Below are 72,089 nucleotides of genomic sequence, written 5' to 3' on the forward strand. Positions count from 1 at the left end.
TTGCTATTGTTCTTTTTCTGTATGCAAACATTTTTCAATGATACCAGAAAACCTGAAACCTGGAAACTGTGAGGGCTTTGTGATGACTACGTTGAGAGAAAATTTATTATGAGTAATGCAGGTTCCATGAACGGGCGGGTGTAACGCGCTCACTCCAGAATGCGCACCTTTAAAACAATGGTTATTACTTCCTGCAAACGTGATCAAGGGCGATCTCTTGTCTTCTTCTCCAAAACCTGGTAGCACCGAGTAGCTTTCCCAATTTTACGTTTTGTCCACAACTTTTCCCCATTTATTTCCGAAGGCTGTGGAGCGAGGTTTTTATTTGCTTTATCACCCATCGATCTGCATTTTGTTATTTTCAATGTTCTTTAGTTCTAGCAGTAGTCCAAAGTAACTCTTCAATGATACCCACTCGCGCTTTTGTAATTTTGCCCAGGCATACCTGTGCTTTTTATGTGAGTTCTTTCATGGGTGCCGCGCACCCTGCATAAGCATCTGCGGCTTCGCCTGGGGACACCTGTTATTTCAGGTATCTTGTGGCGTTAGTCGATTAGTGAGGATGTTAATAACCAGTGTATCATTTTATTGCACTTCGCATTCGAAGACATTGATGAGGTTTTATACAAAGCCGTTGAACATGTCTTGTATAACAACTCTTTGCTATAAACTATATCGGTGCAGTCCAACTGGCTTGATATATGATATTTTAACAATGAATTATGAACAGGGCTGGGCCCTAATTTGACTTATTAGCAGCAGATATTCCTATAGGCGCGGTGGCAGTCCTGGCTGGAAAATGGGCGTTGAATATTTCTTTTTTCCCGCAGCTCGCATGTCCTGTTGGCATATCCTGTGAAGAAAACACAAGGCAACAGGGAATTATTGTAGTTCTGCACATGACCATGCCAAGCTTTCCCAGGATAAAATTCACATGAGGTTACGCTACTGGCATACTTCAAAAACAAATTCGTTTTTTTGCAGCACGTGATATCGTTTCTTCCTGAGGAAACAGTCAGTGTCAGCGACAGTTTACACATTCTGTTAGGTACATACTTTTAATCAAAACGTATTTCGTCTCACAGAGATTGTTGTAATAGATTTCAAATATCACTAGACAATCTTCTGCCGTGTTCAATGTTAAAAAGTGTTTCCGAAAAAAACCCAACATATTAGCATTGGCGATAGCCATTATGTCGTAGCGGGTACGAAACAATAGACTGTTTAATGAGTAGTCATTGGCTTCCGAAATGTGAAAGATGTGTTGTGGGCATGAAATGTATGGGTTTTTGTATTTAGGGCACGGATGATTTGTTACGCGTAACAAAAAAATGCAGGTCGTAGGATCGTTTTGCTGATATATTTTTCTCTTCGTTGCGTATTGCTAGTCGCTTAGATGACATGGTCAAATTGTGGTAGAAGAAATATACTTCACGTCCATTTAAACAGGAGAACCAACGAGGACTGGAATTCTTTTATATGAGATGATTAGCCCAGCTAGGGTTATTAGTTGCACTGATCGCTGTGTGTAATGTCCCATAGCAGGGATATGAAAGGTTTTGAAACATTTTTGTCTAGACTCAAATAGCATTTAGTACTCACAAGATTTGTTTGGTATTAATCTGCGTGGTATTAATTTACTAACAACCCCAGTTGAATAGACAGAAAATCGCTCGGCTCGTTTCATTTTAAGTAATTATCGCCGTACTGCAAGTGTTTCAAATATGAAATCTGCATTACCATTACCAGATCTCTCACTACGCCGCCAACTGATGCGCTTATGTTTGCTTCATAAAATATACTATCATCCCACTTTACGCGATACCTTCGTGTCTAGTGCTTCCTACAATTCCCGACGCCTTGATCATCGCAACAAGATCAGACCATTCGCATGAAACACCAACACCTTTCATCACACATTTTTCCCGCGCACGATAAGACATTGGAACCATCTTCCCGAACAGCTAGTGTTCATACTTGATAATAAATTGTTAAAATCAGCCTTATCCGCCCACTTCTCTGTGTAAACAGCTTTAACCATATTCTACACCTTTGTGTACATTTTTGTTGCTATTTTGCCGTTACAATTTGTGTCGATGCCTGAATACGCTTTTCGTTGTATTGCGGGCCCGTGTAATTTAAGTGTTAGTCCATTGAATATTGCCTTTGAATTGTACATATCTGCCTATGTGCGTGTCTGTTTTTATGCCTTTGCAATCAGTGTACTGCCGTTCTTTTTTGTTGTCGTTTTGTTTTCTTTTGGCACAATGGTGCTCTGTATTCTTCCGCGCGCGTTTTGCCTTTTTAGTCGTGTAATCATTTATTCTGCTGTTACATTTCTTTTTCCTTTACCTTATTGCAGTCATAACACCCCACTCACCTCTGTAAGGCTCTACCCGGGCCTTGAGGGTACAATAAATGAATAAATAAATCACATCTTCCTGACCCTTCATCATAGCAGAATCATCAGCTATCATTAATGACTGCCGAGAAAGGAAGGTGACGTGGCTCTCACTTTGCGAGCTCCCTATCACTACTACTATCGCCTAAACCTGCTTGTAAAAGAAAGCCTATACGCCTCGAGCGCGGCCTGTAGGGGCGCCACTGAAATCCCCCTAGCGGCCCGTTTCGAAAGCAAGCGCGGGAGTCCCCGGCTCGGTCCCCCCTGTCACCGTTGATTTTGGGGCTCGTTCAAGACAGCGATTTACCGTTTGTCCGCGTTAGAAATACCGAATAACGTGGAGCAGGCACTCTGTTTGCAAGCGTGGTGTGTTCACGAGAGTATAAACGTTTATGACGCGATCTTAGTGAGATCTATATGAGCGCCGGGCGTGTGTCACAGGCCGGCGTCCCGAAGCCAGCATTTGCATGCAGCTGATTGCAATTCCGCTGCCCTGAAATTTAGTGGCAGTGTCTCCGTAAGCAGTGTTTCCTCCGATGGTCATGTTGTGGCCATGCACACTATGATGTAAATCGACTTTGTGCACTTACAAAATCCAGCGGAGCACTCATGCCTGACAGCACGCAAGTTACGCCTGCCAATATCACATAGCAGATATTGATCAGTACCATGAAAAAGCCAATGCGGCATAAATTTCACAAACATTGTACCAAAGAAGTACGATGAATAATGCAAAATTACACTCCGGAGTCAGCACACGACGACAAATTTAATGCTGGGTCGTCTTGTCCCGAGGTGAGCGCTCGCAAAGATTCATTTATCCTCCACGAGAAGCGCGAAGACGGGTTTATAGAGTAATCCGCGTCCGCGACCAAACTCTTGTTCGAAACATCGTCATATGACACAGGGAGACTGCAGAATCTAGCATAAACCGAAATCAGAACCCTTATCAGACGACACTCTTCCAACGAGCCCGTGTGTACGAGATTTCGGCGCACGTTAAGGTTCTCCAGGTGGTCAAAATTAATCCGGAGCCCTCCACTACGGCATGATTCATCGTCTCCGTTGCGTCGGCGCGTTAAACCCTGCAATCAATCAATCAACTCTTCCAACGACACCTCATATCGCTTGTGAACTGCCTACCCTGTATTCTTCAAAAAATGCGTCCGCCGAGTGATCAGCCATTCGTTGAAGGCGAAAAACAAACGAAAAGTGAACACGCAGCAATTGTGTGTGTGATTACTAAAACGTTCATTCGTTGATTTCGCTCCGCATTTGTAAACAACGATAGTTGAGCGTCCTCCTCCTCACCCCCCCCCCCACCCCCCTCATGTCTAGCGATATATCACTGCATTTCGCATCTAGTTGGTCTGGTGAATATTACCTTGCTCAAACAAACGTCTTTAGAATTTCAGAAGCTGCACTCGGTTTTTTTTTCATTCCCGTACGACTATTCTATTTATTCCTGACTTGCAGACCATTCATTTTCCCGTGGTTTCATTAACATATACCTTGGTTCTTACTATAAGGCATGAGCGGGCACATATCTGACACTGCACATCCTTTGAGTGTACTTAACATTTTCGCGTGGCTTATATTCCCATAAAAAGCACAAGTTTTTGTCAGCTATTGGGTTATCACATCCCCGAATCATATTTTTCTACGACGTACATAGAAGCAAAGCCGCATTTGCTGTCTGCGCTGCTAAACGAACCAACCTCTTTCAGGTCCAATATGAGGTCTAAACGAGGCGACAATAAATAGAATTCACTTGTGCTGACGTGTTCGAAGGTGACAGCGGTGATATGCTGCTGCCGTCGCCGACGCCCGCAAGAGCGGCCAAGAAGCGCGCAGAACCGCCTCCCCGCGGGTAGCTCTTGTTGGCGTTAGAGCGCTCTACCAAGACGCAGCTGTTTTTTTTAAGTGCGGTATACGCGCAGTTAGCTTGCAGACGTCACCATAACAAGTTGTTTAGAGCGCGGAAAGGCAAAGAGAAGCGAAAGAGAACCAAAACACTGCATGACCGCCTATCAGTCACGCAGCGCTAATCCCGCAAACGCCGCGGAGAAGCGGCGGCAGGCGGCGCAGCGATCGCGTATCTCGAGGCGTATAATGACAACCTTTGCCACTGACGTTCATCTACTCACAGGTGAATTTATCTGGCGCAGGTTCTCGTATGTTATGGTGATGCTCAGTGACTCGTGAAAGCCGCGTCAGCAAATCTAATCCTAAGCCCGGAGAGGCATGCCTTATAAAAGATCTACACTAGTACAACCAAGACGCTGCAAGGGCGAACAGCGGAGTTCTACCGACATAAAACAACCCAAGAAGCACCGCACATATAGGCGTCTCTTGGCAGGCACAGTCAACCCAGGCACCTCACCCCCTCTTGATTAACTGTCATTTGAGAATACGGCCCTCATTGCACGATGATGCCCTCGAACACGTGCACGACTAGAGTGGGATGAGTAAAATGGTCACCCGCCTCAAAGAATAAGTCGCAAAATAGATCACCTGCAAACTCTTTTATTTTTCTGTGGAAGGTACGATCCCGCACTTACTTTCAAGCCATGAAGAGTCGCTGATCTTAAGGAACATTGCAAGGCGAATTTGAGTTCGGCCTTTTCAACCAGCATGGACTGAAAAGGGCTGAACATGCTCTTGAAAGCCAAATGGAGAGCTTTAACTGAACTCCGACCAGCTAAGTGGAAGACGTTCTGCTTCCTTCGAGGCTTCTTGATCTACAAGATTCTAAGAAAAAGAAGTTGCGTACATTTATGACAGGGGTGAAACGGGATATATTATCTTCGGTTGTCGTTTTCGTCATCAAAAAATAGCAATCCGTAGATTTGTGAATAAAGCCACGAACATTGACATAGCTTTGGCGGTCAGAAGGAATCGCTGTCAGCGAACTACCTCTGCACGAATGATATCGCTGTTTGAAACGTAGTCTTTAACCTATGTGGCCCAGGGACAAATCCGGCATATCATGCGCGGTGTTGTACGTGAATAGGGGCTGAAGATGATGCCGATTTCAATACCACCTGTTTTTATTTCTATATCTTTCAGCAACAAGTGTAACGACCATTTTTTGCTATTAGCGCCACCGATGATCGGGAGGGCGTTATGGCAACTTATGCCGCCGCTACACTCCCACTACTTTTGGTGATCCTGCGGACGCATACGAGCACTGTGCGACGAGAGGTATTTGCCTACCCGCGTTACCGACACGCCCAAGCTATGGCAGAGCGGTCCCTGAACTCGAGAATGGCCATCAATCACCCACCCTCCAAACAGTGCTGTGCAACTGACGCCGTGTTTCACTGTTGCGTCAACCAGGACCATGGATTTTATGGGTTCGGAACGGACGATTCAAAACCAATGTATGATCACCAGGCTTGAAACATCGTGTACCAATTTTGGCTCACGTTCCCGCCGCTTCATTCTGCCGTTACAAGAGGTTGATCACCGACCCCACGTCGCGCCGCCAAGACTCCCCAACGATGAGTCTCTCCCCCTTTTAACAGGGGAAACGTATTCTATTCAACGTCTGGAGGCAGTATTCCCAACGTTGACAACGTTGAAAATTCCCTAGAAACGCCGGTAAGGCGGAACAATAACGCCGACAAACAATGCTCCACACTGAATATAGAAAGAAAGAATTTTCTGTACCACTCATTGAAAATCATGATGGTGCTGATTTATTGCATATGAGATCCACCTGAACTTCAATGCATAAACTATTGTCCCATAAACAAATAGGGTTCTACGCCGTTCTACGGGAGATAGCATAGCTATACGCGCTGGTAGTGATCAAAAACCAGACTTTCTTCTGGCTTGGCAATGTCAAGTACCAGCCGGCCGCCTGCCATGGTGCAAAAAAAGTAAAGAAAGTCTTTGACTAGGATATATTCTACAACTCTCCAAAAACAACTCTTAAGGCCTTTCTTTAGCGCTCAAGGAAATTTACCATACAGATTGCATGTCGGCGATGAACCTTTTGGTGGCAGTCACCAAGGAAGATATGGCGACCCGCCGACAGCCTCACCCGAAACTGCGCAGGCAATTGTCTACTTATGCAGTCGAGCGAGTGATGTTCCCAAGCTCTTCAAACGTTCTGTTAGTAAATAGAACCTGGGAGTGGTGGCTGTTCGTTGCTCTTTGTCACACCTAACTGACTACGCGAAGAGGCCTTTAAATCTTGCCACGATTATCATACTTCTCTATATTTTGTTTACAGTCGCACCCTAGCCAGATTGCGAAAAAGATACTATTAGGCCACTTTATACATCCAGAATGTCAATATGCCGAAGCATATAGAGAATGCCAGCGACAAACGAGGCCCTAACCCACCATACCGAAATTATACAACCAATCGAACCATGGATCACTCTCTTCCAGTAAGTTTGAATAGGTGTGCTGGGTATTTTTCTGACAAATGTATGGAAACTTTACATGTTTCCTGCGACACGTTTTTTCAATGGCAAAGCAGAATTCAAAGCTCTTTTATACAGAACGATGTCTGAAAATATGGCTTCATTGCTCGTGAAACAGTTTTACGCCCCAGTTCACAGAATGTCACAACCACCGATCACGGTTCAGGCTCACTACCAAACTAACGCAATAAATTCTGGTTATAAATGTCCAGTACGATCTCGAAAATTCGCCCTACCACCCACAAACAAATATACTGAACGAGGTGCGTAACAAAATGACTGCAGAAGAAGTGGAAATGTACCTCGACCTAAAGGACAGAAACAAACTTTTTGGCAGCAGCGTTGCGGGGACAATACATGCTTCCTAAGTCACGTGCTGGTCTAACACGCTTCCTAAGTCACAGCGTTGGTCTAACAGCGTTGGTCCAACAGATACATTTCTGAGTCCGCCAACCGCGGCGTCATTTGGCAGCAACAGTCGGCCACGAGACACGCTTCCTAGGTTATGTGAGCGTTATTTGCAGGTTTTTTATTCGTGCCGTTGGTTGGTTATTCGTTCCGTACAGTTTTATCGTTCGTGCTGTTTATTATTCGCCACTACTGTTGCAGCCAAGCGTGTGTGGTGTTTTGGTCTTCTTTTTCTTGTGTGCAATGGCTACTTTTGCTGAGCTAGCTCGAATGATTGCGTCGTGTGATTTGTTGCTTGACGATAAGCTATGTGGTAAGCTAGATGTGGTTGCCGAAATGCTTAAAGACGCAGTTAGCAAACCTGGAACTTTGTGAACGTGTTAGGCTATCTGAGACTGTAGACGTTCTGGGTACAGGATTTGGCTAATTTTATTTATTTATTTATTTATTTATTTATTACATATACCTACAGCACCGACATGGCATTATTGTAGGGGGGTTCAAATCCTGATGCATAAAGCAATCACAAAAAATGGCAAACAAAAAAGGGCAACATCACTTAGAAATACGATGGCGAAGCATAAACTGTAACATGATACATCACAAAATCATCGATTGCAGTGTGAAATTCGGATGCGGCGACTACTTCACTGGGAAGAGAATTCCAATCTTCAATCGTTTTAGGAAAAAATAAGTGTTTAAAGACATCAATGTGGCACTGATACGGTGTAAATGAATGCCAAACAGGCGGAGCTCATAGCCTCGGACATCGAGATTTTGGCACGGTGCGCAGCTCATCAAATAGGGGTTAGTGAACTATAGCAGTACTCTAAACTGACTAGATTGAGATAAAGTGAGTCCCTGTGGCTGATTGTGAAAACTACCATATTATTTTGCAGAACATGGGAAGCTCTATCGAGTTCCCTGTTGAGGTAACTTGCATTGACGTTATGCACAACGCGCAAACTATGCGAAAAAAGAAAAAAATACGTTTGTTTGTTTTTTCTGGCATGTAAAAAGGACGAATTCCCCCTGAAGGCTTCAATTTCCCGAGAAGGCTTCTAAGGCAAGGCTGCAACGAGCAACATTGGGTTTTCTTGAAGTACCGATGTACCGTCACTGAGAATTGTACATTTGGAAACAAGAAATGCTTCTCAAAGAACTTAGTGCTCAAAACGGAACACTACTGGCAAATTTTGTGGTCGGACAACTGTCGCTTCAACGCTAGAAAAACTGACAACAGTTATAAAAAACTTTTACATTCACTTTCTAATCTCACATTTGTGGTCTTCGACTATAACACAGCCGTACTTCAGACCGCGGCATTTTTTTCCAGTGAGCTACTAAATACAATACAAGTTATCGCAATGCTGGAGTACATGTTGCCAGTCTTCCCAGGTTAGATACTCATGAGGTCGCTGAACGTCTTTCTCAGAGTGCTTAGAATGTTTGCCAAAGAGCCAGAATAGCAGTAAGTTCTTAGGAACCAGGCGATGCTCTTCGTTAAAATCTCCGATGAGATGATCGGCGCTTCAAACTGGCTGACAATATTTTGGTTTGGCAAACGCATGTCACAGTGTATTCCCAGAAAATGTTTTAGCGATAGTTTGGGAGGTATACAATACGGCGCCGTATTTGTGACAACTACGGGGTAATTCAGAGTTTTAAGTTCATTGTCACGAGAAACTTGAAGACGCTTACACGCTCGCGCTGTGCTCTTGAAGCGTTACTCTAATCAATAGGATTGCTGCTATCGTTCGCACATCGCAGAGCTTCTGCTCTTCGTGTTCAACGAAATCGGGGGGGGGGGGGGGGGGGCGTGCGTAATTTTAGAGGGTCAGCGATGGAGCAATCAGCAGTCCCCACCTGGGTACACTGTGAACGTCCGCTTCAGCAGTACGTTCAGTGCTACACACCCCTACGGTTGTTCAGCACCATGAAATCATCGCAAAACCATTATCGGGAGCCATATTCGAGTGATAATATAAGAAGATGACGTCGCTTAGATTCAGCAAGGTTCAACGTCCTACACAACCCCTAAGAAGAGTTGATTGCACTAAAACTAACATTCAGAACTTTTGCCACTGGCGCTCACTGCCTCTCGGTGGGAATATTGACATTCGTATATGGGATGATTGTTGGGCGACACATAAGAAATAACAGCCCGGTTTTCAGAGAAGTTTGCTCTATGTCACACGTCAATGAGCAACTGTGTAGATTGTTTGCAATTTGATCTTGTTACCAACTTGTCAAGCCAAATGTTTAAAATGTTCACTAGCTTGAATGAAAGAAATGTTTTCAGATAGTTTAAATTTAAGGACAGGACACCAGTTGAAGCGCGCTCGCAAATGTACATGTTTCCGTGGCCATTAGCGGTTTTTGCGTCAGTTACTTGAGATGCATTTAGGGTACGTATAGTTCTGTATTCGCAAGTTTCCAGGGAGTTGTCTATTGAACAAAGTCAAGATTTTCACGACATCGTTCACATGTCAAGGGCATTCCTCAGGTAACTGTTTTGTAAGAGAAATAATTAGACGGAGTGGAAAAAATATTCTGCAAAGACGTTTCGGCACATGCGCTAACTGTTGACAACTGCGAAACTTTTCAAAAAATATCTCATTGTGTGGTCAAGAAGGTGGAAGTTATTGGTCTACTCAGTGCGGAAGCCTTTGTCGGTCTCCCTGGTTGTCTGTCTTCTTCTGTGTTTGTCCCTCATGTGTGTCTCTGGGACTAAACGAAGAACAATGCTTTGAACCAGAAATTTGTTTATCAAAACAATACGAGAGACTAAGTGTGGAAGCGCTCTTATTAGTTGACAACATTTTTGAGCAAGAACCTTGGGTTCGTTTGCGCCATAAACTCACTACACACGTGACAGTTTCAGTGTTGTTCTAGTAAATACAAAAGACACCGTTTTTTGCGCTATAACCATGCGCATTTTAAACAATGTATTTACACAAGGACACAAAAAGTCCTCGCGTTCAAGGAAAGAGGTCAGGGCTCAAACGCCGAGAAAACGTGTAACAAACACTACGAACAGATTTATCGGTAGGAGTGCGAACACGGCTAATTTGAATTGACCTTAGCAAACCTTTAGAGAGATCATTATGGGAGGTCGGAAACAGGAGGGGAAGAGCGTGAGAAGAAACTCAGTCGAGGGGAGTGGCCGTTCATTTGGCGGAGTTACAGAAGGCTAACGTCTGTATACAACATTTGAAACAAAGCGACCGGATACGGGCCCATTCCTTTACAATGAATGCACATCACACATATAGCAACTAGTTTTCCAGCCGCAAAACAAAAATAAATTTCTTCACGGAAAAAAGCAGAATACCACTTTTTCATAGGTAAACGTTTGGGCTAATTTTTGCATGTGTTGTAATAAAATTACAAGCGCATAAAAAGGCATTGCTTCTACAATGTACACAAAATGTCTCTGTTACTATAAATGCTGCGGTCGGCCATTAGGAGTAGGTACGAACCTGGCATTGGAGAGAGTAAAACCGTTTTAAACACTCCACACGAGTTGTCATACGCCTGGAAGTGCAGAACTTCCAGGCGAAAGGGCTCCATTGATCCTGAAACAAAATGAAAACACCATATTTCGTTTAACAGAAGAAGTATTAAACAAATGTATTAACAGAGCTCTGAAAATACGATTTTCCGGGGTGTTCTTGGGACAACTATTGTGAAAATTGAAATAAATTGCTTGCGCGGATTCAAGGCGCGTTAATGTGAAAGAGCTTTCATTTTTGATATTGTGAAACATTCGCCCACCACATCGGTTGCTGAATCAATATCAATGCTCGCATTTGTCATTTTTGGTGGCACAGTGGTATCAGTCACTTTTAAAAATCACGTTAACCGTAACGATCTTCGGTGTTGTCTAGCAAATTTACCCTTCGTGTGCCGAGTAAACCTAACTTTTCTGAGGTTGTCATAATGAAACTTTTTAGGAGAATTATAATATGAATCATCGATTATCGAGCCATATCTTGAAGAATTTTAATTTTTTATTATGCGATATAACACCATGTCGCCGAAAGCTAACATATCTTCCCGCTACCGGTAGGCACCCGCTTCGAAAAGAAGGCGAAATGGAAGACGTTGCTGTGCACATATAGCCCCCACTGGAGGTCGTAGAATATCCGAGGACGAATGCCTGCACCTCGACAGCATCGACTCGTACTTCAAGATGATTACACGTCCTCATTAGGTAATTCGCAGCGATTCTATGGCATGAGGTGTTTCGAAGAGGTGATGATATCCAACAAGACATGTCAGTATGATTGCCCTGCCCATGCCCAAGAAGAAAGAGCCATTCAATCGCGAACTCTGCCGTGAGGACCTCCCACCGGCACGGACGATTTTTCGGGAGTTGGGATTCCCACTTTGGTTCAAGAAAGCGTGTGGTGTCAGCCTTATCTCTCTTTCTTTTAAGGTAATTTTTGTTTCAGCTGTTGTCAGCCGTAGCTGTGGCCCATTTTTATGTTATGCAGTAATATGTATCCGCCCATGTGTGAGCGGATACCTATTTCGTCGAACCCACAACAGCCGGAGAGGGCCTAGGTACGTGTCCACAAAGGAGTAAATGTCGCTTTGGATAGTGGAAGTGTTGGATGCGCGCGGGAAATCCCGTATCGTAATTATGGAGACCATACATCGACGTAGGGTAGTAGCCACTAGTGTGCGGAAGAGAAGGCCGGGCTGAAGGCAGTGTCTACCGTCGATTTCGGATGACTTTAAGAGCGCCCACCATAAATTTTAGAGCACCATGTTTTCGTAAACGGAAGCTTGCAAGGCCATTGAGTAGAAGGACATTGCACCGCGCTAGCTTCGCAAGATCCAGCGTCCCGAAATCATTTACAACCTCTAGACTATATATAACCAGTAGTGCTATATCCGCACAATTCGCATGTGCATTTTCGAATGATAAATTAATTGATCTGTGGTTAGGTTTAACGCACCGTAGCTACACGTCGGCTATGAGGTGCACCATACTGAAGGGTTCCGGGCTAATTGTGACCGCGCGGGAATCTACATGCGCCAAAAGCTCGCCACACGGTCATTTCTGGTCAAACAAATATGAAGTCGGCTCAATGGTATGTTCCTAATATATTGGTGACACAGTCATTTTGGGGAGCTTACAGGCCAAAAGTTGTTGAAGGCAGTGAAAAACTTATATACGTAGTGTGATGGCGCTGTGTGCGCAAATTAGTGTGTCTGAATGCAGAGCTACGTTGTTCAGTAAGTTAATCATGTACGAGGAGCTAGTCTCAATGCTGAAATGTTGTAGCAGGATCATTCTATAGAGGTACGTGATGGTACGTTTTGCAGCGTGAATAATTCCTTCACCTCGGGCCCACTTCGGCGGCGCTGTGTGGTTTATTTACGTCTGGTTTTCGATTCGAGAGGGGAAGTACTGATCTCATCAAAAGGCAGATCCAGAAACTCCTGCGAAATGTATCAGAACAGCAAAGGCCCCTGGTCTTACCATATAAAACCTACACGGCAGTTTACCTTTAGGCTGATTATTTTCACCCAGCCATGCGAAGAAAGACCATTATGTGCGCAGGTTTGCCGGATGTTCGCAGTAAGGTCGGAGACATACCCAGAAAGCCACATTTCCAAGCAGTGGACAGAGGCAAACCGGTTATCTATTAAGGTGTCTTAGGCCTGCGGTTTGATACAAATTTTGTTTAACGGTCAAGGTTTGATGGAGGTACGCATTTTTTCCGTTCAGATATGCGAGGGCGGTCCGCAGCACCGTAATGTCGTCCGCGTATAGAAGCAAAATGCAAGTCCGCTACGGAGAGAAAATGCACGGAAAGTGGGGTACTGATAACCAAAAACAGGGGCAAAATAAACGACACGTCTTGCACTCTCAGGTGAAGTGGTAATGGCTTGACCCAGTGATTTGTTCAAAAGCGATATTTTTCTAAGATAAGCCTCAATGAATGAGCACTTCTGGCTAGGAAAAGAAGGCTCATCAAAAATTGTGGATATGGCATAGTCGATGACGTTATCGTAGACCTTTTGAATGTCAATGGCAAAGACCTTCTGCACTATGTGAAAACGACCGCTAAAGAGCACCATTAAGAGGAGATGGATAGCAAAACCGCCGAAAACAATAATTTTTTAATATAGTTCCAAAATATTCTGTCACTCTTCCAGAACGTCCCATTAATTAGCACCCAAAGATGCGCACCTGAAGTCATTTAAAAATGGCACCAAACGCGTCCGAAGTGGCCCCGCCTATTTACTGCAATTTTTGGGATGCACAGGGCTACTTCCATTGTTATATTTTCGAAAAATCGTGTGATAACATTTATTATCATTATAACTTACAAATATACCGCATGGGTAGTTGAATGCTTCTGTAGTTCAATGTAAGCCGCGATGGCGCTGCGCTAGTTGACATAGCAGGACATGCTATGGACCTGCTATGTCATATGACATAGCAGGCATATGACATCGTAAACAGATAAATGCTGTGGAGAATGCTGAAACTCCAGGGATTAGATGACGAGTAAATGCAGTCCCTTTTAGCAATCTCTAAAGGCAATAGAGTGCGCCTTATATGGGAGGCACAGAAATGCACCCAGGAGGTCAACACCAATCGGGGACTGAAACAGGAATGCCCTTTGAGCCCAATACTGTTTATAATTTACATGGAAGGGTTAGAAAAGAAACTGGAAGAAAATCAAGTAGGGTTAAGCCTAACCCATATGCTGCAAGGCGAAGTAGTACAACAGCGTATTCCGGGAATGCTATACGCAGACAACATTGTTCTTTTAGCTGATAACCAGACCGATATGCAATAAATATCGGGTTAACTCTTAGCGCAGAAAAATTGGGAATAACGGTTTTCAATGACGGTACCACTGACGCAGTGTCCATCCCGCAAAACGAATTACCCAGAGTGGAGGAATATAGATATTTAGGAGCGTGGATAAACGAATGGGAGAACTGCTCAAGAACTCACGAGTAGCAACTTAAGGTTAAGGGAAAGCGAAACGCATCTTAATGAAGCATAGAGCTCTGTGGGGGTATAAAAAATATGAAGTTGTAAGAGGAATGTGGAAAGGCTAATGGTTCCGGGTCTCACGTTTGCGAATGCTGTACTCTGCTTAAAATCAGACGTTCTATCAGGCCTTGAAGTGAACCAGAGAACGGGATTGGATTGGATTGATTAAACTTTATTTAGGCCGGCAGAACGACGTTTTTACGCGCCGCGACGCGGGCCTCGGCGTCGTCCTGGTGGCTACTCATCCGAGACGTGAGCTCGCCGTTGCCGACTCGCGAGTCTCATGCCTGGCGAGCGCCCGCAGGACCTGCTGGACGGCCCAGTGTTGATTTTCGTAGGTGTAGCTCCTTGCGGCTTCTGCAAGCCGTGGCGGGACGGGAGGCCGTTTGGCATTAGGCGCGCATGGAAAAACAACTAACGAAGCAGTACAGGGAAATATGGTGTGGGCGTCATTTGAAGTTCGAGAATCACAGAGTAAAATATTCTTTGAGATGAGGTTGAGAACAATGGGTCAACGAAGGCGGGCAGCTAAAGTTTTTAGGTGCCTATACTTGAAAAGCGTGGGCACGCAGGGGTTAAGAAAGACTAGAAGCTTAACGATGAAATACGGAACGAACAGTCGATAATACCGGAGAGCTAAGGTAACCAAAAAAGAGGCAAGGCAGATTGAAACGAACAAATGGATAGAAAAAATGGAAGCTAAAGCGTCGTTAGGGATTTACAGGGTGAGAAATTGAACATTAGAAAGCAAAATTTCTACGATAATTCCAAAGGCAGTGCTTTGCTTTTTAATGCTAGAGCAGGTTGCTTGCGAACTAACAGCTTTGTGGGGAAGTATTCAAAAAATGATGGGGTATGCGTGGTCTGCGGAAAAGAAACAGAAACTATGCGGCACAGTGTTAGAATGCGAGGGTATACATCAAAATCTACATTAGGGAAATATTGGGCTTCCAGAAGCCCTAGGATTTAAGGGTATCACAGAGGAAGTTAACTTCAAGGCTGTCGAGGGGACGAAAAGAAGATTACAATGCTGGTGGACGAAAAGCAGAAGGGGGGGTATATTGCCTAGGACAGTTACCACCTGTAACAGAAAGAAGTATTTTGTGCCTAATAAGCTTTATGTGCCTGCCCTAAGCAGCGCTAGTATTAATCCAGAAGTATGAAACATATGTAGATTAGTTCTTTTTGGTAAGGTGACATGTCATAACCACGGTACAAAGGGGAAACCATTAGCAATCATCATCATCACACCATTGGGCATGCATGGCGGAAGGTTTGCTTACGTCAGCTCGGTCGCCTACCCTGTTTGTACGCATGTAATTGCTTTCTTTTTCGAAATATTCGAGCGATCTTTCAAGCCTGAAGTCCACTGTGCATAGCCTAGCTCTTCTCAGTATCCACGCAAGAAGCGACAATTTGAAAAAAAAAATTGGAACGAAAACTTTGGAGTGCGACTTCTCATAACACCATTTATGCTGGGAAATGTAACATCTTCCGTCCAAGTATTTGAGTTTTCGAAACCACTTTTCCGTGACTTCTTTGTCAATGCTATATACACAGCCTAAACTATAATAAGTATGTTCTCACCGAAGTTTCTGTTTTTATTCACACTTTCTTTCAAAAATCAATAAAATTTTATTCGTGATAAGTATATATTGAAAAAAAAATCAACTGTTATGGCTACCATTATTACTGTGGTTCAGAAGAAAGCCCGAAGCATTTAATACATATAGAGAACGTTGCAGCGCTGCGCCTGTAACAACATTTCTTAAAATGTTCCTTAAGCCAAGAAAAAATCTAAATAACTCACAATTTTTTATTATAAGATACAGTACATAGTTTACTAAGAAATTTTCCGCAAGGGTATTAGACATCCAGCATAGGTAGTAGACATCTAGTTAGCGGGAGATGTTGTTGGACACGTACCTTCACTATTCATCGCCCCTCAAAACCGATATCGTAAAGCCCATTCTCCTTGCCCAGACGATTTATGAGCCTAGTTTTAACTTGGTAGTACCACACGCAGTGTAATCCACTGTTGAAAACAGACGGACAGAATATCCTCCAGTAGTTTTACGTTGTACATGTCAAGGATATCGGGCCTAAATCACAGGGATGGCCTGGTGACTCTGCAAGCTTCGGTATATGTACGTTGTCAGCGTGAAGCCATGACCCTGATATTTGATCATAGAGACAAACTTTTTTGATGGATTCCAGATGAGTAGGCATTGGTTCATTGCGTTTTTTACTTTGCATCTATTGCCTCCAGTCTGGAAAAGCAGAAGGTGTCTTTTGATGAATCTGAACTAGAAACGAAGCTTTGGTCACAGCTGAAAATGCAAAAGAGCACGTCACATATAGTCGTGTGCAATAGTAAACAGGTGAGGGTCGCTGGCTGGAAGTAGAACGCAGCGCACAAAGCGAGACAACACCGGCGTCATATCGGCGTAAATCTTTGCGCGATGTTATTAAACACGCACTGGCTGCAATTCAGGAATGGGTCACAACTTTCCATGGCCTGAAAGGTGCCCCTGGGGGAAGCTGTCGTAGAGGATGGACCGAGCTTGAGCAACTGAACTTTCTTTCAGAATACCGCCACTCAGACACGCAAGTAAGTAGCGGCGGCAATTTTTTGCGGATATCAATGTTGCCAGATTGCCGCTTGTACGGCATCGCCGCTAACTTTTGCCGAGAAGTTTTTAAAAAACACTGCCGAAGACGAAAAAAAACAACATTATTTGAGGAGCATCTGCAGCTAAAATTCAAGACACGCACGGTATCTGATTCACGCGTGGACCTACATCAGTCGCATATAGTGCACAGCCGGAACACAAAGGTCAGACTGACAACAAAATGGCGACGCCCAACCAAAGGCGCAGTGTAATCAAATGTCGTGATACAAATCTACCAATGACCGTAGAGCGGCACGGAACAACGGGAGAGAAAAACGCCCTTACTCCGAAACCTTATCTAGTGACAACAGGCCGACTGATACACCATGTAATTCATGCCGGCGTTGGCAGATATTAACCTGGTCGTCTTGCAGCCGCAGTCTAATGTTCGAAACGCGTACGGGCCTTATACTCCAGGGTTTTTGTGAGCCAGCGCTGTGAGCCAGCGTGTGCCAGCCTGAGCTTCCGCTGGTCCCATAGCTGCAAAAGTCGATGGCTAGACTTTTCCCTCAATTACGTACGTATATTTTGTGAAAAGCGTCGTATAGAGCTGGCTTATTCACAGTAATTGCACACGGGCTGCCCGCGGCAAAAGATTGCGCCGATGTTATATATCGAAGGTCATCGCATTCGTCTACGGAGCAGCATTGCCCAAGGCAGCCTGTCGTGCTCGATATAACTGCAAGGCGAATAGAGTGGAGATCACTCTACAAGCAGTTGTTCTGTCACTGCGAGAAAACTATCGCTCGCACGCGAACGGGTTAGGTCTGGTGACATAGGTGGCATTTCGGGAAGAGTATATCGGCGGTGAGAACGCAAGATATCTTTAGGTAGCGTAAAAGGAGCGTCCCTAAAGTGGTCCAGGGAAACTACGGCGCCTTTCCATAAGGTTTTGTGAATCCTGTAGAATGGCGGGGCATTGAAGACCCCAGCCACGTGTGTGATACAGTCTGCACTCGAACGGCCAGCTCAATCCTAGCCTCGGTGCGTGTGAACTGTTTAACTGTTTACAAAGAGCATTACGGTACAACAGGCACCCGCATATAACCCGTTACGACATTGCAGGCTTTAAACCGTGTGCCCGAAATGATCGGCTGTTGCGGATAAGATGTCAAATCATAAAAGGAGGTTTGTCTAATGGACATCCTATGAAGACACAATAACGGCCAGGTGTAGAAGAATTGCAGTAAGCATTAAAATTAAGAGAGTGAGGAGTAGAGTTCCCTCGAAGGCGGAAATCGAAAACTAGAATTTCACCTATGGGAAGCCTTCTATATTCTCTCTAACCTTCGTTGGCAGCCGTGGATCATTCCAAGGCCCTACATATTGTGGTATCAGGCATAGTGAATGAGGCCAAGCAAAGCTGGGCTTCTAAAAATGGCTGGCAGTCTTTAGTTACTGCACACCTAAATGACTTTGACGTGTGTAGCCTGGTTGGAGGGATACTGGTTTGATTAGAACAGCCTTGTTGTGGTTTAGAGTGACATCGTGGTATACGAAAGAACTCAGCACGGTGATGGGTGAGACTCGAAACCGCAGTTTCCAAGAGGGTGAACTGAAAGTCTACCTGAACAAGCTGGTCTGCATCAACAGAATCACTTCCAATTTGAACGTGTTATTTCTGCCGGCAGCGGGAGTGGCGAAGCACACGCTGCACCACCGCTAGGAGTACTCCAGAGCCTGCAAGCTTGTGTCTTGTGCCAGTGTGCCTTTGTTTTCCACCTCAAACCAACAGAAATGTTCATGTGTAGAAATTTTAGTGGCCCCGGACCAGTTCCGCTACGCGCATCGCTTACCGCAAGTAGCTTTGTATTTTTGCATTTGATGAATTTAGTAACAATGATTTTCTTGTTATCTCTGCACTCAGACAATAAAAATGCTCCGCCTGTGGCGATGCAGGCGACATCGCTGTTCCTGGATGCGATGCACCGGAAGCCGGTGATTGCGCCGCACAGAATGTCCGACACTTGGTCTTGTGTCGCCCACAAAAAGATCATTAACACTGCGCCACAGTGGCCTAGTTTTAACGCAGGTAAAATATGCACCCATTGTACAACAAATGGCGCCGTTTTGAAGCCGGCGAAATGTGCACCCATCGTACAAAAAAATTGGGCCCATCGCCCCGCGAGGGGGACTCGAGTAAATGCGTCGCATAGGGTGTGGGTGTATTGCGTTAACGTTTAGTCTTTGGGGAGTTGGTAGTAGTGAATGCGTTGTATCAGCAGCTTCTTGACGTAGTTTGAATGAGTAAAGGATATAAGGCGCGTTCGTAGCCTCCCATTCTGTGTCGGCTTTGTGGCGCAGTGGGTAGAGCACCATGTACATTGCGTTCCGCCCGCAGGGTCGAGGGATCGAAACCAGGCGCCGGATAGTATTTTTTTTTATATAGTGTAGGGGGAGGGGTGCGGACTACGACTACGGACGTCAACGCGGGTGACATCGTGAGTTACTCAAATGCTCTGCATTTAATATGGCCGTGTCTTGATACTGACGAGTTGTGCCCCACTCTAGGAATAATGGCCGGTGACTGCAGTGGACCTAGTGGACAAACACGGCAACTGGGTCCGGAGTGCATCGGGCGAACGAGGAGAACATGGTATGTTGTGCACATGACGCGGGCGCTGAAGTACTGCGGTTTTTTATGAGGCTCAGGAGAGGAAGGGTGCTTCACTGACATGCAATTGAAGGCTATGTAATAAAATGTATGAAATTTAACAGTATAAAAACGTAGTCTTTCGAACAGTCTGCAACGTGTACAAAAACGTTCGTACGTCAAATGTCGGGAAACAGTGGGCGCCAAGAAACCATCACAGAAAATTGTTTCCTAACCATGACCGATACGCGATAACGGCTGCTACAAGAGGTGCAGGACAACGCCTACCCCCACACTTGCGCAGCCTTGTTGTACGGAGTTCCGCAATGCTTCATTAGCAGTAATGTATAGTCCTTTAGGATGAATTTGTGTGTACTGCATTCACATTTTTCGTGACATTTCAACCCTTAGCAATGTAGGGCTCAATGAGCTATTCGTCGCTGACCTTAGCGTTTTATATTTGCAATCATTTTCAGCCGCTTTCATCACGTATCTGAGAAAAAGCTTTCATCACAGAGATGGAAAATTAGAAGATCGGTGGCTAGAAGAGAGTGCATGTCTTAAATTAGAAAAGGTGAAGCAACACCTGCAATGTTGAAGCGAAGAACAGTACAGGTAGGCTTTCCGAAGCGTATGTTTTTTGTGAGAAGAAAACAAAACATTTGTTATTTTAGACAGCACGAAGCAAGCTTGAAAAACGTTTTTCTCTACCATCAGTACTCTAACAATGCTCACTTGACCCGGTAGCCAGCTTTCTCGGACCAGACTCAATTTCAAAGCCTCACCGCAATAAAACAGTTATGCCCCAAAAATTCTAGTGCTATATATAGAGAGCGGTTTAAATATGTTCTGGCTACCTAAAGACATTGCCAAAACATTCTTGTTTAGTATATGTTTTTAATGTCCGCACTTTCGGCTTTTCATTGCGCATTCGTCAAAAAAATTGTGGCTGGAAGAAGGAGCCAGTGGCGCATCGCAAAGGCTGCCACACTGTGAAGGCCACAAAGCAATGACTTGTAGAGACCTACTAATATTGACGTAACCGCATTTAGCATCACGTGATATTATGTGCACTCACTCGCCTTATGCATAGCGTAGAAGCCCAAACTGTATATTTTTCCTTTCTGTGCCTTTGAAGTTGGTGTACTCCTGCTATTAGCCTTTATCATGCGTTTTGTTTTGTTGTGTGGCCTCCTGGAACTCAAGCTAACTTTGCAGTCTCAGATACAAAAATGAAAAAGGCGAACCAACGTGCTCCTGTAAACCAAAAACTGTATAACTAGGGCAGGCCCTCTTGATGACACAGTTGCAAAAAAGGCTTCGGAAATAAGCAGAGATACACAAAATTGATTTGGCGTGCTCAATATTGTGACAATAACGTGTACTGAATTAAAAAAGGCAGGAGTGTGTGGAAGAGTTTTAAGTGCAGAACACTTTATGCGCTCGCCTTGACATCGTAGCGCGCTGTAACGGTCGATGTCAAACGACCGCCGGAATCAGGTGGTGCGGCGTGAGAAGGGACCCAAGTAGAGCCCGACGTTTCGTAGTAAAGAGTCGCGCACAGGCTTCGAAAACCAAGAGGTTTAAATAGTCATAACTGTTCGAAACTGGGAAACGCTAGCGCTTGTCATACATGTCTCCACTGTTAAGCAAAAAAAAAAAAAAAAACTGGAGGTCCAGTTGACGCAAAATGAGGTGGATTTAAATGGGCTTGTGCATAAAGTGTACAGGTACGTGAACGACTGCTTGGTGTTAGTTCAATCCACCAAATTTGATAAGACGCGTGAGGAGGTGCTCGGGCTGTTTTCAAAAAATGGGCTGGGACTGACTTTCACGTTTGAAGTACCAAAGGAAACGAAATTTCAATTTTTGGATGTGTGCCTATCTTTCGAAAAAGACCGCATATGCTGGATGTATTCCCCGAGAACAGCAAAGGCGCTTCTTGACTATCGCTCAGCACACTCCCGGCTGGTTAACAATAGCATTGCATCGTCATGCTTACGGGCAGCACTCGACAAGTTGTGTGCGCACTTGAAGGACACTAGTTTTGATTGTCAAGTTCAAAGATTGAAGGAGGCAGGGTTTCCGGATGGCGCTATAACAGCCACGTGCGAAAAAAAATCAGACGTGCCATCAAGCAAGCCAATGACATGGCTGTTTCGAAACCTGCCCCACAAGAAAGAAAAAAAAAATTCCCGCGCCTTCCCGCGAGGGGAACACGAGTAAATGGAGAGCATTCGGGCCTCAGTACTGATTGAAGGCAGTGTTGCTTCCATCGCTTCTTCCGTGATGCTGGAGTAGCAGACACGAGTAAACGTGGGCACGAGCGTCAACCAAGGAAGGAAGGAAGGAGCAACGAATTGACTGAAGGACGAGCGACCGCTAGCCGCTTTATATTTGCAGCGCGCGCAGTAGAGGGAGAGCAGTACGGGGGGGAGAGCGCGCATGCGCAAGCAGCGCGCACCCTTCCACGCCCCACCGCGCTGCTATCACGCACCTGTTAGGCCGAGACCGCGACGGAGCGAACGGGCTGACTACGACGCATGCGCGCGCCAGCTGCTGTTGAGAGAGAGGAGGGAAGGAGAGGCGCACCTGCTGCGGACGCGGAACTGTTGACACCGTCCGACGCAGGAACAGGCGAGGCTAAGAAATGCTCTGCATTTAAAAGAGTGGAAAAAATCCCGTGTGTTCATCGGCTCTCTCATGACATCAAGCGAGTTGGTTCCCGATATGGTGTGAACGTTGTGTTTTCCGCAGAGAAAAAAGTAGGCCAGATAGGCTCTGCCGTTGGCAGACGCTTCGATACGCCGGGGCGGCATAAAAAACGCTGCCACGTGAAACACGGAAAGCAGTTCGTTGCTTGCACCCAATCAGTGGTGTATCGACTGCTGCTAGCGTGTGGCAAGGCGTACATCGGGCAAACCGTGAGATGCCTGAACATACGGTTGCGGGAACGTCAAAGATCGCTGGTGGGCAGGCCTTACACGCACCTGGCTTCGCACTGCAAAGAGTGCCAGGTACAGGGGTGTAAGCCCATTTTCGAAAAAAAACAACCGTGTTGTTCAGGCACAGGGGCAGGACACAAAGGGAGGTAATGGAGGCTTGGAATATCAGCCGGGAGGGGTTGATGTGCGTGAGTCATCCGTCAGTCAGTTTTCAAGACGCAGAGTTGGCATTCCAGGGACGACACATGTCTGCGGTAATTTTTATTGATAATTTCTGTGAGAGTCTTAATCAGTCCGGTTATGTTCGTTGGTGGCCTTATATATTTCTGTTTCTTAATAAATGTTGCCGGTTGCTAGAAGCGCGTCGTCCTGTGTATATCTTTTAAATGCGGAGCATTTCTTAGGCTCGCGATGTCACTCGTCGATGTTGTCGGCGCCGTCCACACGCTCACTGCGCATGCGCGTCGCGTGGAGGGGCAGGTGCACGTCTCTCCCCCGTACCCTCCTCGCTGTCAACAACAGGTGCGGGAGGAGCGCGTGTACCCCGTGCGCTCCGTGGCTCTCAACAACAGCTGCGGCGGTGCGGGAGGAGCGCGTCTGTGCGCGCATGCGTCGTAGCTACCCGTGCGCTGCGTCGCGCTCAACAGTAACGGCGGCAGGGCGTGTACACGTGATAACGGCCTGGTGGGTGCGTGGAAAGTTCGCGCGCTTGTGTACTAAGTGTGCGCATGCGCGTCTCTCCCCCGTACTCCTCCCCCTCGAACGCGGGCGGTGTGTATATAGGCGGCGGAGCGCGCGTTCGGAATTTAGTCAAGGGCGTCTTTGCTTGGCTTTCGCTTGACTAGACGCTTTGCTTGACGGCACCAAGCAATAAAGACAGACTTTAACTTTACACTCCTTGCTCTCGCTTCTTCTTCATTCAATAAATAAGAATAATAAAGACGAAATAACAATCAAGCATTCCCAAACCATACCCAATTACGCAACATTCACGCGATACCCCCACCACTCTGCGACGCATTTACTCGAGTTCCTCCCGTAGGAAGATGCGGGCGGGTTTTTTTTTTAGTCAACGTCCTTCCGCGCGTGTTTTCAAGATAAAGCAAAATACTATATGTAATTAACCGGCAGCAACCGCGTTCATTTAGTAGGGAACGCTCGTTGGGTTTGTTTTCCCGATAGTAAGCGAAAAAAGGCAGTGCAATGCGGGCACGTGCAGGGGGAAAGGCAAGCACAAACGAACAGAACTCCCGCTGGCGCCGTTTCAGGCAGGGGGCACGCGAGCACTATGGAGGCGGAAATTTTAATTTAGTTGGGTGGTAGTAGTGAGCGGATAATGGTTCTACAGCCAATGATGGCGAATCACTATCTCTGCACTTTCGTCAGCTTTCACGTTGAGTAGAACGGCTTTATTTTTTTAACGATGAACACGTTTACATGACAGAGCCCTGAAGATAGCTTCTAGCACCAGTAAATTAGCCGTAACCTACCACCCCTAATTTTAATCGGTCTTTGTGCTTTTACAGGTAGAATTTTCTTTTGGCAGTGAGGTGAGCGAGGTATCAAGCCTAATGGTAGAAATCAGGGGGATGTTCAGTACGAAGAGAGCCGCGAAAATTAGTGTGGCAAAGTGGAGGTCCTAAAGAAAATCTGCTTGTTTTTTAATTGATATGAAGATATTCGGTCATCACTAAAAATGGTACTCAGGGTAAAAGCTACAAGGAAGACGCAATGGGTTTCGTCTAATTGAAGTGTTTACCTAGTGTGTTTCTGCCCTATTTCCTATGGTTCAGCACTACGCATTGTCCTGCGTATTCGATTCCACGCTTATCAAGTCCCTGCCAAACTTTTGACATTTTGGGGCTTCGTTTTTAATGAGAAGGTGAAAACGCTCTTAACACCTAACTCGGAATAATAATTAAGGCGCGATATACTGAGTTGTACAACCAGCGCGCTGCTCGTAGAAGGCGGACTGGCCAACTCTACACCAGCATGAAAATTTAGGGTTTGTTGGGATATCTTTCCTTTAATACTTGTGATGCGACACGCTTTGCTATCCCCTTTTGCAGCTTTCCTAACCATCGGTCCGACGCATCATTTGGGTTGTGATGAGTAAGCAAATTCTAGACTGTGAGGTATTATCACGCTTCCTGTCTGTGCCACCTCTAAACTAAAAAACATAAAAATAACCGTGACAAAGCAATCGCTATGGTACGGGGTTTAGTGAGGGATCAGCAAACCGTCAATAAGAGCTGCATGACATTTTTCTACACTCATTAGTCAGCCAGTCCAACGACCGAAGCTAGGGGGTAGAAGGTGGTTGGCAGGGACTGGTATGCGTATATAGATCACCATTCCGCATTGTTATCCACCATAGAGGACATCCGCCCCGAAAATCTTTAGGTAGACACGTGGCGTAAGAGTTGCTTCTGCTGTTGTACCAACAAGTGTTAGAAAATTTACGGAAGGCCAGTCTTTATTATGAAACGATTGTTTACTAAGAAGGTTTTGAAACAAACAAGTCGTAGAAAATATTGTTTGCATACATTACCTGAATTAGCCACAAGCATTCCGGTTGGCGCTTTACTGCATTCGGAGTCGGTAAACGTTCCTATTAAAAGTTCCATTTGGGACCTGGGCAGGCATCAAATAACCCTTTGGGAAGCAGTTCGTTGCGATACCAACCACTGAGGAGCTTTGTTTTAGTGAAACATTTTGAACTCCAGGAACGTTGGTTCGTATTGAGCTTTTTGTCGCTCTGCCAAGACTATCATCTACCTCAGTGTCAGGCATAAATAAGGTGATATACAAATGAATGATCTTGCATAACGAAGCATTTGGCACTTCTTTGCAGTCTCCAATGTTTTCAAATGGCGAAATTCAAAAGGCCATTCTCTGTTCTTCTGAACTGTAAACTGTGTCTACGTACGGTGATGGAATTAAGGTAATATAGCGTATTTAAAAGCAACCTTTATGTAACTCTGCATCGCCTAATAAACAAAAAAAAAAGAAACACTCACTAACACAAGATGATATTTATCAAAACACCAAAACCACAAAAAAGAAACTTGCAAACGCTGAACACAACTTTTATCTTTTTCTTTCCAAAGATTATACGTAGCTTCTGCCGCAAAGTGCTTTGCCTCTTCAGCTACACAGTCCCTCTCACATTTACCCCGCCCTATAACCGAACCAAAATTATAAATGGTGGCGGATGGCCCACTGCGCATGCCACTATCTGTGAACAGGAGCGCCATCGGACTTCCTCTGAACAATTTGCTATTATTTTTGGAATAGCCAATTGTATGTTTCCAATAACCAATCGCATTTTTTCGTAGCATCATCCTACATTTGCTGTGTACGCAAATAATTTTCTTCTCTGTCGCATTGCTTTTAACATATGATATGAGACATCCTTCTTTACGTGATGCAAGTTCGCTGGAGTAGTTAAACTGTAAACGTTATGCGTACTTGAAGCCGTGCGTGAAAAGATAGAATAACTCAATGATGATTGTGAGAGAGGAGTCAGTTGGATTTAAGCCCAACTGAACCGGGTAGACACCCAGTGTAAATCCATTAAATATAAATCATGATACAGATTCCAATAAAATTAGGTGTTTGTGTTCTGGCGTACGGCGTGACTTCATTTCGCGCACTGGTCGAGTAGTACGCTTTTTGTTGTGCGTATCGACTTCGAAATAAAATTTATTGGTGAAGGTAAACCTCTACAAAGTATTTTACGAAGCACCCTTTTTTATTATGTATTATCCTGCGTCCTAGACATTTTAGATGTCTTACAAAAATGAGATTCTACTACCCTAGTTTTAACAGAGAAAAAAGTTATTTTTTTTTAGTTTGTCTAACCATAGAATTACTATATTACAAATGTGAGCAAATAAAAACTCAAGTAATATGTTACAAATGCTAGCAACGACAACCCGGTGTCATCAACCGTATAAGTGAACGCTCTCTGGGAGTATTTGGTAGATGTTAAACGGGTGGGGAATTGTGTGGCCAAATTGTGACTGCCATCGGTCCCCGCAAAAACCAGTCGGAGTATTTCATCTTCAGGCAAATTTACGAGGAGCTTAACTTACAAACTTGAAGCTTTCTTCCGCATTCTTGAAAAGTAGACTTCCCTTTTTGTTTTGTTTACAATTCCATCCACGTTGAATAGTAAACTTGTTTCTGTTGTCCTCGATGTCCAAATAACATGCTTTTCATCTAGAAACTGAAAATTTGAAATATCAATTCCCTGCACGCAAAACAAATAATGCCGGTATAAATGGTTTGTTGGGAGTTGTGAGCAAAATAAGAGAAACACTGGCCTTATCCAGCCATATTGTCTTTCTTGGCATAACTAACGGAAATTTCCCAAGACTCGAAAAAAATGCACACTTAAACGTATGCAGGACAAGTCATATTGAAAATTAGACCGCAAAATGGATCAATTGATTTGAACAAAAGACGGTTTAATGTACATTCCCAACTTACCCATAGGGCTTTTGGTGTTTTTGTCGTTGTACTCTGCTGGAGTGAAATTTGTACTATATATTCGGCACAGCTCAACCGAGAAACATTGAATTTAAGTAATAATTATTAGGCGTCATTGAATTTGTTCGTGCCTTTATAATTACGAGTTCGGTCTCGGCCGCTGCTGAAAATTTTTGTCTAAGATGCCTGGGAAATGCCCCAGTTGTAGCGTGCAACAGTATGTTTTTTACGCTGTCTGTTTGTTCTCGGTAGTTTACAACGCAATTTTCGGGCATTGCGAGTTTCTTGGCCAACCTACAGAATGCCTCTGAGTTTCAATTTGTCGTACAAATCAAACTCACTAATCGAAGTGCAGCGAAACATTGCTGTGCCCGTCCAAACAGCGACCAATGATAACCAGCAAGTGCAGGCGCTGCCTAAACATTGCCCAAGAGAAAACACGTTTTTACATAGTTTCAAGGTGGCATGCTTCTGTAGAGTTGTATACGTGCCGATGCGCACGAGGCTGTAATTTGTCTCGTAGATACGAACGCGTTGACTCCAGACTAGCATTCTACATAATTTAGATACCCACCCCTGAACTGGACAACAATAAAAAAAAGCAAAACGTAGCCTAATGTACACTGACGTACGCACTAAGTTTTATGTAATTTTTTGTGGGATTCTTTTCAATAAAAAAAAGTAACGGCCATTTTCTGATGCGAAAAGTTTTCTGCCGATGGTCATTTATTGACAGCAGATTGCAATGCTTTCAATTTGCATATTAGCTGCGAATAAATAATTAAGACAACTAAACAAAGCGTTTCGCAATATAACACTTGTCTGGGCATAAAACAGCACCTCAAAAAGAGACAAGGACTGACAAAGGACAACGAGTACCCTACTGCACTCGTGAACCTCTTTCTGTCCTTGTTGATTTTTAGGGTGTTTTTCTTTATTATCTACAAACACGCACAGTTCGCCACGTTAGTCTTGCAAAGCTCTGGCTGTGTACATTTTTGTGGATACTATCTATTTCTGTAACCACACTTAATGCCACGCTAGCCAAGTATTGAGAGCAGATGGACATTTTGTAACATTTACATCCGCTGGGTGAAATATTAAATCAAGTAAAGAAAACGCGATGATATAATACAGTCTTTTTGGCTGTTCATTTTATGTAATTCTTAACGACACACTTACATACATTGAAAGGCACCGAGTACTAACTTAATAGTTGAATTTTCAACTTTAAATTTTTTTGTCAGCGTTAATTACAATGCGGATACTAATATACCCAGACACTACCCTACTTATGCTAGCTGAAAAAAAATGCTTCCTTCTCAGTTAAAATAAAACATTACTTATTTCCCCTTTTGAAATGTTCGAAAAGGGAAGTAGGTAATTCTACTATTATCTGACATCTGGGACATCTCTGCGTCGTACTTCTGACGATGGCAATATATGGCAGAATAATATTGACGACATACACTCCACTTATCAAATAAATAAGTGCTCTAGCAACAAGTAGCGACTGATTAATGTCTAAAATCAGTAGAAACTCACCTTTGTTATGTTTATTTTATATGCACAAGGCCTCCGCTTAAGTATTTGTTCCGTACTAGTGAAGACTGACAGAAATATTGCAACCATTTCAAGCTTAGGCGCCGTCACCATACTAGCAGCAGAGCTTTGAGTAAGGTTGTTTTTGGGATTTTCTTGTCGAACGACGAGCGGAAGTTCCTCATGTACAAAACGAACAGAAGCGACCTCTCTCCTTGCAGACAATAAACAATGCGTGGCGTCTACTAAACCTACAGGTGGAAAACGACCCGGTCCAGTTGTTGGACTGGGATATTGTGACAAAGGCGACATATATCTGCTATGCATTTGTTTTATTATGAAGGCGGAGCTGAAACTCTCGAACCCTTAAAAACAATTGTGAAAACAAAAAGAATGGATGCACGAACGTTTTCCGGCACAGATTCAGTGGCAGGAGAAAGGTTCCTCGGGCTCAGTGCGTGTATGTTGGGGCAAGTTCTTGAATACCGTTCCCTGTACCAGTGGTTTGTAACATTATTTTCAGTATTAGTTTTTAGGGTAGGGGTTGGGCAAAATCTGAGCTTTTAGACTGAGGTTACAAATATTGGCCTGTTTACACTTGTTTGATTCTTGATTCTACGCTTCTGAGAGAACCGTGCTAATTTAAGGATACCCATTTGTTTTTATGACAATAGAAATCGCAACACGCTCAGCGATCATCTTACCTGGCGAATTTGCTATGGCTTGACGCATGGCATGGCGCAAACATTTTGCTGGTTGAACAAAAGCAAGATACCCGACTATCTTCTACATCAACTATAAATAAAACTTAGGTGACGTTTGAAATCATGTTATCAAAACAACATGTATGTCGATTGAGAGCACGGGTTCCAAGTTGGTAAAATCTTTTACCTTACAGCGTTTGAGCTTATGTGTTTTCAATGAGTATGTGAGCCTGTCCTCTGTATGATGTGCCAGAAAAAGAAGGGCTATCTTTTTGAAAGTTTTCACGCAAATACTTATTGAATAATCACACATGTGTTTCCGGAAAATAAACATTGATCAGATTCACCTAGCAGATACATTATCGCGTGCTCCACAGTAAAAATGTGTCCCTAAAATAAACCTTTTTCTCTAAGCAGGTAAATGACCTTTCTGAACGCTCTATGGTTTCGATAAATACTCCATTTTAAACCTTGTACATTTTTTGCGTGAGAAAAAATGAGACACTCTCTAATTATCTAGCGTCAATTCACCTAGCCATACAAAACGTGAGCGAATCAGCAGAAGCTAAACACCGTAATCAACAGGTCAGAGCTGCCTATAAACGAGGAACGGCTACCTTGGCAGTGGTAGCGACATTGGCAGACAGCTAACAAGGCAAGTTAAGCTTCCAAGTTGTGCCCGCCTCAAAATGCTGAGCGTCTATTTCAACATTGGTAACACGTTAGGTATCGCACGGGGCGCCCTGTATATTAGCGGGGACGGTATTAGCGGCACCGGAAAAACCGAGCACCAAACATAAGGTGCAACCAACCATGACGACATATTTATGAGTTGAGGGTAACAAATCACACTCGGTGACAACTGTTGCCTTAGTTGAACCTCCGTGGGCGGGCTTGCTGTTTATTAACGGGAACCGCACTGACAATAGGCGTAAAGCCATTGGCAGAAGTGTCCAGTTCCATGCTGTTTTTTTATGCCATAGGAATTTTCAAATTATTCCAAATTCAATTTCTTCGAAAAATTGATGCGCCCCTAAACAGGGGCTGTATGGAAGATAACTTTCTTCCTTTATCTGACTCAGCGCCACATTCTTCAATTTTGGTCGTGTAATCTACGGACAGTAACGCCCTGTTACATTGAAATCAGTGTTTCTGATCGGTAAGTTTATTGCGGATGATGTAGGCGTAAACAATACGGCCAAAAAAACTACAATCAGGCGAGATATTTGTTGAGGTTCCTAACCAGACCCACTCAAACGCCCTTCTGTAACAGACCTTGATTGGTCATTTTCTCAACGAAATTGCGAACACTTTCCAAGGAGTGATAGCTTATTTGTATCACCAAACAAAAGCTGGCTCTGACTTGTTCAACTGCCGGCATAGCAAGGCGTAAAGCTGTCAAACATATAGTTTTGGGGGAGCTGGCATGAGTCAAGTCTCCGAGAACGACCGCGAAAGACAACTGCATAACCAGTCATAAAAAGAAGTCTATGGGAAAGACGCCACCAGCCCTTCTCTCGAATGTGTAAAGTGTTTACCAAAGAGGGCTATATTTCACAAACTTAAAAAGTAACCAAAACATTTTCCCCCAAAGCACAGAAAATGCTCTGCTGTTTCGCGTTGCCAAGCTAGGCGCGCGCTGCTAACCGGGTTGCAGAGTGGCACATGGTACCGGCAGCCCGGTACCAGTACCGGTACCGGCAGCTTTCGGCTACCGAACCCGTCACTACATCACTTGCTTACCCGGCAGTCGTAGCGCTAAAAGCAGCACCTGTCTGGAGCGATAGCGATGCAACTCCGACCCCGCTACGCTTTACGTTATGGATTAGATGGAAATGGAGGTGGCCACGTTGGCTGCCATCTCTGCTGGAACGCCTGTGCACCCGTGACACACTGGACACCTTTGTCAGTGGAGGTCGCAGCCAAGAGCAAGCCGAAATTGTCTACAATCCAGGAAGCCCGAGAAACCGCAAACTCCGAAAACTTCTGAGGAAATGGACGTCGCACAAATACTTTATGGATTGCAGCGCAAGAAACAGGGTGATACGTACAATTCTATACAAAAAACCAAAACACAAAGAATCAGTGCAGGGATCGACATTACATAGACACATCTCATTCCATCTTAAAAAGATACATTGGGAGAGAAATCTTATTACAATATAACTGCAGGAGCTCACGATATATCTTGATAATGGGCACGATATACTCCAATATAATCGACACATTGTTATTTGTCATCAAAAACACGCCTAAAAACAAATTCATACGGATGAACATGATGTTTTCTAAAGACCGGGGCGGCCATTGCCGCCCGGAAATCTTTAGCACGACATCCTTTTATTTCAACACTATTCGTGATGTTTTCGGAATTCCGAGTATCGTTTTATTGTCCTAAGACGGCATAAGCTCTCCCCAACGCTCCTCATTATCGGTCATTGAGCAAAAAGTTGGAGGCTCTGCTTAATCTGTTACCTGAACCATTCTTATTATGAGGCGACCTCAATGCACATAATCTTGTCGAGGCCTCTTTTCGAACGAATTGAGGAGGTCACTTAAAAAAACATTCTGAACACTATCGCAAGCACGCATTTAATAGGAAACAGCCTGCATTCCATTTTAAACATTACACATACACACACTTGGACTTGGCTGTTGGGTGTGATGTTATTTTTCGTCTTTGAATGGGACGTGGGGACAAACGCTCGTGGTAATGAACACTTCACTACTAATTTAATAAGCCGACGTTAAGTCTCAAACAGTTACTTTTCCCGTGTCTTCACTAAAACTAGAACAAACCAAAGTACAGTTATGGAAAACACCACACATATATATGGCACTTGAAACTTGAAGATGCAACCGAACTGCTAAGTGCACACATTTAAGACGCCTCTTAAAAGTACACACCGCCGCCCTGTATTACTCACGCGAGCCTAAGAGGCCCCGGTAGAAGGATGACTCTAACAGAACTTGAGAAGTCGACCAAGACATCGAGTATGATTCCCAAATACCACACGCAGGTTACCTCCTATCGTTAAAACACGCGAATGCTCCTGGTAAGTGTGTTTGCAGTTAGTTAAAAAGAGAGCTTGCGCGCCTTTGACATAAACTCGTGCATAGACACACAAAGTAACGACACGAATACGAAACTACTGTTAGGACACCAGACACATAGGCCACCCTCGTAAGTACAACAGGAACACTCTACAAGAGCTTGCTACTGTAATGAAGGAATGGGCAGAATCCCGCAGAGAGTCATGAGCAGCCCTCTTCCTTCCAAACAAACACAAGCATTTTCTTCAAGAGGCAATCCATCATTCAGGAGCGGCAAGCGGGATAACATTATAACAAGACTCTGGGAGGCCTACCGGGGAATGGGCCTACTTCAGTCCGCTGGGGCTGGCCGGTGGGGAAAAGTCAAGGAGAGACAGGCTGGTGGCTTCGGCGAGTGTCAGTTCGGCGAGTGTCAGCCGGTGAGTGTCAGTTCGCAGGGCTGCTGAGCCAGGTACGCGGAGAAGGTTACACTGGCCTTATGTTCCACGGCGAAGAATATAGCTGTGGCCGATTGCTTGAGGCGGGGGGAAATCAGATAGGCTTACTTTGAGACGACGCCTCGCTGCCCGGAGTCCGCGCCACCGACACACCGCTCACTCGTCGGGCGGACACAGCTTCTCCGGACGGTGTCAAGGATGGTCATCGGCCTATACCACGAGAGGTGGTGACTCGGACGCAGCGTCAGCAACGTCCAACGGTTCATTCGCAATAAGAGTGAACCTTGATATGAATCCGATGCTTGTCGATTGGCTTTCTCGGATATTTGTCATCCTTCGACAATTTATGCGAGCTACGAGAAAGAACGCTGCGCTGACGTTTTTAAATGAGCCCCCATAAAACAAAATTTCTGTCGGGGTAAATATCCTCGGATGTTGGGCTTATTGGGCGAAAAAAAAACCTTAAGTACATATTTCGTATTCTCTCCTGCATTGCTGCACAATATAGGCCTCATTTCGAAAACATTAGAAAACCTGCAGGAAATAAAACACAATGTTACACAATCTCGCCAAAGTGGTTTAGGTTGCTGTAGGGTAAACACTTGTTAAAAATAAAAGAAACTTTCGAATCACCTCAGGGTTCCCCTCTTCGCATCACCTCAGGGTTCCCCTCTGACAAACGGCTCTGTTAACTGGTTGGCTGATGCTGGCTGAACTTGTGTCAGCCAATCCGCTAGCACGACTGTCGGTACTCATCAGACGCCGGAGTGAGACTCATCCGACGAAGGAACTGAGGCAGCGGCGGGTGCACGTGGTTATATATAGCGCTAGCTTGGAGAGGAATACGTAGGGAGAGGCGCGCAGGCGCGCGCTATGGCGCAGCTGGCATGGAGAGGAGGACGGAGGGAGCAGCGCGCTATCGCACAGCTGGCGTGGAGAGGAGGACGGAGGGAGTAGCGCGCTATCGCGCAGCTGGCGCGAAGAGGGGGACGGAGTGAGAAGCGCATTATCGCACAGCTGGCGTGGAGAGGGGGATGTCAAGGAGACGTGCGGACGCCAACGGGCAACGTACAATAGACAACGGACAACGGACATAGCCCGAGCAAAAGATGCTTTGCATCTAAAACTTCCATCTGTCCAGATTTCGGCGCACGTTAAAGATCCCCAGGAGTTCGAAGTTAATCCGGAGCCCTCCACAACGGCTCGCTTCATGGCCCAGGTGTAGATTCGGGCAGTTCAACACCCCAATCAATCAACCCCGTGCCCCTGCCTATAAGCACGTGCTTTCGCGTTCACCTATCACGGGATAATTCTTGTTTTGTTCTGGTACGCATCGGGTTAGCGTTGTGCTTACCGCACCTGGCTTCGGGGCGACGACCCTGTGTCATCTCCCACAGGAACACAAAGTTCTTTATGTGTATTATGGTTTCCTTTACGACGGCGGCCACTTTAGAACAATTACTGTTAAAGCAGACAACGATTGACAATTACGGTCACTCTTCGCCTTAGGGATTGTAGCTTAACTAGATGATATTATGTGAGATTACAGCGTGAAAAGTGGGATAGATAGATAGATAGATAGATAGATAGATAGATAGATAGATAGATAGATAGATAGATAGATAGATAGATAGATAGATAGATAGTTTTGGGTAGGGGGTGGGAAGGCGGGTAAGTGGATGGTTAGGTGGGTGTGTGGGCGGGTTGGTTGGTCGGTGGGTGGGCGGGTTGGTTGTTTGGTGGGTTGGTTGGTTGGTTGGTGGTTGGTTGGTTGGTGCATGGGTAGGTGAATGGATATGTAGGCTGGTGAATGGGTGGGTGGGTAGATAGGTAGGTAGGTAGGTAGGTAGGTGAGTGGTTGGGCGAGCGGGGGGGGGGGGGTGGTGGGTGGTTGGTTGGTTGGTTGGTTGGTTGGTGGGTTCTTTGGTCGGAAGCTAGTGAAACATACATGCGGTCGCCCGAGAAATGACCCACAGGGCGTCAGAGGAAGCGGACAGACAGGTCCAGGGTGACTCCATGACATCAGTGCCATCATCCCCTACCACGAACCTCTCAAATATACACTCACACTTGCCTGCTACCGAACACAAAGAAAAACACTACCTCCACCCCCCTACTCTCTATCCCGCACCGACGCCAAGTCATGGCGGCAGCTCCAGACACACACGTTCCCAAACTTGCACCACAAACACCTCTTCTTTCCCACCCAATATGCTAGCAAGTTCTCGAATTGCAAGAGCCTCACATACCACTCTGTATAAGAGTGTCCGCGTTCACCAAATGGGCTCACCCCTATAGGCATCCCAGCAATTTCCTCTTGGGAGGCTGCTCTGTCCAGCACTGCCCCGCAAGACCAGCAACGGCTGATCGAGCGGGCCCGCCGGATAGCGTCCGCCATTGGAGTCCTGGACTCAGGACCCCACTCATCGAGGCTGCTCTTCGACTAACAAATGAGTTAAATAAATGTTTTCCCCGCCACCACCAGCTCTTCCAATTCTTCGTAGTTTTGTCAGTACTTGGCGAAGACAACAGTGGGATTTTGTGGAAAGCTCTTTCTTTTGGTTATGGGCTTGAACTCTTGAAAGCTCACTCCTTCCGTCACGTGTGGAAAATCCAAAATACAGGATCACTTTTATTTTATAAATACGCTTGAAAAAATATCGGACAAACGGTTTTTTGTCTATCAATTGGTATATTCAGGCCCCCAAACTGCTCGAAGGGATCAATAATATCTACGTATTACTAGTTATAATGCCTAAAAATAAGTTATAGAATTCGTTTTCTAATAGACCTCGATATGGGTGGCATTGCCTTCGGCATTGTCTCAATTTTCCGTGTCACATTCTACAAGGCTTGCCGTGTCAAGAGCATACATTGCTTTCTCTTACATGGGACGAATTGAAACATGTGCGTGTGTCCTTCTGTTGTGTTTTTGATTACATTGTGCACAGGCCATGAGTGAAATTGCTCGTCAGTTGGAGGGCGACCACCGCAAGGGCGTCTGATTTTTGGGTAATAGTCCCGTGCTGGTTAGAAAGAAGGTCCGTGGGTCCCCATAAACAAGCTTTCCTGGAAGTTGACAAGCTGGGGTTTGCTTTATTTCGCTTTGAAGGCTTGTGCTCGTAACACTGCGGGAGACAGCTCTAGCCATCTCATGTTGCTCCAGGTATCCCCCAAGCGGTCCCACGCGTTGAAAGAACTAGGCTACAAGAACAGTTTATTGTTCCGTTCACACTGCCTCGGATCTACTCAGCCGTAAATAAGTCAAACCAAGGAAGGGTGCAGAATGAAACGCGCTAGTAGGTTTTTACTTCTAAAATAGTTATCTAGAGCAACAGGTTGTCACGCGGGGAATCCTACGTAGGGAAAAAAGGGCTGTTTATATAATTGACCATTTCTGAGCGCGCCCAACAGCGGTGTCATCCTATGGCGCGCTCTGCGCTTGTCCGATAAATGTACGTGCCTAACGAGCATCTCAGCGTTGAACAAAAATCGAGTGTTCGACGGTCGGCGTAACAAATTCTGCAGAGTGGCAAATGAGTAATTTGATGTGTACACAGGAGGAGGAAGAGAAAAACATTATTCAACCGAAGAGCTCCTAAGTGAGCGATGTCCTTAGTGCAGGACTGTGTTCGTTCTATCCACAGCCTTCGCCCTTTCAGTCAGCCATAGATGCTTATTCCGTTCAGAGCTGGGAAGTTCCCAATCCCACTGCTCATAGGCTCGACCGGTAACGGGAGCAGACCAGTGTGTCAGCACGTCCATGAAGCCAGCCGAGAAGCGAATCGCTGTCACATCCACCGGCTAGTAGACTAAGGGTGTGACCGTGAAGTCAATCACACCCAAAGACCGATGCGTATTGGAAGGCGGCATGTGTCACACGCAGCTTCTCCAGTGTGGGGTTTTTCGCATCTCTTGAGACGGAATCGGTGGGTTTAGACGTTGTCGTTATTTGATATACTGGCATGATGCATGCAAGATTCAATAGAACCCTGGGAAATTTCCCGTACCCTTCTTCCTTCGTGCAGGTCCTTTTCTTGCTTGCAGCCGTTTTCACGGTAGTGAATATGTTGTCGTTACCCCCGGCAAAACATGTGCAACGCTTTCATATTTAGTCTCTATATGTGAAAATATTTGCCGAAGACAGCAGATGAATTAATGGTGGATATTTGTGAAAATGAATAAAAATTACTTCTCTTTCACTGATTTCGGACGTTTTGCATACCGTACGAGCGGCGAGCAAAACTGCGAGCTGCTGCAAGTTCACGTCGTACCGCTGGCCTTAAGTCACCTCTATTGTGGTTATTATTTATTTCGGCAATTGCAAACGGTGAGCCATCAAAGAAATAAAAAAAATATTATATGTCTCCTGTTAAAGCGACTTGGCCAGATTATTATAAATAATGAAGGATTTGCATTATGTTGAAGTAAAGAGGACGGGGAATAAATTCGGTATAAGCGTAATTCAACATACGCCATTTCTCTCTAAAATTTTAGCTGAAGCCGAATAAGCTGGGGTTTATAAGTTACAAGTGCGAAGTACTTGGCGTAACAAATGTTTACGCAGCGAAAAAAAGTAGCAAGCTCGCGCATGCGCAGCACAGCTCTCCAGGAGCACTCTCTCTCTCTCTCTCTCTCTCTCTTGTTAGCCTTTTGTGAACCTCTTGTTCACAGATGTTTCGATTTACACGGTGCTGTGCCGTGAGCACGGCCACCGGACGATCGCCCCTAAAAGAAAGCGGAAGCACGTTGCTTGGGATGGGCATAGCTACTCGCCCGTTCTGAAGGACGTCGTCAGTACGCAACCGTACCTTGCCAGTTCGTTGTAAGCGCCGCAAGCCATTGAGTTGTTTCTAGTAAAACAGTGTGAAATTAATGTATTGGGGTAGGGTCGGCGCGACACTTCCATAGAAGAAATAATTTAAACACAAAGACTATGTTGTACTAAACATTATTGTGCTACAATAATTGTGATTTCCTTTAGTACCAGTTCTAAGAGATGTTACTTTACTCGGCTTTCAACTTGTGCATTATGGACAAACGGCTTTGGAAACTCCTCCGTTTGTGTAAGCCACTTAGAACGTTTTAAGTGCTGTGCAATATATTTGACCTGCCAGTATGGCTTTCGGGCCGAGGCCTCGGACAGCTGTGAGCATATGAATGGGGGTATGATCAGGACCAAGGCATCCATTTTTCTTCTGGAGTCTCAACATTGAAACGCGCTTGTGCCGCAGTAAATGGTAAACGCAAATGGTACAAGTTCAGCCGGTGACCTAAGCTGCCCGTCGACGTGTATTACGACTCTCCTCAAAACCACGGGGCTGCTCCGGCCCGCAAAGCTAAAAAAAACTGAATGTAATCTGTTTCGCAGTTTTATTTATTACGTCACAACAGCGGGCACAAATATTCTATTTACATTTCAGATATCGATACTAGCTCCTAAGCCTGTTTGCGAGTGACAGAGGGAAAAATGGCTGGCATTAATACTGAAGAAACGAATAAACATTTACTCACCCATTATGAGATCGGTTAGCTGCTACTTTGTCCAATCCGTGGAGCTTTCGAACTCAGTTAGAGATATGATTTTGCTTGCGAGTCGGCGTCGAGGAGCCGGCAGATAGTGTTGTTATGGCGGTATAGAGACTGGCGCGGCAAGCAAGTGTCAGCGGCGTTGCAGCAAATACCCCCACGTGATCCGGCAAGAGGGGATGACCTCACGAGCAGATATTTTTGCGATTCGGTGAGCCAAAACCACGTAAACAATTCTTGAGCCAACCCGAGAAATTCTACCAGCAACTTTGATGACGAGAATAAACCAGTGGCTAATGAGTGATTGTAATACTGACAAATGCTAAGCGGTATGTACTGAGAAAGCTATTTACAACAACAAAAATTGCAGCATCTCGGCCGATAGAGCAGCGTCTACGTGACGAAGTTGTGAGTAGAGCGGGATATTGCATTTGGGTGTGCGAAAGCAACTCACAGTGGCCAGGGCGATACAAAACGGTATTTTTCGGCCCTCTATTTTCGAAAGAGAGACTATGCTGTTACGTTACGCCTGTGCTCGGTGGTGGGACGTCACGACAGGTAGCTAGAATACAGGTGTGTCCGTAAAAAATACCTACAACGTGATGTCCCCAAAAAGGCTATTATCGGCCAACAGAATTAAACGGGTTTGTTCTTTTGTCACCGGCCGCACAGCCCGGTGACAAAGTTTTCCAGCCGGCATACAGATTGGCGCTCGCATGCAGTGTCCCCGCACTGCGCCCGAAGTGGGTGTTGGTCAACTAACCTCGCTGAGTCGACATGCTGCACACTTCCGAGGGCACTCCCACCACGGCGATGTCTTCGATACAAAAGCCCCAACAGATGGACGTTGACAACACATTAGAATGGTCGGCCGAGATTCACTCAGTTGACAAACACCGCTTCACCACTGTCCTTAACAAACTCTCGCGCGAGGCCCAGTTAAGCACGCTACCTGGCACGACGGAACAACAGGGATCGCAAGTTCTTGCTACGTTTCGGTTAACGAACCAACAAACAAAGAATGACGACGCCACCCAGCAGAAGCTTGACAGAAAAAGCCCCAAAGAGCGGAACATTGTTTATGAAAGATCCTGTTTCAACAGGCGTCAGCTGCAGTCACAAGAATAATCGTGTGAGTTCGTTAGTGCACTTGGCGGTCTGGGAGACTACTGCGACTTCGTGGATATGAAGGAGGGCTTCATCCGGCACACGTTTGTCGTAGGGCTCCTCGACGCGCAAATATCCGAGTTCCTGCAGATGTATCCGCCGCTGGCATTGGCTTCGGCAGTGGGGAAGGCTTGCCGCGAAGAAAATACTCAACAACAGCGGCAGATCTTCCAAGCGGAAGGTGCCCACTGCGGAGCTCACTGGAAATTAATAGCGGGGGAATCAGCGCAGACGGCATGGGAGAGAAACTCCCACAGCCGAGCGACAGACGCGGCCCCTACTGCAACGGCGGCGATCATCCTGAATCGGCATGCCCATCCAAAGCTTGAAAGATTCACAATTGTGGCAGCAAAGTAGAGTTCGCGTGAGCATGTTCCAAGGCAGTCAAATCAGCACAACGAAGTATGCTACTCGGGAAATATTCGTTGGCTTCGTTGACACTGACCGAAAGAAAGCGCGCTTTCTCCAGGTTTCAAATAAATCACAGCCCACCCACAATAAAGCTGATTATTGCGGCGAAGTGTTTGTTTCTTCACATACCGCCTTGGATCAGGTACTAAAGTGGCCTGGCGGCAACAACGCAATGTGCCAGGGGAAATAGACACCAAGGTTGTGGAGGATGGAAATAATGCCATTGGAACGTTCTACGTCGTTTACCCTCTCCGCGACATATTTGCCAGGCTGCAAGCCATAAAGACCCTAGGCATTATTAAGTTTCCCGACTCGTGCATTGCAGACATACAACTGCGTCAGACGTCGGATGTGGGAGGTACTCTCTGTTCAACATCCCATAGGCGCCATGCGGGGGGCGGTGATTTCACTCATTGAACTGCTAAACCACAAAATTTCGAGACCATGCCTGGGAATAATTGTAAAACTAGGAAAGTCTTCCAAATGATACGCAATGTTACTAATCGGCAAGCGCCGCCGTACTTTCCCGCATCACTCCTCGGCGGTGCGGCGAAGCCACTGCGTGTGCCTTTGAGAACAGCCGCCACCATGTCGGTGACAAGTTTCGACAAGCCCGGGTCAGACGCTTCGCTTTCGGCGCATTTCAAAACTTCGGCGGCTGCCGGCAACGGAGTCCTCCTCTCCCCTCTCTCGGACTCAACGTGCGCCGAGGCTACCGACTGTCACGAACTTAGAAAAGATGGTTGTGTGTGTCTGTAACATTCGTGGCGTGTTGCCGCTGTTACGAAACGGCCCACGCCGCCGTACTTTCCCGCATCAGCCACCACGTGCGAAGCCACCCCGTGCGCCACAGCCGTCAGGCGCCAGCATGTCGGTGAGTCACGCCTCGACATGCCCGGCTCAGACGCTTCGCTATCGGCGTGATCAACATTCTACGGCGCGCCCAGGCATGCTTCGCGGACGTGCGCCCCACAGCCGTCAGGTTCCAGCACGTCGATGAGTCACGCCTCGACATGGCCAGCCCCGCCGCCTCGCTTTCAACGCACTTCAAACTTCGACGGTTGCCGGCCCGGCGAGCCATGTCTCAGCATGTTTGAAGGACACTCTCTCCCCTCTCTCGGACTCCACGTGCGCCAAGGCCATCGATGACTCACGAACTGTGGAAAGAGCGTTGTGTGTGTCTGTGACGTTCGTGGCGTGTTGCTACTTGGGGTTTTGACCGTTGCTATTTTTGGGTATAAATAGAAGCAGCCCAAGCGCTGAAATTCATTCCTGTCTGAGCAGCGAATCCATGCGGTCGCTCTGCTCGAGTCCTGTATTGTAACCTCGCCCGTCTGGGCACTGTACGTTTTTTTGGCTTCGGCTCACCTCTCGCTATGAAGTAAACAGTTACGTTGGCCTATCAGCTCTGCACCTCTTCCCGGCTGCAGTCGGCCCACTCGGCCCCAACAACTGGTTGGCAGCGGTCGGATGACAACTTCGTAACACCTGGAGCCAGCGGTGCGAGACCCAAAACCATGGACGTCAAGGCGGCTTCGGACTTCGCAGAATTCACGGCGGTCAAGGGTGAGTGCGGGACTTTTCTTCACTGAGTTTTACCAGGCTTCTGAGGATAGCTGGTAGGGCGTGTGTTTTGTCGCGTGGGTTATTCGCGCAAGACATTTTTTGGAGCAGTGGGAAAGCAGTACTCTAGACCGGCCATGAATTTGAAGGCGTTGAAAAAACCGCAGTTTTTGGAGCTTGAAAAAGAGTTGCGCTTGGATGTTACGGACGCGCTGAGAAAGCTAGAGCTGATACAGGCTATACTCGCTGTTGGGGCTGACGATGACGAGCTGCTGAGTGCATTGAGACGATCAATGACAGGGAGACCGCTAAACGTCAGGCTGCAGAGGCAGAGGCTGTGCGCCAGCGTGAGGAACGCGAGGAAAGAAAGCGCGAAGAGGAACGTGAGGAAAGAAAGCGAGAACAGGAACGCGAGGAGAAGAAACAGGAACGAGAACGGGAGCGACAGCATGAGCTGGAAATGAAACGTCTTGACATCGAGACATCTCGAGCTAGGCGTAAGAGTGACAGCAGCGCGCCAAGCGTGCAGTCTGCGGCGACTGAGCGACCTACGTTGCGAATGGGTGACCTAATGCGACCCTACAAGGTAGGAGAAGACATCGGTCTTTTTTTGGTCACCTTCTAGCGTACGTGCGACAGGGCCCAGTTTAGCCGAGACTCATGGCCGCAAAAGCTGCTTACGCTTTTGCCATGTGAGGCATCCGACGTGATGGCCCGCTTGCCAAAGGAGGAGGCGGAGGACTACCAGAAAGTCAAGTCGAGCCTCCTGCGTAACTACAGGCTGTCAGCAGAGTCGTTTCACCAGAAGTTCCGTGAAGCCGAGAAAGCTAGGGGCGAGTCGTACTCAGAGTTCGCCTACAAGCTGAGGGCAAATATGGAAGAGTGGCTCAGAGAGGCAAAGGCTTTCGGAGAGCAAGACAAGGTAGTTGAGTGCTTCGGTCTTGAGCAGTTTTACCGCCGACTACCGGAGAACCTGAGACTCTGGGTGCAAGATAGGCCAGGGGTAAATACTGTGGATCAGGCAGCTCAACTAGCCGACGAGTTCGTCGCACGTCGAGGTGCACAGGGGCCGAAAGACGGCCAAAAAGAGTTCAGGCCGAGGCCTGATAAGTCAAGGCCGAAAGGCAGAGTTCCCCAGGTAGACGGTGGAGCAAGGAAAGTCGTTGTCGTGGATAGAGAAACTGGTCACGATAACGAAAAGAGAGCCGCAAATGATGAGGAGCAGCGCAGAAAGACAGCTTTTGAAGCGCGCAGACAGGCTGTGTGTTACAACTGCGGCAAGACGGGACATTTAGCCGCTAGTTGCAAAAAAGGAAAACTAGTCTTTCACGTACTAGATCAGAGTGAGGAGAGCAGGCAGTTTCTAGAGCCGTACGAATGAGCTTGTCGTCAACGGTAAACCGTGCCGAGTTCTTCGCGACTCCGCGGCTACGGTAGGCATGGTCCACCCTTCGTACATTGAACCGGATCAGCTAACGGGGCAGGGTGTTTGGATGAAGCCAGCCGTAGGAGCACGAAACGTGCGCCTGCCGATTGCTAAAGTCAGCATCGGAGGTCCGTTTGGTGAACTTGTGACGCAGGCAGCAGTATCCCCACAACGTCTTCCGGAATACAGGTACCTATTCTCGAACAGGTCAGATCAGCTGTTAAGCGAAAAAGGGCACAATTTTGAGAAACTTCCGAGGAAAGAACCAGCTGGGCTCGCTGCGAACAGCTCGAGTAACGATAAGGTTGCCACCTCTGTGAGGAATGGCGAAACTCAGACAGAAAGCGATGATTGGGTATTTCCAGAGGCTCACGACGGAGGGCAGCGTAAGTACACTGTGTGTAAGGCCCCTACGATGAGCGGAGATGTTTCGTCGCCATGTTCGAGGTGCGTTAGATCACGGGAGGCCTTGAAAACGGCTGTCGACCCGAACGCGCGCAGTTGGCGGGCTAACAGCATTCCGCGGGAGTGCGGAAACCATGAAGCTACCGAAAGGCAACACGAGCCCGCAGAAACGGAGGTTGTTCCTTCGGACGGTAGCAACGGTAGTGCAGAAACGAGCGACGTGGTGGGAAAGCCCACAGTCGAGGCAGCAAACGGTTTGCTCGGTTCAGTTGGGAGTCATGACGATATCTCGCCACTGGGCAAGCCGATTCCGTCCTGCCACCAGCTCAGGTAGCTGACCTCGAGCAACGGCCAGCCGAGCTCGTAGACATTCAGGTGTCTAAAGAGCTCGTCGTACCCGTGTCACTCCCAGCTGATGCTCCCCATGATAGGCCAACATCGGCTGAGCTAGTTGAGGTTCCGGTGTCGCCTGTGGCTGAGCCGAAGTCGGGGACCGACCAGCCTAGAGGACAGAACGCAAACGCGTTCCGGCGTTTGCTTGCGGAAAGCGTTCGTAAAAGGTGACCAACGAGGAGAGAGGGAAAACTTCTGCGCGTACTTGCGGCACGTGTTTCAGTGCGGGCATGCCAAGGGGTAAAGCCGTGAGCTCGCATCGCGCCAAGGGACCGCCCCCTAGAAGCAGTGCGCGCCTAATGAATGAACGGTGGAAAATCCCGCTCGCTCCTCCGCACGCTCGACCGGTGTCGAACAAGACGACTGGTGTCATTTTACGCGGTCACAGCAGCGTTGAGAGAACGGCTGCACATAAAGCGCGGTACAAGAAGGGGCAAATCTCAGGGTATTAACGGGAGCTCAAATCGCAGCTCTCGGCATGAGAATTTCCTGTAGACGCCTGACTTTCTCTATTTCATTGTTTTTCCTGAAGCAGGTTTCGCCCTTTACGATTACGTTTTTTGTGTGTGGGACATTTCCAATCACGCGAAATGTCACCTTTCAAGTTTGTGCACTTGTCTAGAGTACTGCTGGGCTAAAATATAACTAGTGTAGTTAGTTATTAGCGTATTTTTTCGCAACTAAAAGCCTGGTAGATCTTCAGTGTGGATTTGTCTTCGCACTTGCCGGCGATGCGGTTGTGTCTTCCTGTGTTGTTCTGTTGCTTGCCTGACCAAGCCAGAGATGTTGTTGGGGAGCCACTAGTCCAGTGATCGGCCCGGTGAAGCTCCAGCATGGTTTAGTACAGCCCAGGCCTGGAGTCGAGCGTCTGCCGAGCACTTCACTAAGACAGCATCCCTCGGGACAACGGTTGAAGTACCTTATCCATCGGGATCTCGGACCCCCGGCGGAGAAGCTATTACGAATCGGCCAGCGCCGCCGTACTTTCCCGCATCACTCCGCGGCTTTGCGGCGAAGCCACTGCGTGCGCCTTTGAAAACAGGCGCCACCATGTCGGTGACAAGTTTTGACAAGACCAGGTCAGACGCTTCGCTTTCGGCGCATTTTAAAACTTCGGCGGCTGCCGGCAAGGCTCGTCTCAACGCTCTTCAAGGTCACAGAGGCCCCGTCGATCGCAACGGAGTCCTCCACTCTCCCCTCTCTCGGACTCAACGTGGGCCGAGGCTACCGACTGTCACGAACTTAGCAAAGAGCGTTGTGTGTGTCTGTGACGTTCGTGGCGTGTTGCCGCTTGTTGGCGTTTTGACCGTTACCGCTTTTGGGTATAAATAGACCCCCGCAAGCGCTGTAATCCATTCCTGTTAGAGCAGCGAATCCACGTTGTCGTTCTGCTCCAGTCCTGTCTTGTAATCTCGCCCGTCGGAGCATTGTTCTTTGGCTTCGGCTCACCTCTCGGTAGGAAGTAAACAGTTACGTTAGCCTGCGGCTTCTGGACTTCTTCACGGCTGCAACAGCGGCTAGCCGCTTGCATCATACACGCTACCACTCGTATGTCGAAGGCCACGGAGCTCGGATCGGGTGCCTCACTCGGTCGCAACAGCAAAGATTGTGCTCTCCACGAAACGGTACGGGGAAAGCGGGATATTTATAATGGTAAGAAAGCTAAAAAACTACGCTATTCCTCAACTCTTTCTGTTACCAGCGGCCGATCATGCTCTATTGGCTCTGGTGGGCCCGAAAGTATTTTCAAACGTAGACTCCTTTTCGGGGTTAACCAAAAATCAATACAGTAGTTACTACAAGGAATTAACTCTGTTGTTTACTCCTTTCGAAAAGGACTGGTTTACGTGTCTGCCATTTGAAGTTTTACTCTGTAGATCCAGAAAAGTGTGTCTGACATGCTGTTTGCCTGCCTGGTGTTGTGGGCTTCGTGACAATATATCAATGTTTGCGAAACAAAATTCTGACACAAAGAACGCAGTCAAGGTGACTGCATCTTCTTCCCCGGCTAATCAAGCCATACCTCCTAACGGTACGTACGGGTCGTACGGGTTAGCCTATAGTTGGATCAGCCACGATAAAACGGCGCTTGCTGATGAAACCTTCCTACACATATGGGCCACGGATGCATCCCGTTGGCGGTCAACGACGTCGACGTGCACGGGGGTGAACGGGAACCGCTCACTGTGGCTATTCGGGACGCCGTAACTAATTATCCTCCCGTGAGGGTTTAGGGGTCCATCTATCAAATGGCGTGAGCGCTCTGTAGCTTACACTTCGCCCCTTTTGTGACCTGCTCGCCCCCCACAACGAGCACATGAAAAGCTAAAGTTTACAGAGGGCTTGGAAACTTTCAGCCAAAGTATCGTACCTATCAAGCGTAAACGGAACTTAAAAGGGTGTGTTAATGCAAGATTGGTTGTGCGTGACTAAATTTGAACAGCGAAACGTCGCTACGACGGTGCTAAGCATAGCGCCCCGTTGTAGTGCTATTTTCGTAATTAAATCTAAATTAAACAAATTGATTGGTTATTTCTTGTACACCGCAATTTTCAGCCCACATTCCGTATGACTGAATTCAGAGCTTTGAGAATCTCAACGCACTGAAAATTTTGTCTGTACTGTAGAGATTGCTAGGCACAAATAATATCTCGCATCTAATTTTGCCTCATTTTAATCTGGTAGTGAATGCATCTGTGTTTGTGACTTAAAAGGGCAGTAGGCGAGCTTACTGGTAGCTACGATATTGATTATCAGGGTCGCACATTTCTTACCTGCAGTGTTTTTCAAGGGCACTTTATGTGTAATAACAAGGCTGGCAATGTGATACAAGGTGTTCTGCCTATTCTTATATGCACTCTCTTAGCTGCTCTCCTTAACTTAGGAGGCAGGATTGCCCAAAAATGAACTTCTTCATTCTCTTTAAGAACAAATTACACAAAAATAAAATCTGTTTGGGCATGGGCTACGTTTGGGACCTGGCAACGTTTAACACGAGAACTTTATCCAGTGAAGCGAGTCTAGAAGTGTTGTTCGAGAAATTAAAGGGCATCAAATGGGATGTCATAGGGCTTAGTGAGGTTAGGAGAACAGGTGAAGCCTTTACGGTGCTGAAAAATGGACACGTTCTATGTTACCGTGGTCTAGAGGACAGAAGAGAACTGGGCGTGGCATTTCTTGTCAATGAAAGCATAGCTGCAACATAGAAGAATACTATAGCATTAACTAAAGTGCAGCAGGTCTTGTAATTTGGCTCAATGAGAGGTATAAGCTCAAGGTGGTACAGGGCTATGCCCCCACATCCAGCCATGACAGCGAGGTAGTGGAACGCTTCTATGAAGATGTGGAATCGGCACTGGCTAAAGTAAAAACACAGTATACCATAGTTATGGGAGATTCCAATGCTAAAGTAGGCATTGTTGGATAAAACCAGCGCGAATTCAGACGAAAACGAAGAAAGTAACCACAAGGACAGCCGCTGGTCTAACAAATAAAATTTTAATATCAGAAAGGGTGAATATAAATACTGCAAACAAACAATAAAGTAGTAAAAAGACAATGCGCATGGGCAAACAAGTTTGCAAAGGACACGTTGATACCACAAGTAGATGTGCGCATGCTACAATCAAGGCACACGCAGATACGCAATCTCTTTAGGATGGAGACACATGCTTGTTTGGCTTACACACTTGTCACCTCCTTCGGCTATGTGGAATGCCTCCATGATTTCGCGGGTTGTTTGATTACGCTGCCTAAATAAAATGCTAGTTGGAGGAAAATTAGGTTCGCATTGGCTGCGCTTAGCGCAATGCGAAGAAAGATGGGATTATACAGGGCCTTTCAAAGACAATTCATGTTCTCTCAAACGCACGTTGATACAGCGGGCAGTTTGCCCAACATTGGTTCGGCCACAAGGCAAAGGAATACTGCACACAACTCCCGTTGCGCATGCGACATACCGGTTCTTGTAGTTGACACCACAACCAACCCCTTTCTTCTCACTTGCCTGCTCTAACTTTCTGTCAAGCCTGCCACATAAAGAACGTAACTTTTTGCGGGCCGTGATAGCCACTTGCACTCCATAGCGATGGCCCACTTTTTTTAGGCGGTGTGTGATTGTATGAATGTATGGAATGACGGCAACGTTTTAAATCTTTTGTGTGTCCTCAGCAACATCCCGGCCGCCGGACTTTGTTTTGCGAATTTTTACAAGTTTTTCACACGACCATGACAAGAGATGCTGTGGAAATCCCGCCTCCCTTAACTTTTTACTTAGCTCATTGAAGCTGTTTGTCATCAAGTGCTGGCACGATTTCGAAATGGCTGAGCGAAAACATGACAAGGCAATAGCGTTTTTTACAAGCTTGGTATGGCCCGATGAGTAGTTCATTAAAGGCGCGACCGATCGTGGCGCATACATCCAGCAGACATGCACCTTATCAAACCGAAGATAGAGATCCAGATACTGGATGCCATTCTTTTTTGTAGTTTCAATCGTAAAATTGAGTCCCAAACCCCTTTGCTTAAATACCTTTAAAATATCCACAGTCGCTCTTAGGCTGGAGGAATCCTCATCGGGCCATTCCAAGATTGTAAAAAACGCTATTGCCTTGTCGTGTTTTCGCTCAGCCATTTCGAAATCGTGCCAGCACTGGATGACAAGCAGCTTCAATGAGCAAACTGAAAAGTTAAGCATTTCCACAGCATCTCTTGTCATGGTCGTGTAAAAAACTTGTAAAAATTCCAAAAACAAAGTCCGGCGGCCGGGATGTTGCGGAGGACACACAAAAGACCAAAAAAGTTGCCGTCATTCCATACATTCATACGATAACACACCGCCTAAAAAAAGTGGGCAATTGCTATGGAGTGCAAGTGGCTATCACGGCCCCGCAACAAGTTGCGTTCTGTATGTGGCAGGTTTGACAGAAAGTTAGAGCAGGGAAGTGAGAAGAAAGGGGTTGGTTGTGGTGTCAACCACAAGAACCGGTATGTCGCATGCGCAGCGGGAGTTGTGTACAGTATTCCTTTGCCTTGTGGCCAAAGCTATGTTGGGCAAACTTGTCGCTGTATGAACGTGCGTTTACTAGAACATGAATTGTCTTTGAAAGGCCCTGTATCATCCCATCTTTCTTCGCATTGCGCTATGCGCAGCCAATGCGAACCTAATTTTCCGGCCACCCTCATTTTATTTAGGCACCTTAATCAAACAACCCGCGAAATCATGGAGGCATTCCACATAGCCGAAGGAGGTGACAAGTGTGTAAGCCAAACAAGCATGTGTCTCCATCCTAAAGAGATTGCGTATCTTCGTGTGCCTTGATTGTAACATGCGTACATCTACTTGTGGTATCAACGTGTCCTTCGCAAACTTGCTTGCCCATGCGCATTGTCTTTTTATTACTTTATTGTTTGTGTGCAGTATTTATATGCACCCTTTCTGATATTAAACATTTAGCTGTTAGACCAGCGGCTGTCCTTGTGGTTACTTCCTTCGTCTTCGTCTGAATTCGCGCTGGTTTTATCCAAGAATGTCTAAATTCCAATTACCCCAGCTTGCAACCCTCCTGCTAAAGTAGGCAAGCATCAGGCTGGAGACCAGGCAGTTGGGAACTATGGTCTGGGGAGTAGAAATAGGGGGAACCTACTAGTTGAGTTGGCAGAACGGAATAACCTACGCATAATGAATACCTTCTTCTGTAAACGGGAGAGCCGGAAATGAACGTGGAGGAGCCCGAATAGGGACCATAAAAATGAAATAGACTTCATATTAGGCTATAACCCTGGCGTCGTGAAAGATGTGGAAGTGCTCGGAAGGGTAAGGTGTCGTGACCATCGTATGGTAAGATCTCGAATTAAGCTAGATTTGAGGAAGGACCGTAACAAGCTGGCACGAAAGAAGCCGAATAATGAGTTAACAGTAAGGCGTAAAGTAGAAGAATTCAGGATCGCGCTGCAGAACCGTTAGTCAGCTCTTACCGAGGAAGCCAAGCTTACGACACAGGAAGCCAGCGACAACCTTACACGCAATATCACGGAGTGTGCAGTAGAAGTCGGGGGCGCGATGGTTAGACAGGATACTGGTAAACTTTCCCAGGAGACGAAGATCTACTCTCCACCCCAGCTGACAGAATTGAACTAGCGGAGCTTTCGGAGTTATTCAATAAGTGTAAGACAGCTGACATGCAGAAGTATAATATGGAGAGGTTCGAATACGCTGTAAAAAACGGAGGTAGCCTGAAAGCAGTAAAGAGGCCTCTTGGCGTCTGGAAAAATCCGATGTATGCACCTATACATAAGCAACGCAATGTCATCACAAATAGAGATAACATAGTCACAGTGGCCGAGGAGTTCTATAGGGATCTGTACAGTAGCCGGGACATACAGGATAATGCCGAACGAGACAGTAGTTCAGAGGAGATAGACATCCAACCAGTAACGAACCAAGAAGTAAGGATGGCTTTGAAAGAATTGAAAGGGGGAAAAGCACCTGGTGACGATCAGATAACAGCAGACCTCTTGAGGGATGGCGGAGAAACTGTACTTCAAAAACTGGCAAACCTGTATACGTAAAGCCTAATTACTGCAAGCGTACCGGAATCTTGAAAACACGCGAACATTATCGTAATCTATAAGAAAGGTGACATGAAGGAACTGAAAAATTACAGGCCGATCAGCTTACTGTCAGTCGTCTTCAAGGTACTTACCAAGGTAATCGCTAACAGAATTTCTGCAACCTTGGATTTCAGTCAACCTAAAGAACAAGCAGGGTTCTGCAAAGGCTGTACAACAAGCGACCACATTCACACGATTAGTCAGGTGATAGAGAAGTGTGCTGAGTATATTAACTCCTATATATGGACTTCATAGATTATGAGAAAGCATTTGACTCGGCCGAAACGTCAGCAGTCATTCAGGCATTACGGAACAAGGGGGTAGATGAGCATTATGTAAAAATACTAGAGAATATCTACAATGGGTCCACAGCTACCATCACATTCCATAAGGAGAGCAGTAAAATACCTATAAGGAAGGGTGTCAAACAAGGATACACAATATCTCCAATGTTATTCACAGCACGTTTACAAGAAGTATTCAGAACGTTGGATTGGGAATAGGTGGGAGTAATGGTTAATGGAGGATACCTCAGTAACCTCAGATTTGCTGATGACGTCGCCTTGCTAAGTAACTCGGGGGACGAATTGCAAAGCATGCTTTCCACACTAGACGAACGAAGTAGAACCGTGGGCCTGAAAATTAATATACAGAAAACTAAGGTTGTGCTCAATAAAATCCGGATAGCACAGCTACTTAATACAGGTGGCGATGCAGTGGAAGTAGTAAGCGAATATATCTTCTTAGGCCAAGTTGTGACCCCGGAACCCAACTATGAGGCAAAGATAATTCGAAGGATAAGAATGGGGGGAGTGCATTCGGCAGACATTCTCAGATAATGAATGACAGACTACCTTCTTCTTCTTTTTAAAAGAAGAAGAATTTCACACATGTTGGGCCTACCGCACGAGAGGGGAGAAGGGACTGCTGCCTTATGACTCGTCCCACACCAAATTGATTAAGCGTGGAATTGCAACTTCCTGCATTACGCAGGCAATCACGAAATCGTGCTGGCACACTGTGACGGACAGCCTAGACCGCCAATGTATAAGGCTGAAAAAGGGTGGTTACCCTACCCATGTACTTGTATCAGTTGCAGAGGATGTGTTGACGAAGGTGAAAAACGCGAACAGCCCCGAGAAGAACAAGGAAAGACCTAAGATTTGACCAGTTGTCATGAACTACATTCACAGGGTTTCGCACCGGCTAAAGAAAGTGGGCGCCAAACATAATATTCCGGTGGTATTTTCTGCCCCGTTGAAACTAAAGGGACTGTGCAAGGCTGCAAATCAAGAGAGGAAAAAAGGTTTCGAATGTGGCACACGGCACAGGCGCCAGTTCGTCAACTGCGCAGAGGGTATTGTATACAAGATCCCCCTCTCCTGTGGTAGGTCGTACGTGGGGCAATCAGGCCGCTGTCTCAACGACAGATTACGGGACCATAAGAATGCATGCGCGCAACTGGCGGCAAATGGAAATTTGGCCGCGCATGTTAAGAAGTGCGAGAAGAAATGTTCGCCCGATTTTGAGGGGACAACCATTTTGTTCCGCTCCAGAGACAAGATTACCCGCGAGATATACGAAGCATATGCAATGTTGTCAGGAGTGGAGGGAGATTGCGTTAGCGCCCCTTCAATCCCGCTTTCGGCGCGTGAAATAAGTTTCCTAAGTAGGGAATAGATATCATGTCACGTGTAGCGTTTTATTGTTATTTTTTCGTGCATGTTCTTCATTTCCGTCTTATATAACCGCCCCCCTTTACAATATAATAAACAGTTGATTGTTTGCGCCTCACCTTGTCTGTTTTTGTGGTATTAACCCTGTCCTACGTTTCGTGTCAGGCATCGCACCTCTGCACTTCAAGATGCTAAATCACCAACTAGCCCACTCCCAAGCCTTGCTTTCATATTTATTGAGACAAGTAGTCAAAGGAAACTTGGGTGAAAATACACATACTGTACAATATAATAGTCCGGGCATTTTTTTTCCCACCTGACAACACAATAGCGGAATAACAACTAGCGCTAAAATAAGCCCTTCCAAGCGTAATGAGCTGCTTCACCGTGGTGTGCTAGGGACACGTCAGCATTTAGGTGCGAAGCACCTTAGTACCTCTCTTTGTCCGTGCCTCGGCATCCGTGTACAGAGTGTTGCGCATGCGTGAGGAGCATTGGATTGGACTGATTTGAATTTGGATTGCATTGAAATGGATTAGAGTGAAATGGATTGGATTGGATTTGGATTAGATTGGATTGGATTGAAATGGATTGGATTGGAATAAATTTAATTGTATCTCATTGCATTGATTAAATTGAATTGTATCGGATTGGACTGGATTGGAATGGCACAGGTGTTATACAGTAAGAACAATCTCCAGGGCTTCGCCCACTCGTCATGATTCACTTCGTGATTCACGTTATGATTCACTTCGTGAATTTTTTTCCACAACGGAGAAGGTCAGAGCCAATGCCTTCTGTTTACGTTTATCGGGTTGAAAAGCTTGGTCGTTTGCGGAGTTTGCATTTTTCAAAATAATAGTACTCACTAACACAAATATAATATGTACTACCTTATTGCTTTTTTTAACTCGAAGAGATTGTGAATGGACAATTTTGGGATTATCTAGTAACCCGCAACTAGAAGACTGATAATCACGGAGAAAACCACTTCGGCTGTATTACAATAAAAAGCTAGGAATAAAACACTTGACGCTCCAAACTGAATGAGCGGATTATCATTTTCTCGAAAGGCTAGATTTTTATTGCACATGTTCCAAAAACAAAGTTCAAGCAAAATATTGCAGCACTATTATTGCAGGATCCTGAATTGGCGGCTTTCACGGCAGCACAGGGATTGGGAGGGAAGAAGTGGGGGTTCGAGTCCAAGATACAGAAGGCTCTTCCGGATGTCACGGACAATTGTCTACAACTGCTCATGCAGTCTTTTCCCGAGATTGGTGTGAAGACCCCAGACAACGCCAGCCATGGTGTTGGCGCAGCGAGATGTCCTGGTCACTATACTTGGCTCCGACGACGCAAGGAAACTGGTTGCCCATTTCAACGAGCACTGTAAGTTACGTTAAGAAGCTGCACTCACTGAAATGTTGAGATGGATGCATCACTTTGGCACGTCTGAGTAATTTTAATGAGTACGTCCTAAATATAATTTTCTCCTTTTTTGGGGACGTTCCAAAACGAATTAAATTATAAATAACTGGTCTGAACATCTGCTGCCTCAGTGTCAGACCATTGAGGGCTTGTAAAAGCACCCGTAATAAAGGCTTCGAGCACAAGTTTCCGCATAGGCTCAATTATTTTGAAAGGGCCTAATACTGCCCCTGTTTATTAAAACCACGCATTCTATGTTTCACTGATATCGTAGGTCACTTGTAATACGTCCTGCAGGCAAGCCAACTTTGTCGAATGATAATGATAGTCTTGGAAGCATTTAAAAAGCGCTTACTGTGGTTAGAATCGAATCTAGGACCCTCGCGTTAGGAAGACGACGTCTATTCTTAACAAAACTTGCTGAGCTGGTTTGTTCATGCTTGGTACTACTGGCCTGTGTATAAGTAAGCGTGGTTTTCACGAATAAACAGTTGGAAGTTGGCGCCTGTACGTGATGTGTGTGTCTACTTCGTCTTCGTCTGCTTAGCGCCCCTTTTCTTCTTTCCAAAGGCATCTATATTCGGTTGCGCCATTGCGGCACAGTAGAATCAGTTTGGAATATGAGAGGGGTGTGTGGACGTGCAAATTTAGACAGAAAGACTACGCAACACTCCGTCTAACGACAATGGTTTAACGGGAAGCTTTCTTCGTGCGAAATGAAATGGCGACAGGTCAAAATCAAGGAAGGTGCAATCGAAATTACGAACGGTTGGGAGTCAATGTCAAAGCTCAACGATTCAAAATACAAACCGTCTGCAAGTTGAAGTCCAAACTTTGATGGCAGCCAAAGAATTCCTCACAAGAAAGCTTCGCGTTCTACCACCGTCGTCAAGATTTTTGTAGCGAAAGCTGCACTACGATACCTCGGGCAGTCTTCGCGGGGTGACCAGCTTTGTCCTTGACAACTACAGGTCAAACCACACCTCCTTCCGCGAGCGCCCGGCACGGAGCAGCGGCCCAATGGCGGGACGAGATAGGCGGCAGCGGAGAGATAGGCGAGGAGGCAACGGAAACATGTGCGGGACCCATGTGGCCACCTGGTGGACGAAGGTGAGGGGGCCGCCGCCGCAGGGATAGGCGCGCGCTGCGAAGGAAGGCCAGGAGGCCACGGACGTCTCAGAGCAGTGTGCGATGGAGGAAGACGAACATTCAGCTGTGGTCGCTCGTACAGCGGCACTGAAGCTTTCACTATCAACTACGGTTAACCAAAGATGAACCACCGGAATTTTAATAGTTCATGAATCACAAGAAAACATTAAATCAGAACATTGTGTGTAATAAAAACGTTGGAGGGGATATGCCCGATCAGGTTTTGTTTCCAAGCGGGATCGTACACAAACGGCAGTAAAAAAATGTGCCGTGTAATTTGTTCCAGTCGCTTACTGCAATAATTCCGTAGCAGAATAAATCATGCATCAGCGCTCCCAACCGCATAAAATACCACACAAGGCAATACCATTTCCACTTAACGTTCGAAGTAATTGTAAATATTACAATATGTGAGCTTTGGTGGTGCCATCCTTTTAAACTAATGTGGCCAGTGCAGGAGTATATTGGGCGATGCTTTCGAGTCAGGCTAGTTACTAAACGAGAGCGTGGGGGAGGGAGACGAAAAGGTTTAATGAAATATTTCAGTGGTCATCCCCAACGAACGATAGGACTTGCTTCTTTAAATGAAGCTGATAACCGTTTGTCGTTAGAGCGAAAGAAAAAAAGGAGGAGTCAGATGGGAACAAGTTATTGATTTTGGTCCTTTACGTGCGGAAGCTACACCTGGCCTATAAAGCATGCCGGAGTAGAATGCTACCGGTTAATTCCGACCACTTGGTGACCTTTAACGCTTGCTGAAATCTCTACAGACGGGCACTTTGGCTTCTCGCCTCCATCTGAAGAGTGGCCATCGTGGCAGGAAATCGAACCCAAGTAGTGGGCCTGCACTACAGCAGGAATAAAAAATCGCGATTCACATCCTGATAAAGATGTTTGTGCACAGGATGATATGTGAAAACCAAACATTGCTACACAGAATGTGGGCCGAATGAGTCTGATAGGCGAAGTACAGGCTGCAGTTTTTTCACGCCGGGAAACGGGAATAATCCACCACACAACGGTCAAGAACACCTGCAAGTGAATATTTTCTCCGAGCGGCATCTGGGGTACCGGAGAATACCTCGTGAGTGACTTTTTTCCATAGTTCGCGGACTTCGTATTTTCGACGTGACCGCGGCTCCACTAGACCTGACAAGGAATACGGCTGTGCGATACTTATACCGGCAGCCGAACGAGGCTGTACTCGTGCGGGGTCCTGGCGTGGACGATCGTGCTACCCTCTCCGGTTTATCCACGTACCTAAAGGTGTGAATGTGTGCATCTGTTTATTGTGGACATAGGCCTGTTATTGTATCCGGTACGACTGCAGGCCGCTGGAAAGTAGCGTAGTTTTTCGCCATCCCGTGCTGTGTGGCGGATGACGGCCCTCATCGGAGTCTTCACGGTTGACGCATGCAGTGATTATCCCATCCCTTCCCCTCCGGCCGGCCTGAGCACAGTGGGCAGCGGGGGACTTCGTGGCTTTGCGGCGGCGGAGAAGCATTCCCGCGCGTTCCTGCAACTTTCCGTACCTTTCTGCACCCCGCATGGCTGCTCGGGTCTTCGCGAGTACGTCGTGACAGACCTTCTGTGAATTTCCGAGGGGTGTCACTGCTCTCCAGCGCATTGGTGCGGATCACGTAACGAGGAAGAAAGATGAAATGGAATACCCGTGTGGCGGATGCTAAAGCATTGTGCGCATTCGGCAACCATAGCCGAAGCCACTGGCCCGCGCTTTTCCGCGCACCCAGAAAAAGTGCTCTTTTTACATTTTTCTCAAGTATGTGCCCTACAATTGGTCACCTACCAGCCTCAACAACACCTGGAGGCCACTCGAGTAAAATATCATTGACTACAAACCCGCACGAACCCATCAACCAAACCAAAACGGGCTGTACCCCGGAACCTTCGCCAATGTTTGCGTCACAAAAACAGTCAGAAGTGCCTGTATGCCCGTGAGCCGTGAAAATCTTCAGTTCACCAAGGACCATTGTCACCCAAGGCAGCTCCAGTGAGTAAAATCTCCCGCTCAAAACGGCACTTTTCGTCAGCTGGCCGAAACCTGCTAAAGTACCCCAGTCTCTCAACGCAAAGCCATCCCGTGGAAATTCAAAACAATAGACGAAATGTAGGTGACTCCACCTCAAAACCCATTCATGTAGCTCGAAAAAGTTCTACTCAACCCCTAGGCAACTGCTGTTCTGGCCCTGCTCGTAGAAATTGCATATCGAACGAAGAAAACCGTTCACACCACGTCAGAACGTGGCCCGTACAGGCAGTCATTTTATAAGGACAGCAGCCCACTGGTTATAGACCGAAAAAACCCAATGCACCACATTTAGCGGATTTTGCCAAAAACGTTTCAAAACGTGATCTAAATTTCTGGGACCAAAAACAGTAGAAAAACCAATGTTAAAACCAAGGTTTCCAACAAAAAGGAACCGCCAATTTTGGCTGTAAACTTGGAACCTGCTAACCTTTAGTACTAAGCCGAGTAAACCCGATGAACGATGACACGAACGAAGGAAAAATCCAAGAAAAACGTGTGTCAAACAGGGGAAAAACTTTACAGAAAGAAAAGCGAAGGCACAATGAGCGAAGAACCGTCAGATCCTGCCTCGGACTCTGCCGAGGTTTCTAAAGAAGAGCTTCTTTCCGAGGCAGACAAAGCACAAAACCTGGAACAAGTGCAGGGATACAAAAAAGAAGGAACACTTCCCTTCACAAACGCAATCCCAACAGATGTCTCTGCATCGGAATGCCGCTTCCCAGTACAACAATCGACAATGAGTAAAAGCCATGAAAACTGTGAAGACGATTTCCCTAGCCTCCAACAAGCACCTACCAATTATCCAAGCAAGGATGATTATCTTCTGGCCAAGCTAGCGAAGAGCTATCGCAGATTCTTTAAGTGTTTGATGTCGATTTCAAACAAGTGCCAAGAACAAGAAGTCTGCAAAGGCTTTGACTTTCTACTTACAGAATACACCAGAGTAAAGACGATTGCGCTTGAAGCAAACCAAGAAATTACAGTTTCACAAGAGGAAGTCAAGGGTATCAGGGAGGAGCATGCCATTATCCCAGGAGCTCCAATATGGTCCAAGAAAGAATTCCCAAAGTCTGAGTCAAATAAACCTGCAACAAGGGAGAAAACGAAAACTGCACTTGTTGTGTAGTCAAACCTTTCTTTTGTGGAGGTAATTGAGGAAATTAAGAAGACCATTGACCCCGCGGACATAGGCCTTAAGGATGTTAATATCAGGCCGTCACGAGAAGGGGTAGTCATCTCTTCCAGTTGTAAAACAGAAATAGACAGACTTGAAATTATCAAGACACATGACAGCTTGAAAAAACACTTCACGGCAAAAGTCCCGAAGGCAAAGCTCCCAGAAATCAAAATAGTCGGCATAGAAAAGGACATGGAGACATACTCTATCCCACAACGTCTCATCAAGCAAAACCATCTAGACTGCTCGGAGGAGGATCGAAAGGTCAATGCATCGTGGAAAAGAAAACATGACAAGACAGTCATACTGCAAATCAAGAAAAAAGCATATAATGCACTGCTGGGTAAAACTCATCTGAACATTTCGTGGACACGGTGTCGTTTCTTTGATAACACATTCCTCCCACGCTGCAGCAATTGTTCAGTCTACGGCCACCTGGAGAAATACTGCAGTTCATCAGACTCAAACTGCTCTAGGTGGGACGACGACCACCACTACGAAGGCTGCACCAGGTCTCCCTCCTGCTGGGTGCGCAAGAAGCACAACTACGACAACGGCGGGGACATTGACACGCGCCATGCATTCTCCTCCCGCGACTGCCCGACCTACCTCCGGCGCATCGCGGAAGATGCTGAACGCATCTTCTTGTCAATGTGTGAGTAGGTCCATAATAGGGAATTTTCGAACTGCCATAGAAAAGCTTCCATCTTTGCATGTATGTACGTGCTATTTCTGCAGTGACTATAGCTTCGAATTTTGAACGATGGAAAAGGACAGAGCGAAAGAAGCACAAAACGCGAAATATTTCGGGAAAGTGGCATTTGGGGCTCTGGACGGGAAAGTACTGACTGCAGTATTAGAAGCAACTTGACAAATTCCCTCTCATTACGACGCTTATGGAAAGCGGTAAATCTTATTATGACATTGACAGTTTTTCCAAAGCGTTTACCGGTTGTCGTAAACTAGCGTTGATGCATATACATGCCAGGAGCATGAGAAACAAGCTTGATGACATTAATATCTTCTTTGAAACAATTAAACCTGAACTTGATCTGGTGTGCTTTTCGGAAACTTGGTTGACTAAACATGATGCGATTCCATTCTTTAATGGATACCGATCTAAACACCTTTTCAGACAGGCCAGGAGGGGGGGGGGGTGGAGTTGCAATTTACTTTAAAGAATCCATACCGTATACGGTCATTGACGACTTTTCTAGGCGTAATAACGATGTTGAGTGCTTAACAGTTCGTCTGTGGTGTGTAGACCATCAAATGGTGACAGGCAAAGCTTTAGCCTTTTTCTTTAACGACTCGTTCAGCTTGGTAGCAGTAATAACAACTCTTGTATTATTATGGGGGATATCAAAATAGCATGAGCTCAGCGGATATGTGGTCTCTGGAAATAAAAAACGTACTGGCATGCCATGCTTTCACAAATCTCGTAGAACTACCGACTTGGGTATCTTCTGGTAGTGCTACCCAGCTATATATCTGTCTTTTAATTATCAACATCGAAGAGATTCAGGCTGGCGTGCTTTCCGCTGATCTTAGTGATCATTTACCAGTGTTTTGTTTCGCCAACACGAAGGTTACTGTGCGGCAATACTTGTGACAGAAATTTTCGGCGTAGAATAACTAGTTCGGGACTGGAGCAGTTTATTTACCTTGTGAGAGTCTTCGACTGGAAGGAAGTTTTAGCTCAAAACGAGTCAAACAAAGCTTATGACCTATTTTTGAGGTACATACTGGCGTGCTACGACTTAGCGTTTCAACCAGTGGCACAACCAAGAATTTTCCGAAAGGCGCGAAAGCCCTGGATAGATCAACAACTTCTTAAACGAATTAAAAAGAAAAACTCAATGTATCACTCTTTTGTACGAACCCGTGACCCTAATCTGCTTCTAGAATTCAAAAAATATACAAACAAACTGCAGAGCGACCTTAAAAGTGCCAAACGCAGATACTATGAACGCATCTTCGAGGATATACGTAACTATTCAAAAAAGATATGGGAAACAGTGAATGTGATAACGGGCCGCAAGAAGAGCGCGCAGTCGCATGTTGCTCGCTTGAACGGTAGGCGGGTGGAATCAGCCGAAATGGCAATCGCAATGAATAGGTATTTCATCTAAGCAGGGGCTTACATTTCAGAGGTCGATGAAGATAAAAGTAGCTCTATACTGGAACAGCCACAACTTCCAAACTCTATTTTTTGAAGTACGACAAACGCGAGCGAAGTGGAAACTTTCATTCTTAAACTTAAACACAAGGTATCATCTGGTATCGATGATACTGCACCACTTCCTGTTAAACAAATCGCTTCTGAAATTAGTGAAGTTTTAGCTTTTATTAATAATTTGACATTATCTACTGGAGTTTTTCCTCAAAAATTGAAAGTAAAACGCGTTAGGCCAATTCACAAAGGAGGTGGCGATGACCAGTTGTCATATTACAGGCCAATCACGGTGTTGACTGTCTTTTCAAAAATATTTGAAGATGTAAGACATAATAGACTAACACACTTTTTAACACACACACGGTCATTTCACCGTATCAGTACGGCTTTAAAATAAACAAATCAACGCAGGAAGCTTTGCCTAATATTAGGGACAGTATAATAGAAAATATAGAGAGAAAGAAATTCACACTCGCGTTTTTCGTGGACCTAGAAAAAGCATTTGACTCTATCAATCACAAAATATTGCTAAGAAAACTAAAAAAAAAAGGAATACGCGGAATAGCGGTTGACCTATTAAGGAGCTATTTAGGTAATAGGGAGCGATTTGTTGAATTTAACGGTATTTCATCGGACTTATTGGCAATAGAACAGGGTGTTCTGGAAGGGTCAAAGCTGGGACAGTTGTTATTCTTAATATATGTGAATTATATTCCAAACATACCTTGTACACCCCACATAGCCATGTATGCAGATGACACGAACGTATTTTTCTCCGGTAGCAGTATAAGAGAACTCCAGTAGGAAGTAAATAGATATTTAGAAATGTTGTCAAAGTGGTTACACGAAAATAACTTACAGCTAAACGCATCGAAGACTACCTATATCATTTTTAGAACAATTATTAAGAAGAGAGATCAAGGCATTCATATTCAATATCGGGGCAATATGATCAACCAAGTCAAAGAACAGAAGTTCTTAGGAGTGTGGTTTCATAATGAATTATCTTGGTGTCCTCATATAGAACACTTAGGCAATAAAATTTCAAAAATATTGGCGCTCTCTACAGGTTGAGAGGCTTAATACCACTTTGGTTGAAAACACAGCTTTATATCTATTCTAGGCTTTGCTATGGGATATTAGCCTGTGGAACAACAAACAAAACAAACTACAAACGGCTGATCGTCTTACAGAAAAGAGTTCCCCGTCTATCTGCCAATTTTCACGGGCACTATGCCGACTTGAGAACGGGTTCACTATTTGTTCAGTATAGTATGCTTAAGGCTGACCAAACTTATTATATGAAGCTTTTACAAGCTATACACAAAGAAATTTTGCCATTTGGCAAATTTTGGCACACCCTCTTAGGTGTGCCAAAATACATACACCGAAACGGCGAACAAACTACATCAGGCTGTCTTCTCTGTTTCAACGCACCGACATACTCAACAAAGTTGGAGACCACATTGACTTCAAATGCAGTAAAAACATATTTAAAACACAGGAGAAAGAATACCTCTTAAATCAGAATATCTGCTTCAATGGCTAGAGCTGTGGACGTCGTCTCGACCTGTTTAATGCGCAGGTTTTGTATTTGTGTCTATCTTTAAAACTGAATCATAGTTCTACTCTGATTGTCCCTTGTATTTTGTTTTAATTTACTCTTTTGTACTCTAATGTACGTTACTGTACCTTTATCATATTGTTCTGTAACGTCTTGTGCTATACATGTTGTTTGTATTTTTGTAACCCACATTAGAATTTCTAGCTTGTTTGATTCTGCCTCATTATTGTACTGTACCAAAGGGGCCTCAGGCCTCTGTCAGGCTTTGTAGCCTTTAGTCCCAGCCTGCCCCCTCGTACTTCTGAGGAAATAAAATCTTTGAATCTTTGAATGTAGAACAGCAAACGGAAGCAGCAGTTCATGTCACTGCGAGTATTTGACAACACTGTAATTAATGAGAAGGTTAAAAAAAGCACTAGGACATTTCAAATTTTAAATACACAAAAATGGGCTGTTTCCATCACTTTTGGGGTTAGGTTGTGCAAACTTCGAGCACAATTCATTTCACTTTTTTCGGCACCAATACACGGAAGAGGCAGCAGCAATCTCAAATAGGTCACATAAATATTGACGCTTGGCACTGACACTCATTATTGACACAGGGGCCTAAATTTCTCTAACGAACTGCAATCTCCGCCGCCATCTGCGAAAAGCCCTCAGACCTGCCCCAACCAGCATCATACGTGTTGCCGACGGAAGCATGCCCGTCGTCTCTGGGATATGCACTGCTCGCGTAAAAATCTCCGGCCACCAAATCCCCGTCCAGTTCACTGTCCTTGAAAAGTGCGCCCACGACGTTATACTCGGTCTTGACTTCTTATCGGAACATGCTGCCCCCATAAACTGCTCCTCTGGTGTCCTACGTTTAGAGCTGCTTGTTTTCGACAGCAGGCGAGGAACCAGGACCCAGCTTTTATTGCGAAAGAAACGCACGTCTGCCGGCAAAAGTCGTGACATTGGTGCCCCTGTCATCGCGGCCGCCCGTGCCTAACGGTCACTACGTCGTTTCGCCGATTCGCTCAGTGCTACTCGAGGGGACGTCACTCGTCCCCACACCGTAGTGACAATTACTGATAACGTGATCAGCCTCCCTTTTGTGAACTTTGGCCTGTCAACGAAAGTGCTGCCCCAGGGTATTTCGCTGGCGACCCTTTGGCCTTTGAACGGGGATCAAATTTCCCCTCTGGCGGCGGACGCACCATCGAGCCCTTTGAACGAGATCCCTGCGGATCCTAGCCAGGACGACGCGGTAGTGGACACGATTGCCTCCAGACTACCTGCAGCAGAAGCTGAAGGGTTCAAACGCCTTTTGGAGTCCTATAAAGACAATGGGGTGGAGTGTATTCAGCAGGCATTCTCAGCTAATGAATGGCAGCCTACCATTGTTCCTTAAGAAGAAAGTGTATGACAGCTGCACCTTACCGCTACTCACCTACGGGGCAGAAACGTGGAGGCTCACTAAGAGGGTTCAACTTAAATTGAGGACGACTCAGCGTGCAGTGGAACGGAAGATGGTAGGTGTAACATTAAGGGACAAGAAGAGAGCGGAGTGGGTCAGGGAACAAACGCGTGTTAAGGACATATAAGTAGAAATTATGAAGAACAAATGACGTGGGCAGGGCATGTATTGCGAAGGCAAGATAACCGTTGGTCATTGATACAAAGTGGATCCCTAGAGAAGGCAAGCGTTGCAGGGGGCGGCCGAAAGTTAGATGGCCAGATGAGATCAAGATGTTTGCTGGGGTAAATTGTTGTTGTAATATGTATTTATTTATACTATATACAATTCGTGCCTTGGCCTTTGTCGATGGCGGATGGGGAGATGGTGGAAGAAAGTTGGAGGAAGGGAGGGGGGTGAGTGTCCCGACTAAATGTGGTCCTGTACGGCGGCTTCACGAACATATACGAGAAGAGAGTCGAGGACCATCTACCTGTGCTCTGTAGGCCCTTCGATATGGGTCCACTCCCACAGCGTTTGTGGCGTAACTTGAGGAGGAATGAGCGCGTGTGAGCGATTTATCTGGTACTTCAAGGCAGGGCAGCTCCATAGAAGATGGTCAAGGTCGGCGACTTGTTGGCTGTCAGGTGATTCAGAGAGTTTGCAAGTACCATCGCCGGGGTGTAGGCGAACGCGTGCCATGATGTGCGGCGTTACGGCAGTGTTCGTCCGAATGCGTCGGAGTGTGACCGTTGCCCACCGGTTGTAGCCGAATGGGATAGGGTCATCCTCTTCGGGTAGACGAAGTCGAAGCGGTACACGTCGCTCAGCCCGTGCTTTGGCAATGGCTTCCTCGTAGTCATACCCTTCCTCTTCCTACTCGTCAGGCAGCAGCTCCAAAGAGGGAGGTGTCGACGCTTGGAGAGCGAGGAAGACGTTCGTCGGTCGCGATGGAGGTTTCTGGCAATTATCGGGGTTGGAAAGCATCTCCCGTGCTGCCTTGTGTGCCTCCTCGTTGCCCGGTATCCCGTTATGGCCACGGACCCAGCGAATTGTAAGTGTGCGGCCGAGTTATCGAAGGTCTCTTGCGACTGCACAAATTCGTGCGACCGTCCGACTGCGCGTGTTATTTTTTATGCATTCTGTCACGGCTTCCTTGGAGTCCGTGTAGAGAAAAAAAGTGGTTGGTGACTCAGTCGGGCTTGGAGCGGCAATTCTGTGCGCTTCTTCCATCGCTAGTAGTAAGGCCCTCAGTTCCGCTTCCTTCACAGATGGGGTACCACGAAAAGCCTTAGTTTCTTTAGTTTTGGTCTTGACGCAGTACCACGCTATGGCGACATGATCATCTTAAAGAGCTGCGACAGTGTAAATCCTGCGCACCCCTTCGTGGTTGTCGGTACGCTGGAGCTCTTTCAGGTGTGTCGTTGCTGCTCGTTGGTGACGTGTCGGATGTGCTGCACTTGTGTTTTTGGGCATGGGCCGGTGATCAACGATGGCTATTTTTTTCAATGGTTCAGGCGGTTGGTGGATCGGAGGCTTCTTACCCAGCGAGTGACCAAGTTGACAAAGAATGGCCCTGCCGGCTTGAGTGCTTTCGAGGCGTGGTAGATGTGAAACTCCTAAGCTTTCAGCTTTGTCTTCAAATGGTGTTCATCCCTGAGTGAAGGTGGAGGTTATAAACCATTGCAAAGCGAGGAAGACCAGAGACAACTCGCATTGATTCGCAGTTAAGGTATTCTAAGACTCTCGTTGATTTTTTGTGAGTCTATAGAAGTTATACCCGTGCGTCACTTTTGGAACCAACAGGACGTTTACCGAAATGCGAAGAACTCGTTCATCGGCGCCCCACTTCTTTGAAGTAATCCGACGGATAAGGGAAAGGGTGCATCTCCACGTAGTGGTCAATTTCTTGAGCCACGTAGTGGCGCCCCCATCCTCGTCTATGTCAAGACCGAAAATGCGGACAGTAGGTCGTTCTTGGATTTGTACTGCATTCATGGTGAGCTTAAACTGGCTGTTTATGTTTTGTTTGTGTAGCCGTTTGTTTGCCACTACTACAAAAAGTCTTCTCTGGAGATGGAGCGAGTCCTACCTCTGTTAAGAAAGAAGAGATTGTGTTCAAACCTTGCTGCATTGCTTGTTCTTGTTCGCCTATAGAGCTTACATTTGTCCAAAGCGTAATGTCATCTGCATAGATCGTGAAACGCAAGCCTTCAATCTCATCCAGAAGTGGGGGTAGATCAGTCAAGACGATATTAAATAGCGTTGGCGATAAGACTGAACCTTGAGGCACACCTACCCAGTTTGCTGTATTGGGGCCGAGTGTGCACCAACTCGTACTCGATAGTGGTGGTCTCGCACGAAATCTTGTACAAAGGCGAGTGGCTTTCCGTCCAGTCCTCGGTTGCGTGCGCCTTGGATAACTGCCGCATGAAGTACCGTGTCGAATGCTTTTTTACGTCGATGGCTACCACTAGACGGGGATTACTTGATGAGGTGTTAGCTATAACATCTTCTGACAGCAATTTTAAGCTGTCTAGAGTAGAAAGGTGCCTCCTGAACCCCGTTTGACGTAGGTGAAGTTGGCCTGTTGTTTCTAAATGCCACTGAAATCTCGCGAGAACCATCCTCTCCATAATTTTCATAATATTAGAAATCAAAGAAATGGTTCTCAGATTCTCTATTTGCTTGAGAGGCTTGCCAAGCTTTGGAATGAGTACCACCTACGATTCTTTCCACTCATTAGGCAGCACAGAAGATTCCCAGATAGCACTGAGCCAGTCAAGGAGTTGCTCCTTGTGCGCCTCAGGCAAGTAGCGAAGAGCCGCGTAAGTGATCCTATCTGGACCAGGTGCGCTCATTATTTTGGTTTCGTGAAGAGCTGATAGAAGTTCGGCCATTGTAAACGGGTCATTTAGACTGGTGTTCATTTCGGGAGTCGTCGTGCGATGGAGAAACGGCGCTTTTGGCTTCACCCCAAGCGGGGGTTGTGAGAAGAAAAGTTGGCCTGCCTGCATTGCAAGATCGGTCTCTGTGATGCCCAGTCGAAGAGCTATGTTCTGGCCCGCCGTTTTGCTCATTTGTCCAGACTTTGTTGTCCAGACTTTGCTGAGCCCGGTCTGCGCATTGAAGGCGGCGCAGTGCCTATGCCAGTTACCCAGGGAGAGCTGCAAGGAGTACTGGCGTGTCTTCGCAGTTGTTTGGTTAAGGCGCGATCGAAGCAGAGGCGTCCTCCCTCCTTTGCGAAATTGCTGGAACGCTTGCGGACGGCTGGTCCATAGATTTAGCAAATGTAGGTCGGGGCTGGGTGCACCGTCTTTGACTAGAACCGATGTTGTGGCTTCCCGCAGAGCAGTACCAATGCGTGTGTACATAGGATCTGCAGGATCGGTTTCATTTAGAATGGTGCGAAATGTATCCCATTTTACGAAAGTTGTCTGTCGTTTCTCTGGTATCGCTTGCAATGCTTGAAGTCTTATCCATATCGGCAGGTGGTCACTTCCGAGTGTGTCTGGTCTGGTCTGTCAAATGCCTCGAAGGTTGGGAGAAACCCAAGTAAGGTCGGGTGTCGTGTCTCACTGCGACGCAAACACTGCTATGCGCGTAGGAACTTCAGGGACGTTGAGGAGTTCTAAGCGTGTATGCCGCATAGCAGCAAGCAGCTGGATTCCTCTGATGTTGTTTCGGGGATATCCCCAAGTGGCGTGCCAAGCGTTAAAGTCCCCACCAATAAGTTCTGAGTGACCTTGTAGGGTCTGCATGAGGGAGTTGACCCATGTCGCGTCTTGTTTGCTGCGCCCCATGGGTCTCCAGTATACGGAAACAAATGTAACCGTCTGCCCCTGGAGCTGAGTCTTCACCGCTACGACTTCCCGATTCGGGTCACACAGATGGATGGTATCAAGCTGAGTTTGCGGCACGGACTTGGCGACAAGAACGGCAGCTTGACCGTTGCAGACATCTGGCTGCGATGTGTCACCGTTGTTTCGCCCTGTGTGAGTTTGTCGAATAACAGGGGTTGTATACACATTGAATCCTCTCAGCTTAATATTAGGAGTGTTTGTTTCCTGCAGAAGCACGATTGTTGGCCTCTTGTTTCTAGCGAAGCATTGGTGTAGCTCAGCGGATCGTGTGGTCAGCCCGCGGCAGTTCCACTGCATCACTGTCACAGGGTGACCCGACCCGTGGCGCTTACATGTCGGACGCAGCATGACGGTGCAAAGCACTGGCGCCTTCGAGGACCTCAGTGGTCATTGTTTGGCTTGCGAAAGCAGCCTGAGAATCGAGACACATGCCCGCGACAAGGTGGGACTGGGCTCATAGGGCTTCGCGGAGGAGTTGAGGCAAAAGTTTCACAAGGGCCTTCTGTATTCCTTCCGCAATAATGGTTTCAATGTTGGTTTGTATCTTGAAAGAGATTATGGCTCTAACTTTTTTCAGTATTGATTGGGTTAAGAGCGATTGTTGGTGAGTGAAGTCCACCCGCAGCTGTTGAATCTCACGGTGAGGTTCGGCCTGTAAGATCTGTGCCACCGGTGGAGGAGCCGAAGAAATTGTAGTCGAATGTGATCCTTGCGGTGACGATTGTGGTTATTGGGCCTGATGTATGCCCTTTGAGTTGCGATGGTCATTTACCAACTGTGGCGCCGAAGTAAGCGCAGGATCCTGAGCTGTAAGGCCGGATGGGGGGTGGGGGGGGCGCTGGTGCTTCTGGCGGTGACACTGACGCCGAAGAGTTTGGTGGTAATGGCGGATAGTGAACCGATGAGTCTCGTGGTGGCGGTTCATGGTGCCCCTTCCGGCGTGAAGTGACGTTCGACGGTGTTGTTAGTGGCGGAGGCGGATGTGTGCTTTGTGGTTGTGACGACTCGGGTGGTACCGACGCCGACAGATTTGTGGACGATGTCGAGTGGTGTTTCGTGCTGTTCTGAGGGGTTGAATCTCGGCGTCCTTTTTGGCGGATGGTATTGTTCGGAGGTATTCGTGATTCATCACTGTGCGTAGAACCTCTAAACGGTCGGCGACGTGCCTGCCCAGCTCTGATGCCTTTGTTTGCTTCAATGCGCTTCTTACAACGGGAATCCGTTGCTACGTGAGAGCCATCGCAGTATTTGCACTGTGGAGTACTACCCGAGCAGTCCGAGATGCCATCGGAGTGTTCCTTGCCGCACTTGGCACAACGAGGGTGTTGAGAATTGGGGCAGATGTCTGCCTTATGCCCAATGTCATGACACAGGTCACATATGACTGACTTTGGCGTGTATGGAGCAACTGCCATCATGCAGTGGTAATAGAGGACAAAACGTGGTGGTCTCGTGCCTTCAAAATTAATGAGGGTTGTTTTTTTACCCATCCGTCGTGCAGCCACGATCCAGTGGGTACGGCACGAAAGGTTGTGTAGGAGTTCCTCTTCAGGATCGTTTGGGTCTATTCCGTATATTACGCCGCGAACTTGGCCCCCAGAAAGGGCCCCGTAGGCTTGGAGAGGGATTGTTGACGTTGAGATGACGATCTGCGTAATTCCAAGGAATATGTCTAACACATGTGGTTGCCAAATATCGATGGATAACGTGTTAGATGTCTTTAGAATACGAATTTGGCGGGCTCCAGGTGAAAGGGCTAGCGGTAAAGCCTTGGTGAGGCCAAGGTGAATGTCTCGTGGCGAATAGTCCGAGAGGCAGTGTCGTTCTCGTGGCCTTAGAATCCCAGTGTGCTGCGGCGTCGCAGAGAGCGTGCTCTTCGCCGTAGTAGCACGCGGAGCGGTTGGCGCGACTGCTGTTTTCCGGCGCTGAGTGACGTCTGTCCACGCGCCACCCACGAGCAGGTCTTCGTCGGTTGGTGCACGTGAGCTCCAAGAGGCTTGCACCTGTGGCAACATGACGGCGCCCAGCTAATCGGAATTAGGCTTAGCATAAAACGTGGTCTTGTGGTGATCAGACCTTAAAGGCGTGAAAGGGCGAAATAATTTAGGCTGTTGAGTGGGTCCGGTAAAGAAGTCACTTGCCTGTACCGTTGTTTGATGCTGAAAGCCAACGACGGTGGTGTTTGTTGGGGTGGTGGTGACGGTGGCAGCGGTTGTCGTCGTCGTAGCGGAAGTGATTTCCGCACTGGGTGCCACCGAAGTGTCCATTTCGTTAGCTTCTCCGGGTGGAAAAGGCGCCGATGGTAATGGTGATGGCATGGTAGAGTTCCAAGGGCCCTCACCACATGACGCGGTAGTCACATTCACATTCATTGTGTTGTCGGCAGCACAGCCCACACAAAAGCGTGGCGGCGAATTTGACGTTGTCGGTAAAAAGTCCTTGGTTTTGGTGAAACCTTGCTACCCGGTGGCGTAGGGCAACTTCCGTGAACTGCATAGTAGTTTCTGGGTTGACTAAGCCCCCACAAAAAGCACACAGAGTCGAAAAATGCAGAGCTTGATGCAAGCGCACCTTGCTCCTTCATGCGCCACCTGGCCCTGGGATAAATTGGTCACAGTTACCACAGGACCGGGGTAATTTGAGAATAATGGGAGAGGCCTTTGCTCTGCACTGGGCTTATATAGGCTGGTAATGATGATGATGATGATAAAAGACTTATTTGACTTCGGTGAGCGCCCTTTGGGCCAGGCTTCTTCTGTCAAGCACCGTATTAACACTGGCGATGCGAACCCAATCCGCAGGCGGCCGTACCGTGTGTCACACGCTGAACGGCTCGTGATACAGCAGGACGTCGACTAGATGCTCTACCGGGACATCATAGAGCCTCCGTACGGCCCGTGGGCATTTCCCGTCGTACTGTTAAAAAACAAGGACGGCACCTGGAGGTTTTGTGTTGATTATCGCCACCTAAACAAGATAACAAAGAAAGGCGTTTACCCTCTACGTCGCATTCACGATGCCCTTGATTGTCTGCATGGAGCCAAATATTTTAAATGCATGGAGCCAAATATTTCAAATATTTAAATATTTTAAATGCCTGGTCCTGCGTCGTTGATGGCGGTGCCGTCCACATGATCACTGCGCATGCGCAACTCTCCTCCTTACACCCACAGCTCCGCGATACTACACTGTGACAAAAAGAAATAGTTAGCGGCGCCCGATTTCGATCCCACGACTCTCTGGCCGCAACGGGAGGTACGCGGTGCTCTTCCCACTACGCTACAAATGCGGGACAGGAGCATGTGCTACGAACCCGCCTTATGTCCTTGACTCATTCAAACTACGTCAAGAAGCTACTGATACAAAGAAGGCACGCGAAGCTGAACGTCAACGGAAACGACGAACTGAAAACTTTAGAGGGGGATGCTGAATTTCCCGTGGCAAACCTGTGGCGGGAAGCGCCACGCGCCCTGCAGCTCAACCAGACCCGTCCGCAGCGCCTCTGATGCTGATTGTGGCAGGATGCCCCTAGGGATTGGCCAACCAAAGAATTCATCACATAGGTTCGCGTTCAACCACCGTCGTCATCTTCCCGTAGGGAAACCGCCGATGAAGAAGAAGAACGGGAAGACAAAGGTACTTGCACAGGTCTCGTCTGGCGCCAACAGCTCTGTGCAGCTATTGCAACGAAGACGAGTCTGTCGAACACTACCTGTTGACATGCCGACGTTTTTCCCGACTGAGACGTCAGTCCCTGGAGGTGCCGCTTTGCAGTTTGGGGATATCACTAACAGGGCCGGCTATACTATCGTTCGGGGTATCCGAAACGGGGTTTTGTCGCCGGGATGTATGCTCTGCTCTCCTGCGCTACATTGAAAATTCTAAACGATTCTCTTTATGATTGAGATTGGTCATCCTCGCTTTAATTTTCCAGTTTTTTTTTCTTCTCAAAACCAACTGATCTAAATTATCCTTCCTAGGCGTGTCGTGAATTGATAAGAGTACCATTCATTTTTACAATCCTCTGTTGTTTGGCCGATCCCCTGATTGGGTATGCGCCATTAATTATCAGGATCAACAACAACAACAACAACAAAGCTGCGAAGAGGAGGGCGTGTACATTGCTCTCAGCCGGTGCACCAATGTCAACAACCTTTACCTCACCAAAGCTGACGGAGACTACCGATTCTACCACAGAGACAACATCGACGAGAACATGATGGACGAGTTTCGGCGCCTCGAGAACCACCGCCTACTCACCGTAACACAACAGCACTTGCGTGCCTTTGCCACCGGTGTGGACCCGGACGCGGAATTTCCTCTGGCGCTAGTAAAAACCAGATCACTCAACATAACGGCAACACAATGGAACCACACGGAACCGCCACGATGCTTCGCATCCTCATCAGGGTTCCCCACGGGAAGATGGCGTAATTTTTTTCATCAATAAACCTACGATCAGGCTATTGCCAAATTTCAGTGGATGAAAAACACCGAGAGAAGACCGCTTTTGTGACACCCGACGGGCTTCATCAGTTTAAAGTGATGCCTTTTGGCTTCTGTAATGCCCGGCTACTTTTGAAAGAATGACGGACTTGCCTTTGCACGGGTTTAAGTGGTCCATTTGCCTCTGTCATTTGGACAACGTCGTCGTTTTTTCGCCCACCTTTGACACCCACATTTCCCGTCTCTATAATATCCTACCAGTTTTTCGCCAGGCCGGTCCCCAGTTGAACGCCAGGAAATGTCGCTTCGGATGCCACCAGCTCACTATTCTGGGCCACCTGTTTGATTCGACAGGACTTCGATCTGACGCTGGTAAAAGAAGTGCCTTCCGCAATTTCCCTGAGCTCCGCTTACCTAATGACATCCGCTGCTTTATTGGTTTATGCTCGTACTTCCGCCGCTTCATCAAAAATTTTCCTACCATCGCGCGCCCCCTTACCGATCTCCTTCAGAAGAACACACCGTTTATCTGGGGTCCCGTCCAAAACCAAGCGTTCTCCGCTGTGATGGGACTCTTGACCTCAGCTCCGAATTTGGCTCACTTCGACGCGTATGCCCGCAGGAAAATTCGCACCTACGCTAGTGGATACGTCATTGGAGCTGTATTAGCCTAACACCAAGCAGGTGCTCATCGAGTGGTCGCGTACGCCAGCCGCCTCCTTTCGACTTCGGAGCGCAATTACTCTATATCTGAGCGCGAATGCCTTGCTCTAGTGTGGGCCTTCGGCAAATTCCGCCCCTACGTATATGGTAAGCACTTCGCAGTCGTGACTGACCATCACGCACTGTGCTGGCTCTCGTCCTTAAAGGACCCTAATGGTCGGCTTGGCCGCCGGGCGT

At 46.6% G+C, this 72,089-nt stretch overlaps 1 long non-coding RNA gene across 1 annotated transcript; it reads right to left on the minus strand.

Moving 5' to 3' along the window:
- Window positions 1-578: 578 nt before the first annotated feature.
- On the minus strand, window positions 579-28,679 carry LOC144142122 (uncharacterized). The gene is made up of 5 exons (XR_013316846.1): window positions 28,522-28,679; window positions 26,580-26,713; window positions 25,034-25,116; window positions 10,728-10,823; window positions 579-853 (listed from the first exon to the last, which is right to left on the minus strand). It is a non-coding gene; the product is annotated as an uncharacterized LOC144142122 (long non-coding RNA).
- Window positions 28,680-72,089: the final 43,410 nt, after the last annotated feature.

Source organism: Haemaphysalis longicornis, unplaced genomic scaffold, assembly GCF_048455015.1.
Source record: "Haemaphysalis longicornis isolate Haplotype H1 unplaced genomic scaffold, Haemaphysalis longicornis Haplotype H1 scaffold_6, whole genome shotgun sequence".
NCBI classification, from domain to species: domain Eukaryota; kingdom Metazoa; phylum Arthropoda; class Arachnida; order Ixodida; family Ixodidae; genus Haemaphysalis; species Haemaphysalis longicornis.